Source organism: Brachycentrus maculatus, unplaced genomic scaffold (assembly GCF_059751285.1).
Source record: "Brachycentrus maculatus isolate JH-2025_06_01 unplaced genomic scaffold, ASM5975128v1 h1tg000004l, whole genome shotgun sequence".
Taxonomy (NCBI): Eukaryota; Metazoa; Arthropoda; class Insecta; order Trichoptera; family Brachycentridae; genus Brachycentrus; species Brachycentrus maculatus.
The window spans coordinates 8478-80566 of NW_028280759.1; the positions used below are offsets into that span (position 1 = coordinate 8478).

The 72089-nt window shown below is 32.4% G+C and overlaps 3 protein-coding genes across 3 annotated transcripts; 1 reads left to right on the plus strand and 2 right to left on the minus strand.

The window, feature by feature from the left end:
- Positions 1 to 24805: 24805 nt before the first annotated feature.
- On the minus strand, positions 24806 to 30093 carry LOC148313878 (uncharacterized). The gene is made up of 5 exons (XM_088271282.1): positions 29966 to 30093; positions 29682 to 29880; positions 28285 to 28396; positions 26568 to 26685; positions 24806 to 25150 (listed from the first exon to the last, which is right to left on the minus strand). Exons 1-5 carry the CDS (start codon positions 29999 to 30001, stop codon positions 24920 to 24922), a joined length of 696 nt encoding a protein of 231 aa, XP_088127408.1. The 5' UTR covers positions 30002 to 30093; the 3' UTR covers positions 24806 to 24919.
- Positions 30094 to 30222: 129 nt separating this feature from the next.
- On the plus strand, positions 30223 to 37821 carry LOC148313879 (kinetochore-associated protein 1-like). Its single transcript, XM_088271386.1, has 2 exons — positions 30223 to 30446; positions 30986 to 37821. Exon 2 carries the CDS (start codon positions 30992 to 30994, stop codon positions 36704 to 36706), a length of 5715 nt encoding a protein of 1904 aa, XP_088127512.1. The 5' UTR covers positions 30223 to 30446; positions 30986 to 30991; the 3' UTR covers positions 36707 to 37821.
- A 5162-nt stretch (positions 37822 to 42983) lies between these two features.
- Positions 42984 to 56738, minus strand: LOC148313880 (solute carrier family 52, riboflavin transporter, member 3-A-like). Its single transcript, XM_088271510.1, has 3 exons — positions 56459 to 56738; positions 50426 to 51649; positions 42984 to 45035 (listed from the first exon to the last, which is right to left on the minus strand). Exons 2-3 carry the CDS (start codon positions 51587 to 51589, stop codon positions 44838 to 44840), a joined length of 1362 nt encoding a protein of 453 aa, XP_088127636.1. The 5' UTR covers positions 51590 to 51649; positions 56459 to 56738; the 3' UTR covers positions 42984 to 44837.
- Positions 56739 to 72089: the final 15351 nt, after the last annotated feature.

The window sequence follows — 72089 nt, forward strand, 5'->3', positions numbered from 1 at the left end:
TCAGAATATTATAAAGTATGTTTCATCAAATTTACTTTAGTATAAATGTATCGATTTATCTATTTTTCTAAAAATCACGCATTTCCTTGAATGGGACGCGCGCAGTGATCATGAATGGGACGGTCCCACTCAAGGGAAAATTGCCCCATTCATGGCGAATACTTTTAATTTATATTAAAAATCGTTTGTACTCGTTTGTATTACACGCATTGTAAACATTATATTGTTTTTAGGTTATAATGCCAAAAACACGGCATCGTTCACCAACCATCAATCACCAACGTTCTAATTGAAGCTGCTGTAGAAGAGGTTTTAAATAAAAGCAAAATATTGGGTCGGTTGCAAAGACATATGCAATAGGAAAATCTTCTCTTTATAGACATGTCAAACAAGTAAAGGCTGATAGGAAATAAAAGAGCCTATCAGCGGAAGCTAAACTGGCAGTGCATAACGGAGTCCTGGTTCTAACTCTAATGTATGGAAGTGAAACATGGAGTTGGCAAAATAAGGATGAAAGTAGACTGAATGCAGTCGAAATGCGATCTCTCAGAAGAATGTGCGACAAAACGATGTTTGATAGATGTTCGAATAGTGAAATAAGGAAGGAATGCAAAGCTGGGATAAGCATAATCGATAAAATTAAGAAAAATGTGTTGAGATGGTTTGGACATGTAGAACGAATGAGTGAGGATAGAACGGTTAAACAAATTTACTAGGCGAATGTTATTGGAAAAAGGAGCAGAGGAAGACTGAGAAAAACATGGCACGATCAGGTAAGCCAAATAGTTGCAAGTGGTCAGGTTAGGAGTCGTAACAATCGGCGGGTATGAGTGAGGAGATGCATGAACGTGGAAGAGGCGAAAAGAATGTTTGCAAAGACAGAGTGGTGCGCCGTTCTATTCTTTCTACCTATCCCTGCGGGGAAGCGGCGTGATGGTAAGTTAGTTTTTTTAGTTAGTTAGTTTAGTCTGAAGCGAGAAGAAATACTTTCCGCGTATTTAAATTCAGCTGGAAGAATATGTTCTACAGTACAGAAATAAATCAGTAAGGGGAAATCAAGTATAATATCTGACACTTCAGAAAAGGACAAGTTTTTGAAAATACAATTATTGAAGAATGGAAAATGAAAACCTATAGATAGACCATAAAATAAGCCTAACGCTAAAAGAGTTTTAAAAAAACTCAGTTTTCAACAAAATATTTCAATGAGTGATGACAGAGATCAGTTCAGATTGTTGACAGTTGAAATAGAAGGTGTATCACTGACAAAAACAAAAGGAATGGTGGATTATAAGTGTCACATATGTGAAGGAGAATATCAATATAGTTTTATGATATGGCTTAAATGTAAATTTTGTGGCCCATGAAAAAAAAATATTTTTTTTTGCCAAAAATGTTGCAAAAATGTTTAATAAAATTTCTTTTACATGTGTCTACGTATTATACGAAAGTGTCTACAGATGATTTTTGTTTTAAAATATAATTATTCCATCAATCTAGCATTTTAATTAATGTCCCATTCATGGTATACTGGTGTCCCTCTCATGGGAGGGTGTTTATGAATGGGACATTTTAGGACATTATTTGAAATCGATTTTTCAGGCAGTTAGGTTAATTTTTTTAGAAAACAAAGTACGGCATATTTGTAGCTAAAAGATTGAATAAAGAGAAACCACGTTTACTTTTTGTGATTTATTTTACAGAGAAGAACTAGAGAGGCAAAATCAAAAACGTCCCATCTATGGGCACTCTCCCCTACTTGAAAATGTTTTATTTTTAAATATTATTATTTCATGATATGAGATCATGCAAACAATATTTAATTTTTTTAAAAATCACATCTCAGAAAAATTGTTTTGGGAAAAATCAAGAAATACATTTTTTTATATCAGCACATATTGATTTAGTTGAAAATCGTAATATTAAATTAAATTTTGTTTTAAAGCATCAGTACAAGTTTCGAAATAGAACCTGAAAATATACGCATACTTTGATTGGTAAATATTTTTACATATTTATGTGTAGAAAATTTGTTTCAATCTTATGATGAATATCGTTCGTATTTGATCACGTGAAGAGAAAAAAAATCATAACAACACCTGTGTAAGTAAAAAAAAGTTGTTTCTGTAACACTTCCTGCCATCTAACATAAATTTATACATCTCAATAAGGTTCAAACTTCGACTTGCATCTCTAGTTTGTTCATTTTATACAAAAAGATTAATAAACAAAATACAAAATCATTCTTATTTGTTTATCTATTTTACTTCTAATCCTTCCAACCCTCATAAGTAGTCGATGGTGCATAGGGCACTGTATAGTATTGACGCAGTCTTATCTTGATCAATAATTGCACGAAAACAAGGTGTTCAGTCCTGCGCTTCCTGTATCAGTCCAGAATGATATTAAATAAATATGACAATGAAAATCAACTATATTTATTAAAAAAAAGGATTTTTGGAATAACTATTGTAAAAGACAGGCATAAAACTTTGTCATTTTTTTATTAATGTTTGTAAAAGCATGAATAAAATAATAATTCGTTATTTTTTGAATTTCGGTTAAGTATAGTGAAATACCATTTTATTATTTTAAGCAAATTAAGAAACTTTCATAATTTATGACATTTAATGTATTAGTTTATCTTTATTTTATTATATAAAAAACAATTAAATGAATAAGTATTTGTAAAAATTATCTGATTGAATACGTTATCAAATTTCGTTGATGTTTATTAATATTATTTATAAACATACACGCTGTTGAAATGCGCTCTCTCAGACAAATGTGTGGAAAATCATTGTATGACAGAATTAACAAAAAAGATATAAGAAAAGAATGTAAGGCTGAACGAGGAATAATTGAATACATTAGGAAGAGTTCTTTATGGTGGTATGGACATGTAAAACGAATGGATAACGAGAGAATGACTAAGAAAATATATGTGGCGAATGTGAGAGGAAAAACAGAACGAGGACGACTGAAAAAGACTTGACACGATCGGATCAATCAGAAAGGCATGTATGACTAGATGTATAGATGTGAAGAAGGCGAGGAGAGTATGTCAGGACAGAAGACTGTGGCGTTCCATCCTCTCTGTCTACCCCTGCGGGGAAACGGCGTGATGGTAGTAGTAGTAGTAGTAGAAGTAACATACAGTTTGTTTATTTTAAGCAAGTAAAGTTCTGAAACGATTAGTACATATGAAATCATATCAGGTTATGTTTTTTAAGTGACCAATCAAGAAAATATTTCAAACGTGACCACTTCCCATACTCTAGGACTGCAGCTCTCAACTTTTTTGGTGACGGAACCTTTTTTGAGCAGCAAATATTTATGAAACCCTAAAATATGCAAAACCTGGTTTTATGTTCAATGCTTGATTGTAATCATTTCATGAAAATCATATGAAAATATGTAAATATGTACAACTGATTTATACAAAAGTACATATCAATCACTCCTTTCAACAACGTCATAAATCAAAAAAGTTGATTTTTCAGGAGATCGTTTTTTAAGTTTAAAAATATAATGAAATCCATTAAAAATAAATATCCAGCCACTTATTGAACTTTTTACTGTACAACAGATTTTTTTAGGTAAAACTTGAATGTTTTTTCTCTATTTGAAAAATATTTAGTATTTTAAAAAATAATTGAACAATACCTTTTCTTCAAAATGCAAAAACAACACTTTCTGCCCTGTAGGGGGTAAATAAGTTTAAAATATGCCGCTTTTGCTGGGATTATATTTTGCTAAAGCACATTTTCTGGGCATTCTGAAAACATGCACAACTGAAAATTGACGATTTTTGATATATGACGTTGTTGAAAGAAGTGAGCGATATTCAAAACAACACACAATAATACAATACACAAATCAATACCGTATTGATTCCGCTGTTAATTAATTAATTTATTAATATTTTTCATTATATACATAATTACAAATTACAATCATATGCCCTAACTCAGATTTTTTTATGTCGAAGGCACATTTTGCAGTATTATTTATAAATGATTATGAAAGAACATGCAATCATATATGTGACATGGCCGAATGATATAATGTATTTTTTTTTCTTTATTTAAAATTCTTTTGCATTACATAAATTAAAAAACAAAAAATATTTATAAAAAATAAAAATGAATACAAAAAAGATCCCACAAAGGCATGGCCTGTGTGTGGGTATACAAAATAAAATAGTCATAGTACAGGGTATAAGGGTATAGGTTTCTAAGTATAATTAGTTAATACAAAATACAAAAAACTTAATTTAAATACAAAAAAAAATACTTGACTCTCAGTGAGCAATTTTTAATTTTTTTTTTAATTAAAACTTAAACATAAAAAGATGACAAAGTAAAAAAGTAAAAAGCTAGCGATCATGTGCTAAATGAAAAGGGAACTTAAATCTGTCTCTTTTATAAATAATCTAAGCAAATTTTTAAATTTACTTAGGGAATTAACATCTAACAAATAGTCTTTGTGGAATAAGTTGAACAGTTTTGGAGCTATGAAAAATGAGTGTCTTTGCGCAAGTCTGGATTTACAAAAAGGGATTTCTAATAAATTATTAATTCGTTGGCTAGATCTATTATTATTTTTAGGAAATAAATGTCGGCGCAAATAAACATATTTTAGACACTGTTGGCAATAGATTTCTCGTAGCTCCAAAAGTTCGGCTTCCTGAAATAATTGGTTGGAAGGAAAAGTAGAATTTTTTTTAAGCATGATTTTAATAATAAGTTTTTGGACTGTTTCTTAAGGCTTTAAATGAATATTGAATGCTCCCCCCCATCCAATTATTCCATAACAAAGAGAAGACTGTACAAGTGCATGATAGACCATTTTGTTGGTGTTAGGATGGACATAACTAGACAAACGTTTAAAAATATTTGTCAGATACCTAAGTTTGTTCACAATTTTTCTATGTGCTGGTTCCATTTGAGTTGACAATCTATTGTTAGACCCAAATATTTTGTCGACTTTTCAGATTTCATTTTTACACAGTTATTTTACATATTTCAGACCTACTATTGTATTTATGATTGTTTTTTTTATATTTATGAAAAGCTCTTTTATGTTTTTAACGGCTTTACGGCATGCGTTAAGTGAAGGGCGTTTTTATGCTATGTGAGAGTAATTTTTAAATGGATATGTAAGGATTGTTTTAGCATCTATATGTCTTTTTATTTGAATATCATAAGTTATAATTTATTCATATTAATTGATAACATTGTTTTAATTTTATAAAAGGTTTTTAAGTTGTTTCAATTTTTACTTTTAACTGACTCTTGAAAAAATCAGGCGTGAAAGAAAAGGATTCATTTTTCAATTTTTTTCAAATTTTTCTGCATTTATTGATTGTAGATTTATTATGCAGCTTTTCATGCCGGAGCCCTTACGGAGCGCCAGGGCTCCATGGAGCACGCTTTGAGAACCACTGCTGTAGGGTATCTCGCATGAGGAAATAATTATTACTAACTCAAATGCTTTAACGATGACTCAACAAGTGCATTCTTATCACAAAATAAAAGCATTTAAAGTCATACACATTAAGAGAGATATTAACATATTTACAATTTTAAAAGTTTTTTTTTGTATTTTTTCTGCACTAAACTGAACTGAATTTAAAAAACTAAAATGAAATATCGGATTATTACAAAACCTTCGTTAAGTAGGTATAGTTACATAAAAGAGTGAACATCATAATAGTAGATTTGTTTTATAAAAGATTGAATTATGTATTAATATTGCATAATGTAACCTTAATTTTGCAAAACCTACGTAAGGCACACGTAAAAGAGATACCCCCGTATGATGAGATGTTAAAAAATAGTATGAAAATAACTGTAGTTGGAGATAATCCAGATTTGTGAACAAGTATTTGGACACACTCAAAGTGTTGTAATCTTGATTTATGTATTGGATTATTATTAAACTTAACTAAGCACGCATAATAGAGACATCACCGGAGACATAAATACCTCGGATCGGTTCTCATAGAATGAATTTCAACAAAATATGAAACACAATCAGTAACATAATACAATCGCAATAAAAAGGTCGTAAAGTCATTTTATTATTTCTTTTACAGTCTGGCCATTGAACGGGTAACCTTAAAACGTATTCCCACGGGGATTAAGGTAAAACAATATCCCACCAAGATGATGGAAACGTTCGTTTAGTTTGCAGTTTTCGTCTCATCTAGGTTTAAAATTCAGTAAGGTTAGAATTGTAATCAAGATAAGAAATTTACAACACACTTATACAGCACTAACTTTATAATTTCCTAAAGTAAAAGAGCTTTTATTCAGTAATTTTTATAACTTTTTTTATCCGTTTTAGGCTTGAATTTTTAAGTGTGTTATGAAAGATAAAAATCTTTTTCTCACTCTTTGATGTAGTGTTAGTTTATTCGTTTATATATATTAATATTAATATTTATATATATATATATATATATATATATATATATATATATATATATATATATATATATATATATATATATATATATATATATATATATATATATATATATATATATATATATATATATATATATATATATATATATATATATATATATATATATATATATATATATATATATATATATATATATATATATATATATATATATATATATATATATATATATATATATATATATATATATATATATATATATATATATATATATATATATATATATATATATATATATATATATATATATATATATATATATATATATATATATATATATATATATATATATATATATATATATATATATATATATATATATATATATATATATTTATATATAAATTAATAGTGTAAATGTTCATTTGTTCAAAATCTTTAATTTTGAAACGTATTTCGTATTTTACCGATATAATTGAAATTTTTTCACGATCTTACATTTGAATGCACGCGTGATTTTATATAACCACGTTTTATCACCAGTGACGAATGTTTGTACCTGTGACTGGTAAAAACATGTTTCTTTAAATTTAAAGTTTTTTTACATAAATGGCAGTGCCATCTGTTGGACGTTATTGCAAATACAACTGTATGACAAATTTTAATTGTTTTTTTATTGCATTATGGTATCTATGTTTTTATGATTTTAAATATTTTCATTGTTAATTATTTTCATTGCTTAGCGGGTGACATATTTTAAGTATAATATTTGTTTAAAAATACGTGTCATAATAAAAGTCACTTAAAGGAATAGAGTTGTTTTAAAAAATGTATGGATTTTCATAATATGACTGCCGAATGAATTTTTGAAAAAATAATATTTTACTGTACGATCAAATATTTGGAACACTCGAATAATCGACGGGTATGTATGAGGAGATCCGTTAATGTGACAGAGGCGAAGATTGTTTGTAAATATAGTTTGGTATGGCGTTCTGTTCTCTCTACCTACCCCTGCGGAGAAGCGGCGTGATGGTTAATTAGCTCAATATTATTGTCATATCGCTTACTCCTTTCAACAACGTCATATTTCAAAAATCGTTAATTTTCAGTTTTACATGTTTTCGGAATATCTAGAAAATGTACTATATCCCAGCAAAAACAACATATTTTCAACTTAATATTTACCCGCTACAGGGTAAAAAGTGTAGTTTTTGCATTATGAAGAAAAGGTATTGTTTAATTATTTTTTTAAATATACCAAATATTTTTCAAATGGAGACAAAACCTTTAGGTTTTACTTTAAAAGATCTGTTGCACAGTAAAAAGTTCAATAAGTGGCTTGATATTTATTTTTAATTCATTTTATTATATTCTTAAACTTTAAAAACGATCTCTGAAAAATCAAGTTTTTTTTATACATATGACGTTGTTGGAAGGAGTGAGCGATATGTGTCATTGCTTAGGGGTCAAAGCTTCTGACTCGATATTTTTTATTTATTTCCTGTGAATTCATATTGTCAAGCTGATTTTTTCCTCTCTTGGTTTGTGGAATATACTGTCAAATAAATAATAAATAAATGGTATTTTTTCGCAAATGATCATTCGCAGAATTTTACATATCCCGGAATGTCACCCAGTTGGCTTTTTGGCTTTATATTCCCAGTTGGTTTTTTGGCTTTATATTCCGATAGACATCTACCACTAAAAATCAATACCGTATAAAGATTAAACGTGCATAGTCCGGCGGCAGATCCAATCTTAAGAATGTATTACTAATTTTTCTTACTTAAAATGCGAATTTTTATTAATTTGATTGAGTTTATTGCATGTATTTCTTCTTAAAAACAGGCATAATATTAATAAAAAAGTAATTATTGATGACACAAAAATAAATTCTGCTTTATCGACCATACGACGTTATTCTTCCGAATGCATCGTGATCTCACCAGACTAAGCCACGCATTGCTGTGACTTCGTCTGATGAAATGGAAAAGCAAGAAAATATATAGTTTATTTTTCTAAAATGTTTGATTTCACATCTTCGATCTCGCATATCGCTCACTCCTTTCAACAAAGTCATATATCAAAAAACTTGATTTTTCAGGAGGTCGTTGATTGTATCAGCGAAAGCTAAACTGGCAGTACACAACGGAGTCCTGGTTCCGACCCTAATGTATGGAAATGAAACGTGGAGTTAGCAAAGGAAGGATGAAAGTAGACTGAGTGTAGTCGAAATGCGACCTTACTGAAGAATGCGCGACAAAACGATGTATGATAAATGTACGAATAGTGAAATAAGGAAGGAATGCAAAGCCGAGACAAGCATAATCAAATTAAGAAAGGTGTATTGAGATGGTTTGGACATGTAGAACGAATGAGTGAGGAAATAACGGTAAAACAAATTTATGAGGCGAATGTAATTGGAAAAAGGAGCAGAGGAAGACCGCGAAAAACTTGGCATGATCAATTTATCCAAATACTTGAAAGTGGTCAGGTTAGGAGTCGAAACAATCGGCGGGTATGTATGAGGAGATGCATTAACGTGAAAGAGGCGAAGAATGTTTGCAAGGACAGAGTAGTGTGGCGTTCTATTCTCTCTGCCTACCCCTGCGGAGAAGCGGCGTGATGGTTAGTCAGTTAGTTAGTTGGTAACAGTTTGTATGGACAATCACTCAAGTAAGCCGCCCGCAAAATGCATTACACATATTTTTACGTGGCCATTCTACCAAATTCGTGTAGATCACTTGCAGCTTTGAACACGTGTGATGACAACGTTCTCGCGCTTACGTTCCTCAGTACACGGCCGGATTAAGGCACCAAATCCCACGAGGCAAAGGCCACACTGCCGACAAAAAATTAAGAGTCTTATAGTATTAACAATTTTTACGTGGCCAATGACATTCCTGATAAAAAATGAGAAGAAATTATTGTATCAAAATACTTATTTTAAATAACTGATACGTGTGTATGTATGGAATTTTTTATGTAAAACATGGCACGATCAGGTATATCAATTACTTCAAAGTGGCTCGGTCAGGGGTCTAAATAATCAGCGGGTATATACATATGAGGAGATGCATGAATGTGGAAGAGGCGAATAATTCATAATAACAATAATAATAATGTAATAATTAATAATGTATATTAATGTATTTAAATAATTAAAAATAATAATAATAACGTTTTCTGGTGATCCATTAGTTGTTATTTGGGGTTGCTATGCAATGAATAATAAAAATAGCATTTAGGATTTTTACAAAGTATGTGGAAGTTTTTGGTGAGAGTATTTTAATGTTTTTAATGTTTTTAAATTAAAATAAACCTTAGATATGACAAGGTTCTTGTTGAAACCGGTAGGTTAAATTGATTTAATAAAAAAGTGGTGAAAACAAAGTTAATTAATTTTTTAAAGTTAATAAAATGTGCCACAAAGTATCTGCGGAAAACATTCAAGAAGTGAGGCGAATAATGTTTGCAAAGCAGAGTGATATGGCTTTCTATTCTCTCTACCTTCCCCTGCGTAAAAGCAGCATGATGGTTAGTTAGTTATTTTGTTTTGACACCCCTGAGAAAAGAACCCGAGACCTCCAGCATGGTAGCCAAATGCGCTAACAATTACGCTATAGTGGCTAACGTCTTATTTAAGGTCGTATTAAAAAAAACCTTATTCGCACCCGATGGTGCATAGGGCACTGCATCATTAAAACACAATTTTATCTTGATCGTTAACACATGAAAGAGAGGTGATCAGCCCTCCGTTCCAAGTACCATTCCAGGGTAATGTTCTATAAATATTGGCCCATATAAGACCAGGGATATATTAATTATAATATATTTATATTATTTAAAAAAATTAAAATAAAATATTACGAATACATAAAATTTCTGAAGAATTTTTTTTATGCCTATTACATATAAATCTTGAAAAAACTATTATACATTTAATTATATGAAACATTAAGCCTTGAGTGTAAGTCCCTCTCCAAGCACAAGAGCTCAGTTTCTATATATATATATAAATATATTTATGTATTTATATATATGTAAATATTTATATTTATATATATATATATATATATATATATATATATATATATATATATATATATATATATATATATATATACAATATATATATATATATATATATATATATATATATATATATATATATATATATATATATATATATATATATATATATATATATAAATATATGTATATATATATATATATTTATATATATATATATATATATATATATATATATATATATATATATATATATATATATATATATATATATATATATATAAACATATATATATATATATGTATATATATATATATATATATATATATATATATATATATATATATATATATATATATATATATATATATATATATATATATATATATATATATATATATATATATATATACTTATGTTATTAAAATAATAAATTAATAAATGAATCCGGGTCTGCCTCGAGGTATAAATTCAGAAAAAAAGCTCACATAAGTTACGATGCACCTCGTTATAATATTTTCACGGATGTAACGGAGCAGCCTCCAAACTTCGTACTGATAAATTATCGTTATGTCAAACTCGAGCGCTCTAGTCAGCTCTCTGGACGAAACAATCAGTCGGGTGTCGGGAAAGGAGTTGGGGAATTATATTTCGGACAGTGTAATCTTAATAATATTATTCGAGGCCGGATAAGCCGCACAATATGACTTAATGCGTCTTGTAAGATATGGTAAAGCTGAATGCATTTTAGGTCGGATGGAGTGCACATCGCGTGTATTGGGATGATACAATATGAGTGATGATCACTTTCTAAGTTTTTATCAAATTATTTAATTGAATTGTCCGTCTGCGCAGTGTACTGATCAGCCTTTTGGAGGTCCCGGGTTTGATTCCCAGGGGGGTTCAAATAAATATTAGTGACTTTTTCATTCTAATATTTATTCAATATAACCCTCGACCTAAAGCGGAGAGCTTATCACTTTTCCTTCATGTGTTAACGATCAAGAAAACACTTCGTTTATATGATGCAGTGCCCTATGCACCATTGGGTACGAATAAGGGGTTGATAAATCAATAGCCCACAACTTAATTTTCTTTTAACAACGTAAAATTTAACGTAATTAAATTTTTGGCTTGAAATATCGTTTTTGCATTGAGAAAATAAGTATTTCATCGAAATAAAGTGTCAAAAAAATTATAAAATATTATTTCAATATAAAATCTAGAAAAATCAAATACTCGTACATATTCTTTAAAAAAAATTGTTCGTGGAGACATGTCTGACCTCTCGCGCGGCTCATCGCTTACTTAATTGGATATTTGCGAGTACCTCCTTAAGAAGAAACAAATACAGTCCACTCCTGAACACCATTCAACCATATTATTTAATTTTAAACATAATAAAGTTGATTTGCCTGGAATACTTCGATTTCTAGGAGCTTGGAGCAATAAAATAAGAAGATATAACCAAAAATCTAACCTCATCACAAACCGCAGTCTTCCTGTGTCTAACTTACATATACAGTAAAAACCTTGATATAACGTACCTTTATTTTACTAACTTGGTATATAACGGGCAAAACATCCGGTCAAATGCAAAAAAATAAAAGTCCTGTAAATAACCTTCACCTCCATAGTGTAGTGGTTAGTGCGTTAGGCTACCGTGCTGGAGGTCCCGGGTTCGATTCCCAAAAGGGTCAAAATAAATATCGGTGATTTTTCAGTCTTATATTTATTTAATATGACCCTGAACTGGTACCTGAAGCGGAAGGCTGATCACCTTTCCTTCGTGTGTTTAATGATCCACATAACACTGCTTTTATACGATGCAGTGCCCTATGCACCATTGGGTGCGGATAACAATAATAATATTTTTTTTTATTTTATATGGGGCCGTTTTCGTAAAAAAACTACCTCAAGTGCGCTATTATACTTGCTTAAATTCATGTTAGCAGCCACGATAGTCAAAAATTTTGTCTTTAAACTTCAAAATTGCAAACAAAACTTGATTCCCTTTTCAAAACCGGATTACCTAAAGCAAGCGCATCGATATCAAACAGAAACGTCACTTCACGACGAGTGTCCGATGACAATAAATAGAATTATGTTTGTAGATTAAAATAACAACGTCGTATTTTTTTCCACATTAATTTTATTTGACCAGTAACCGAGTTTCGTCATAACCGACATCACCAGTTTGATGATTTCGGTTACGACAAAACCCGGTTGCTGGTCAAATGGTCCGCCTCCGTAGTGTAACGGTCAGCATGCTCGCCTACCGTTCTGGAGGTCCCGGGTTCGATTCCCAGGGTGGTTTAATAAATATAAGTGATTTTTTCACTCTAATATTTATTCAATATTACACTGGACTGGTACCTGAAGTGGAGGGCTGATCACCTTTCCTTCATGTGTAAACGATCGAGATAACACTGCGTTTATATGAAGCAGTGCCCTGTGCACCATTGGGGTTCGGTAAGGGTTTTATTATTATTATAAAATGCAGTTCCACCAATAAAGTTCAGTACAAAGTATAAATCTTATTATGTTTGTGTTTTGTATGGTTTATTTATTTCTAAATACAGTCTTCATATTTTCAAAAATAAAGCCGTTAGATTTATTTTAAACCTATTTTTATATAACGGACTTTCGGCTTTAACGGACACCCTCTCCACCCAATTGATCCGTTATATCGAGGCTCTACTGTACCCACTTAGAGGAATACATGTACAAATGAGTATTCTCAGTACAGATGGTATTTTAAAAACGGTTCTCACAAAACGTTTTATCCAAAGTGTTAAACGGGTCATTAATCTCAATAACAACGATTATATACATTATACCTTTTTTGTGTAATAGTTAGCGCATTTGACTACTGTGTTAAAGGTCCCGGGTTACAATAAATATCACTGATGATCCAAAGCAGAGCTCTGCAACCTTTTCTCATCTACGACACACTAAAATTCTTCCTAGTATTCCACGGCACACCAAAAGCTTGTGCTAAAAGTATTTGGAACATTGAAAATTTATATAATTATAGTAATTATTACTTCACTCGGGGATCCAAAATAAATTATCTCAAAAAATACTCTATGGAAAGATAAATATGTAGTGATTTGACATATTTCCTTATTTACAATAATTAAAGAAAACACTTCGTTTTTTACCACTTGAGTTTAATTATAGACTACATGTTTCAGAAGCTAAACTTCCATCATTCAGGTCTGTATAAACGAAGTGTTTTCTTTAATTATTGTAACATGTCTTACCACAAAGTTAATGCCGAAACAATAAATAAAATATTTCCTTATTTTGTTTTTACCTTATTTTTTCCTTTTTACCTTAAGTTTTTGTATATAGTTTTTGTCCGCCTCCGTAGTGTAATGGTCAGCACGCTTGGCTACCGTTCTGGAGGTCTCGGGTTCGATTCCCAGGGGGGGTCAAATAAATAAATATATAAGTGATTTTTTCCCTCTAATATTTATTCAATACTACCCTGGACTGGTAACTGAAATGGAGGGCTGAGCACCTTTCCTTTGTGTGTTGATGATCAAAATAACACTGTGTTTATATAATGCAGTGCCCTATGCACCATTGGGGTGCGGATAAGGGATTTATTATTTATTATTATTATATATATTTTCTCGTTTGTTTTATTTTCTCATTTGTTTATTTTAAATATGCTTCTTATGCCTATTTATTAAACCTGTTTATTGTTTTTATATTTTGCCGTGTTTTGGTTATATAAAAAATCTTTTTCGTAACTTTATTATTTGTGTTCCAGTCTTGTTAACCTTAATCCCATATCCCAAAATGAGGAATATTAAAAAGGCAGTGTGGTGTGGCGTTGTATTTTATCTCTGCCTACCCCTGCTGGAAAGTGGCGTGATGGACAGTTAGTAAAAAATAAATAAAACGTGTTTCTGTTTTAAAAAACATACCATAAAAATTATCAATTGGTATGTTATAAAATGTAAGGTATTTTTAGTGAACTAAATACATCTCTTTTTTTTAATGATTCTCTTCGGAACATGATTTATTTATAATTCGTAATTACCCTTGTAATATTTTACAAAAATGGCGCTATATAAATTATGCGCAATTATTATCATCATTATTTCATACGATAGTAATTTTTTTTATGTGATGTGATGTAGTTTTAATGTATGTATGAGAATGTAATATTTTATGCGTATTTTATGTATATATAACTATGGCCAATAATCAAAATGAATTTATGTCTAATTTATTACTGTTTACTAAATATAGATAGCCCGTTTCAGTATAGTTTGATTTTACATTGAGAATAGCCAATCTATTTCTTATCAAAATCGGCACATATTTTATACGTCCGAGGCATATTTTGATAAATTCCGTTATATATCGTGTAAGTTGTAACGAATGATGGTAAATGAGATATATCGGAATAGGGTGTGCAAAATTAACGCAAACCGGCATTACCGATAAATCGGTAAAAATATGAACTTAATTCCAGGTTTATTTGGTAATTACCACCAATATTTCATCAAATCTATTGTGACCTGTGTTTTGATGTATTCAGCACCATTTAAAATGATGCGGAATGCATCGAAACACGTGTTACAATGGATTTTAAGAATTCTTCGTATTTACCAACTAAAACGTAAATTTAAAACTGAATAGATTTTAACACAAAGTGAGTGTCGAATCAAGTAATAAAATTACTGAATAATTATCGGTACAAAAAGTTGTTAGATTTATTATAGTTTTTGTCATTTTTGAATCGATGATATAATCGACTACTACTGCCATCACGCCGTTTCTCTGCAGGAGTAGGCAGATAGGATGGAACGCCTCACTCTTCTGTCCTGACATACACTTCCAGCTTCCTTTACATATATACATCTAGTTATACACCCCCTCCGATTACGTTGATTTTTTAACACCTTTTAAAAAACTGTATGAAATCATCTTTGTAAATAAAAATTTAAATGTTCGTTTGTTTAAATCTTAAATATTCTTAAGTAAAATCCATAAATCACTTTCAAATTTTGACATAACCAAAATTTATTAAAAAATTCAAATACAGTTTTGTTTTTACTTATCTTTTTAAATAAAATAATAACGTAAGTTTGTTCAAAATCTCAAATCCCCTCGAGTTATTCACAGATTGCTTTGACATTTTGACACAACGTTTCATTTGAATACGCGTATTTTTTTATGTCTTTATAAATAAAAATATCAATCGTAGTTCGATTATTAAAGGTAATTACATAAAAATTTATTGGAACATACATCATTAATGGAATTCAGGTTAATTTACCGGTAAATCAGTTTGCTGAAAACCGGTCACTATCAAAGCAAAATAAAGTACCATATACGGCGTTTGAAAATGATGCGAAATGCATCGGAACCCGTGTCACAATAGATTTTTAGTAATTTAATCGTCGTTCGAGCCCTTATCCGCACCCCAATGGTGCATAGGGCACTGCATCATATAAACGCAGTATTATTTTGATCGTTAAAACACGAAGAGAAGGTGATCAGCCCTCCGCTTCAGGTACCAGTTCAGGATAATATTGAATACATATTATTTTGAAAAAATCATTTAAATTTATTTGACCCCCTCTGGGAATCGTACCCGGGACCTCCAGAACGGTAGCCGAGCGCGCTGACCAATACACTACGGAGGCGGACAAAATTTTTAGTAATAGTGGTATACCATTGGTAAACCAAGTAAAAATTAAAACAAAAATAGATTGATATTACCACAAAGTAACTGCTGAATTAATTGGTGAAAAATTAGTTTTTGTCACATTAAATGCCTTGCGTTCTCACCGGTAAGTGTAAATATATGCACCGGTTATTCATTGATGGAATTCAAAATTCATCCAAATTTACCGGTGAATCGGTTTACTGAAAACCGGTCACACATGCCCTATCTCGAAGCAAGACAAGGTACAATATAATAAGTTTCTGTGACACTAACTGCCTTGTGTTCTCAGATTAATATTTTATGACGGCCTCTTTTTCTATCAGTCCGCATACCCAATACCCATGGTTCATTTTTTCTTTCAGCCATATAAATTATGAGACCACTGGCCAACGGTATTCTGTAACCCAGTTACCGTCTCTCGTCAATGCATTTTGTTTAATAAAATGTTGTTATGAATAATGGCTGACGCATGTGTTTGAAAACTTTAATAAACCATTTAATTTATAAACCTTAATATAAATAATGTTTGGGGAATAGACTTTATGCTACCAAAATCAAGCACAATGTGAATAAATATATCGCAGCGACTTGTCGATGCAAATCTTATCTCTCTATGACTTATTTGTTTACCAGAAAAAAAAATATTTCATGTTTTCTCTCCTAAGAATATATGTGAACTTATTCGGAATGAATTTCACATTTGTATGTTCAATTGGAATTATATTTTTAAAGGAATAACTCGCAAAGTCTTTACATTTAGAGGGTTGTCTGAGGGTGAGATATTAAGAACGAGGAATACAAATGTGAAAAATACATTACAAACACCGAGAGGAATTAAAAATAAATGTTTCTTGAATTTATTTTGCTATTGACTGTCAGTAAGTTACTTCATATAAAAAATAAAAGTAAAAATTCATTTTCATTTCATTTCAAACCCCTTATTCGCACCTCAATGGTGCATAGGGCACTGCATTATATAAACGCAGTGTTATCTTGATCGTTAACACACGAAGGAAAGGTGATCAGCCCTCCGCTTCAGGTACCAGTCCAGGGTAATATTGAATAAATATGAGAGTGAAAAATCACTTATATTTATTTGACGCCCACTGGGAATCGAACCCGGGACCTCCAGTCCATGAAGGAAATGTGATCAGCCCTCCGCTTCAGGTACCAGTCCAGGGTAATGTTGAATAAATATTTATGTAAAAAATCACTTATATTTATTTGATCCCACCCTGGGAATCAAACCCACGACCTCCAGTAATACTGATCATTACACTACGGAGGCGGCTAAAATATCTTGCCTTCCAAATTCTTATTCGTATTTATTAAGATGCCAATAAAGAAGAAAAAGTAAAAAGTATCAATTCATCAAGGTACGTCTCGAAACCGGTAGACATAATCTCGGTGAGTGGTTATATACTAATATTACTAAAATTTTTGTGAATTTTTTTTTTAAACATTTTCATTTCATTTCAAACCCCTTATCCGCACCCCGATGGTGCATAGGGCACTGCATTATATAAACGCAGTGTTATCTTGATCGTTAACACACGAAGGAAAGGTGATCAGCCCTCCGCTTCAGGTACCAGTCCACGGATATATTGAATAAATATTAGAGTGAAAAAATCACTTCTATTTATTTGACCCCCCCCCCTGGGAATCGAACCCGGGACCTCTAAAATGGTAGCTGAGCGTGCTGGCCATTACAATACGGAGGCGGACGGTAAAAATGACTAACCACAAAGGAAATGCTTAAAATATTAATAATATTGATAATATCAATTCTTCAGTTAGCTCTACGGTATAAAATAAGTACCTGTAACAAATTATTTAGGAAACTATAGTTTTATCACAAACGAAATGATGGATAACAGTTAAAATAATTACCAGCGCGTAATAACGTATTATAATTGCACGAATCTATTAAAAACGAACGGATTTCATACGATTCGCAAACGGTACGTCTAAAGCTCACGTTTCGTAAAATCAATTTCATACCAGCATGCTCCAAAGGTCAGATTATTTATTATATTAATTAAGATAACGTCCCAGTTGTAATACGAATGCAAATATTACAGCTGTGTTCAAATTATTTAAGCATGTGTTTCGACGAAGGCTCGGACATGAAAGTATTGCAAAACATCTGCCGTGCTGAATAATATTATACCCCGACTGAATGGACCTGCTTCAAGTTAAATATAACTTTGAAGAAGTGTACCTATGTTTATATATATCGTCGTCGTACAGGAGAAAGTGACCAACTACCAAAACGTAAAATGTTCAGGAGGGCCATTTAAGTCACTATTGCTTGGCAAGAAAATAAACACCAATGCAGTTAGTTATTTATAACCAGTCACTATATTATACTTCCAAGTTTAAAATCCTTTGGGATTTTTTCAGGGCAATATTAAGCTAGTAAGATATCAAATAGTCAATCGTCACGTTTTTGTAAAACAATGCACTTGGTCACTTTCTCCTGTATGACTACGATATGTAAGATGTAACAGCAGTATTATGTTTGGATGTCTAAAAGTCACAAATGATGCGAGTCAATAAAAACAATAAACTGACATTGTTGATAATAGAAGCAGAGAAAGACCGAGAATAACTTCGAATGATCAAGTATTCAAGTGGTCAGACATATAATATTTATTTATTGTAACTGCAGACAGTTGGTAGAATTCCGTATTGAATTGTTGGGTAATATATCCAAAATAAAACAGGGTTTTTGTTGGATTGAATTCTACGTTTATGTATATCTTAATACTGACGCGTTTCGTCTTCTTAGGACATTATCAAACACTGACTAAAAATATTTACAAAATGTCCTTATATACTAATAGCAATTATTGTTAGTATATAGGGATAGTATATATATATATATATATACTATCCCTATATACTAACAATAATTGCTATTAGTATATATATGTCTATATATATTTATATTTATATATATTTATATATATATATATATATATATATATATATATATATATATATATATATATATATATATATATATATATATATATATATATATATATATATATATATATATATATATATATATATATATATATATATATATATATATATATATATATATATATATATATATATATATCTATATATATATGTATATATATATATATATATATATTTATACATATATATATATATATATATATATATATATATATATATATATATATATATATATATATATATATATATATATATATATAAATAGATATATAAATATATGGGCAGTACACAATAGTGTACTGGTTCTAGTGTACTACTTCTCTGGAAGTAGGCAAAAGAAGGATGAAAGTAGATTGAATGTAGTCGATATGTGATCCATCAGACAAATGTGTGGCAAAACGAAGTTTGCGAAAACTGCAGATCATCACAAAATCTGTCGATGAAAATATTTGTTATTAACTAGTCGTTAATAAAGAACAATTAGCGGTCTAATTTTAAATTTGTTGTACTAGCTGTGCCTCTCCAGAAAAAGACTAAGCTCTTGTGCTTGGAGAGGGACATCTGTTGAGATTTACAGAAAGCATTGCGTGCATGCGTGCATGTGATAAAAGTATACTACTATTTAACAAATATACTCAATACTTGGGTACACGAACATGCTAAGGTTCGCTTAATACTCTCTAGATGTACCCACTCTACCCGCATTTCCCAGTAAAAAAATCAGGGCGGTAAGGCACAAAAAACATAAATATGACCGGTTTCCGAAACTCGAGAATCATTCACGGTCCACATTGAGGAGGGTAAAATAAATATTATGACGAGAAACAAGTCATACTTGTACGTGTTGACGGAATCCACTATTCGAAAGCACCGGTCGCTGAAAGCTATTGAAATTGTGTGTCGCGATGTACAAGGTACATAATGCATTGTAGAAAGCGTGCCTCGAGTTTGCCTTCCACATTTCTGATGTGGCCAGCTCGACGAAAAACCAGTACTTAATTAGTACTTTCCTACAAATCTAGACCACATTAATTATAACAACTTAAGTGTCATAAATCGTAATTAGAAACTAATGTGTTACTTACTTTACACGGGACTAAAAATACTTTATTTTTCTTCTTCTAACCCTTATCTTCGCTCGATGGTGCATAGGGCACAGCATCATATAGAAGCAGTATAATTTTTGATCGTTCAATACACGAAGGAAAGGTGATCAGCCTTGCGCTTCAGGTACCAGTCCAGGGTGAAAAAAATCAATATTATAATTAAAATGTAACTTTGTTTTAAAATCACTATAAATATTTTATTATAACTTAATTATAATATCTACCGGTTTCGAAGCTAACCGCTTCTTTATCAAGACAATTAGTATTGATATTGAAGAAATATTTAATATTAAATATGCCTCTTTTGCTGGAATATAGTACATTTTCTGGGCATTCCGAAAACATGCACCACTGAAAATTGACGATTTTTGATTTATGACGTTCTTGAAAGGAGTGAGCGACATGTTTCGATAAACATGTGTCACAATAGATTTAAAGAAATAGTGATATTTACCAGGTAAAACTTAAATTAAAAGTGGATACATAATCTGACTTAAAATAAGCGTTGTAATGTACATATTCGGCTCTTTGTTTAATTAGTTTGCGACCGCTGATCTAGAATTTGGATTGGACAAGTTGTTTTCGGTGACAAGTTGGAGTCCACGTGTCTGAGAAAGGAGTTAGAGGGCCTTCGCTAAGTGGTGGGCACACACAGGACCGCCCAGGGCAGCGGCGAGATAACAGAGGACGTCCAGAGTCAATGAGATTGACCGAGTTCCTAGGAAAGCCTTGTTTGTAATGATAAGTTCCGTCCCATAACGGTTCTCGTTCAATTATAAACATGCCCTTTAGAGGACCACAATCAAAACATTATTATTATTTACAACACACTCAAAATTTTGTAAATAAATTATCTGGTCAAATTATAAGCTTAAATAATACAAATGAAAATGATATTTTCTGGCGTTTCTCATGTGTGTGATTATAATCCAAGATTCGGACCTCACAAACTAATATAACAGTTTCTGCTTAGTAAAAAGCTTCTTTACATCTCACCAACAGTGTAAATTCAAAGTAAAATCGGGATACAATTTTATATTGTTTCACATTTTTAATAAATTTCGCAACTTAGTTAAAAAAAATTAAAAAAAAATCCTTAGCAAGAGCAGATCTGTCAGGAAGCCTAGATGTTTCTGTATCAGATCTGGGCATGCGGTGGGACAGCTTTCAATGTAATCTCACCAATAGATCGGCTGTCCAAACTTAAAACACAGCAAGGGACATTTTTTTGTAGTACGTTTTTTTGCATTTTTGGACTAAGTAGAATCTACTTATTTCAAAAATGCAAAAAAAACGTACCACAAAAAAATATCCCTTACCGTGTTTTGAGTTTGGACAGCCGAGATGTCTTTAGTGAAGTTCTAGTGATTCAAGATCAAGGTTTCTAAATTGGTTCATACATAAAGAACTTCCCAGAATTTGAGCAGTGTGGTTGTCAATAATGGGTAGAATTGGTTAATTTTACACGTGTGTAAAGTGATCACTTAAACCAGCCTATGACGGTCGTCAGCCCCGTAAATGCCCAGACTTCCATATTCTTCTTCATCTTTGATGAGATGTCAAAAAATAATAATATTATTATTGTTATTATTTTTCCGCCTTCGTAGTATAATGGTCAGCACGATAGGCTACCATGCTGGATGTCCCGAGTTCGATTTCCAAGAGTGTCAAAATAAATATTAGTGATTTTAATATTTATTTAATATCATCCTGGACTGGTACTTGAAGGGCAAGGATGATCACATTTCCTTAGTGTATGTAACGACTAAGATAACACTGCTTCTATACGATGCAGTGCCCTATGCACGCCATATCGTTACATTTTAAAGGCATCTCTGCATGTAGGATAGTAAGGATAGGGAAGGAAATGTGAAAAATATTTACATCGCAAGCACCCAGACCAATTGAAAATAAATATTTCTTGAATTTACTTTGCATTGGCGGGAATCGAACTCGCGACGTCAGTTCACCAATCCTACCTTATGATTTTCGGAATTGAAAATTAATGACAATACTTTTTCGACATTTCAACACAGATGTAAAATAATTCACCAATTTTGAGATGTCAAAAAACGCAGATTTGTGAGCAAGTATTTGGACACACTCAAAGTGTTGTGAATAAAAAAACTGGCAAAATTATAAGATGCATACAATTTTAAATCATGTTTTTAGGCGTTTCCCAGTATGAAAAAAGTAATCTGGCTTTCGGATATGCATACATCCAAATAAAGGGTCTCTGCTAAATAAAAGCTTTTCCAATCCAACCATAGATGAACTCACATGTACAGGTGTTGCCTATGAAGTTTTTCTCAAATTTAACCAGTATAGTCTAGGAACTACCATTTCTTTTATCAAATTTTTGTGAACCATAAATAAATAAATAAATAAAATAAAATTAAAATAAAATCACTTATATATTTTTTTACAAAAATGTTAATTAAATTAGTATATAACCACTCACCGAATAAAATTAGTATATAACCACTCACTGTGAGTGGTTATATACTAATTTTATTAACATTTTTGTAAAAAAATAAATAAGTAAAAATGACGAACCACCAAGTAAATGCTTTAAATATTAATAATATTGAGAATATAAAAATTAAATGTTTAGTATGACAATTTTAGTATTTTATCTTTTGGATATTAGGTATGTATTCTGAAAAAAAAAGTTAATTTATGTTACCCGATATAATGTTTATCTAACCTTCATAAATACTAACGGATACTTACCATCCATAAATAATTCCAACTTCTTTCCCGACCCTTTTTCGTATCTTCTTCTTCTAACCCTTATCCGCACCCAATGGTGCATAGGGCACTGCATAGTATTGACAAAGTGTTATCTTGATATTTACTTATATGAAGGCAAGGTGATCACTCGCCTCACTGCAGAGACCAGTCCAGGGTAATGTTAAATAAATATTCTAGTGTGAAATCACAAATATTTATTTTTCAACTGTCCCCCCCGGGAATCGAAACCGCGACCTCCTGCGCGGTAGCTAAACACGTGAACACTTTCCATATACCTTCCCTCCACTTTTTTGTATACCTTCCCGATTCTCATTATCAAATTGGATATAATTATATACTTACCTAAACTAACCTTACCTTATAATACTAACCGTCCATAAATGATTCCTTGTGTTGACATCTCAATATAAATGAAGAATATGGTAAGTCTGGGTACAGGCCTTACGACCTACAACCATGAATGGTGAGTGATACACAAGTTTAATTCTATTACAGGACGCAAGCCCCGTAAATACCCAGACAATAATACAGTTGGAATGGTGATATAAGGTAAGAACGCAAGGCCAAGATAAGCAATATTGATAAAATTAAGAAAGGTGTGTTGAGATGAATTGGGCACGTGAATCAAATGAGTGAACAAAGAATAGCAAAACAAATTTATGAGGCAAATGTGGTTGGTAATAGAAACAGAGGAAGACTTGGTATGATCAAGTATTTCAAAAATGTGAAAGTGGTCAGGAATCGGAATAATCGGCGGGTATGTATGAGAAGATGGATGGATGGTGATTGTTTGTAGAGACAGATTGGTGTGAAGTTCTCTTCTCTCTGCCTGCCCCTGCGTGAAGCGGCGTCTTGGTAAGTTATTTAGTTTTTTATGGATGTTTATTGTACAGTTCATATTTTGGCAGTAGATTTTTTTAAATTAAGAAATGCATTAAGTATCCCATGATGCATATTACATAAACATGTTCATTTTCAAACAAAGATTGTTAATAAACATGATCATGAATTAATATGATTTTTTGACATCTCATCAAAGATGAAGAAGAATATGGAAGTCTGGGCATTTACGGTGCTGACGACCGTCATAGGCTGGTTTACGTGACCACTTTACACACGTGCAACATTCACCAATTGTACCCATTATTGATAACCACACTACTCAAATTCTTGGAAGTTCTGTATATATGAACCAATTTTTAAACATTGTTCTTGAATCACTAGAACATCACTACAGACATCAATTGTTGAGGTGAAAATAAGCTTTTTATTGAGCAGAAATTCTTTTATTAGTATGTGAGGTCCGAATCCTGGATTATAATCACCAGAGAATATCACTTTCATTTTTATTATTTAAGCTTATAATTTGACCAGATAATTTATTTACAACATTTTGAGTGAGTCCAAATACTTGTTCACAAAATCTGGATTATCTCTATTATTTTCATATCATTTTTTGACATCTAGATGTCAAAAAATAATATGAAAGTAACTCCTGTAATTACACTTGTTCCAAACACTTGTTCACAAAATCTGGATTATCATTAATTACAGGAGTTATTTTCATATTATTTTTTGACATCTAGATGTCAAAAAATGATATGAAAATAACTCCTGTAATTGGAGATAATCCAGATTTTGTGAACAAGTATTTGGACACACTCAAAATGTAGTAAATAAATTAACATTATTTTCAGGCGAAGATTGTTTGAGAAGACAGTTGGTGTGGCATTCTATTCTCTGTGCATACCCCTGAAGGAAAGTGGCATGACGAAAAAATAAAGCCCAAATTTTTTGAATATTTGAGAAATTTATTTACTAAAACAGGGTATATTATAACAAAATTGGTGAGTGTATTTCACACTAGAATCCATAAGTATAAACTATGTTTTAAACAAACATTTACTATGTACTCTTTTCAGGTTCCCCTTTATCTCCGATTTCCGGAGGATGTTCCAATATTTTATCTATGAGCCCGAATTCAAGGGCTTCCTTGGGATTCATAAACTTGTCTCGTTCCATAGAAGACTGAATTCTATCCAAAGATAGTCCCGTGTGCTTGACATACAAATGGTTGATCTGGTTCTTAAGCTTCAAGATCTCTTCTGCTTGAATTTGGATGTCAGTCGCTTGACCCTAGAAAATACAAGATAACTCGTAAGCAGGTATGTTAATCACCCATTTAAAAAAATAGGTTTATGGCATTTTGAGTGTGTTTAAATCCTTGTCCAGAAATCTGGGTTTCTCCATTTACGGGTTATTTTTATAAAACATTTAGTTTACATATCAATATAAAAATAACTGCTCCATCGAGATTTGTGAACAATGATTTTGATGTTATATATTTTTATGTTTTATATTTTAATGTGTTTAATGTTTTAGAACTTAATAAACTCTGATGATGACAAGGTTCTTGTCGAAACCGGTAGGTTAAAGTGTACTAATAATAAAAAAAGTGGTTAAAACAGAGTTGTTTAATTTATAAAGTTTATAAAATGTGCCACAAAGTATCTGCGAAAAACATTCAAGAAATGATTTTGCTTTCAAACGTTCAAAACATTCAAAATGTTGTGAATAAAATAACTGTTAATACAAATTATAAGCTTAGTTAACACATTGTTTGTTTGCTCAGATAGTCCTCCGCCCATCCCTCAGTATACTAATCACAAGTAACCGCAAACCCAATTCCCATATGTATGTAGAAGTTTCTGAGGTATCTCTACATGAGAGAGTACGGCTATTATCCTTGGCTCTACCCGACCGAGTTTCTCCAGGGTATGCTTGGCTACAATAGTTTAGAGACTAGAAGGAATGTGTATGTATTTGATTTCACATTTTTATAGATTGTTGTGCGGTATGATCGATAATCCTGAAATTATCTGGAACATTGGTCTGTATGTTCCCGATAGTTACCTAAGACAGCGTCGGCATAGATTGCTTCACATTCCTATACACAGGACCAACCTGCCAATGGTTATGCCTGTAGAAAAAGCTACTGCTATGTTGATCAATATCTCATTGGATATTGATCTGTTCTGTCTCTGGTGCTCTACCAAAAGTAAGCAAATAGAACGCTTATAAGCATCTCCGCTCTCCAACAACAGTATGTGAAAGATATATTTATATGTTAAAAATTAAAATTCATGGTTTCGGCGTGTCATAATTTGGGACAATCATACATACATATAAATTAATGAAATAAAATTGAGTATGCTGCTAAAGATACTCAACCATAGATGATGCCAAGAACTCACATATGAAAGAAAGTGTCATAAGCTTTGTAAATGTAAGCTTCTATGTTGAGTTGTCAAATATAAAATTGGTTTATTTAAATAAAAAAAAATAAAAAAACAATCCATGCATCTCACAGTTCTACATACATTCTTGCGGCCTACACGTGTATTGTCGAGATTGCATTTTATGTGAATTAATAGCAACCTGACACAAAAAGCAATTGAACAAAAATAATATAATGAGGCTAAAAGAACTTAGATTATATTTACTGATTTTTTTCATACAATTTGTGTACAAATAAATTTAAAAATCATATTACCTGAACACCGCCAGATGGCTGATGTATCATAATTCTGGCATTTGGTAGAGAGTGGCGCATCCCGGGAGCTCCAGAGGCTAATAGAAGCGATGCCATACTACAAGCTTGACCGACACACCTAAAATAAGGCAAATTAGTTCATTTGAATTTCATTAATTGATTCGGCAGTCACTTTGTGGTAAAATCTATGTATTTTTAATTTATGTTTTACTTGGCAAATACCACTATTTTTTAAAATGTATTGTGACACGTGTTTCAATTATGCATCATTTTCAAACATCGTATGTGAAGCCAAGTCTAAATTTAAGAGTTGTGTCCTTAGGTTGTTGAAGGTTGAAGAGAGGATAGGACCTGTTTCTTATTTGATTGAGCATTAAGAGATGAAATGAAGAGCTAGCTTTTGTTAACCGGATCCACGCGGCTAGCATAACCGTATGTGTTTTAACAAAACATGCCCCATACGCGGCTGACATAAGCGTTTGTGTTTTTACATTGCTCCAAGTTTCGAACCTCAGTTCAACTTAGAGGGATTTTTTCATGGTTTGGAACTTTGGATAAAATAATACGTCAATCCTTGGCCTTATGACATCTGTCGAAATATCTGACTAATAATTTGTAACATCACAAGGATAAATAAAAGAACAGATCCCTGATTTTTCTTGCGGTTGGTAATTAGTCCGCGCCATAATCAAGCCCTATATCTGTCTCACTCTCGACGCTACGCATCGCCATTGGGTAAGAATGACACACGATGCGTGCTTTGATTTATTTATGTTACGATCTAATTTGTTTATATTACGATATATTTCAAAAATAATGTGACACACGTGTATGTACCAAAAAGGCACAATGAATCCCATTGAACGTTTTTGTTTAGGAAAATAAATCGTTTCTTAACTAAATACATGATAAAAGTTATCATTTAAAAAACGGCGAAATACCACCGCGCACGGGCGTCTCTTAGGAACAAAGTTAACGCGGTTAAAAGGTTAAATGAACTTACACTGACATAAATAAATGACACAAATCCAATAAATATCTAATTAGATTTTTAAAAAATTTGAAATCTGACTTATGTTGATGTACATTTGGCATCGCTAGGGCATGGATGAAAAACTGTTTTTGACAAATCCCTGACAAGGCAAAATGTATATGCATCACTAACTAACTAACCATCACGCTACTTCCGCAGGGGTAGGCAGAGAGAAAAGAACACAACGCCAATCTGTATTTGCACGCAATTTGCCTTATCCACATTCATATATCTTCTCATACATACACGCCGATTATTCCGCCTCCCGACCTAACCACTTTCAAGTATTTGAAATACTTGATCATGACAAATTTTTGCCGGTCTTCCTCTGCAGAAGCAGATATAGAATAATAGGAGCAAAATAGAATAATATAAGCAAAAATAGAAAAATAGAAATTACCAACTACATTCGCCTTATAAATTTTTTAACTGTATTTTCTTCACTCATTCTATTCACATGCCCAAACCATCTCAACACACCTTTCTTAATATGATAATGCTTATGTCAGTCTTGCATTCTCTCCTATACATATAATGATATACACCACCTGAACATCTTTCATACATACATCACTAAAATTTAAAAATATATTTAAAATATTATTCCTGATCTGAAAAAGGATCCTATTGTCAAAAAAATGTTCTTAAAAAAAATTAGGTAAAAAAAATGTTAATTGAACAAACCATGTCGCTATTGGAGGAAGGATGTATTGCATTGTATCATATATTCCCAGACCAGCGGTAACACTACCTCCCGGTGAGTTGATATACATGTGAATTGGTTTCTTACTAGATTCTGCAAAGACATTAGAAACAGTTAAATTAAGGTAAAAAATAATTGTATGAAAAATTTTATAATAATTTTATTCTTATTTGAGGAGTCAGTGCCTGTCAATAAGGCTTCCAACTGTGACCAGTATAGATCTATTGTGACAAAAAGGGTATAATAACAATAATAATAATAACATGATGGCATTTTCGGCACGAGAGTTAAATTCTTTATATCTTCTTTAATTTTTTACAAATTTCAACAAGAATAATACCGACTGCATTTTTTTAAATGAAAATATTTTGTATGATTATTCATTAGAATCCGAAACATACTAACCATCGATAACCTAAAAAGAGTTTACTATGCTATCGTACACTCACTACTACAGTATGGCATTATTGCATGGGGAGGCTCATACAACAACATACTGAACTCAGTGAAAATAGTACAGAAAACCATAATTAAAGTCATATTGAGAAAAAAAAATATTTCCAACAAAATTATTATTTAAAAAATTTCAAGTCCCAAATATAGAATCCATTTATAAAAAAACCGCAGTTTTTCAAATACTAAAGGGTGACAACTATTTAAATCTAACAAAAAAATTATCATCGAGATTCTCAAACGATTTTTCTACTCCAAAATGCAACACCAAGCAATTTCAGCAAAACTTCAAATATTTGGCAATCAAACATTTCAATAAACTCCCTAAAGAAATTAAAAAAAATAGATGATATAAAAATCCTTAAGAAAAAAATTAAAGCTCTATACATTTAAATCTTAAAAAAAATATATATAAAAAAAAACTATTATATCTTTTATTATATAACATTAAACCACGAGTGTAAGTCCCTTTCCAAGCACAAGAGCACAGACTCTTTTATGGAGAGGCACAGCGAATCGAAATATAAAAGTTCTCCATATGCATAAATGATTCAAATGTTATTATGTTATAAATAAAAATGTAAATATATTAAATGAATAAAAAAAAAAATAATAAAAGATTTACTGATGAGAAAAATAACAGGACATTATCGTGGGTTACCCACGATGTATCCTATTCTTAATTATATAGCACACCACTAGCAAAGATTAGGTAGGTGGATATCTAAATAGTATAGTGCAGAGAGTAAGGAATTTAAAAACAAATTTTCGCAGATGAAAGAATGGGAAAAGTTTTTTATTTGCTGAGTTGAGACAACTTATGGAATATACAAAAATCTCCCGATTGGAGACCACATCCCAGTTTACACAAAATATAACAGTCATCAATACAAACCTCAGTGTAAAGTTCTAATGAATATATTACCTGATTGCAAAAATAATAGCTGCGCAACGACAAGAGAGCTCAGATCATCGTGAATAGGTCCCATCAAACATATTATCCGTTCTTTCAGTAAGCGGGAAAATATGTCATACGCTCTTTCCCCTCGTCCTGTTTGCTCAACCACTATAGGCACCAAGTTAAGATGGTTGATGGATGAAGAATGTAAATATTTTCTGCTATTCTGTAAAATAAATTAAAGGAAAAATATCAACACATTTCTGCGACAGATTCGTAGAAAAAGTACATTCATCCATAAACTAACGTACCAATAAATTACTCAACACTCTGCTTTTAAATAACATTTTAGAGATATCCTTTATCCATTTACAAATATAAAAATTGTTGCAAACTTTCTCCTTTTCACGGTTATGTATTTTCGGGTGAACCAAATGTCAAAGTTATACTTTTTAGTGTTACCATTATTGAAATAATTTATTCAGCATTGAAACCTGTAAAACTGCACATAAATAAGTACCTAAATCAAATGAAATATTTTTGATAGTGGCAATAGTTATACGGGTTTGAATTTGAAATTTGTTTACCGGTCGGCCACCCGTCGCCCGTCAAATCAACAATTTTTGCATTTCTGTCAATTTTTGGTCAAATCGTGGTCAGGCGGAAATCGCTCGTGTGTTCATGTTTGCATTTAATGTTGTATTTTTACGTTTATAAAATCGGTGGGTTATTCGCATTTTTCTTGTTCACACTTGTGACAGTTGTGTTTTAGCGATACTACTTTGGTCTAATGTAAGTAAATTCAATATTTTTTAAGATTAAAATGTCGAGATTTACTTGTTACAAGAGATACTTCAAAATTCCATCAATACAGAGTCATAGTAATACCCTTGCGTAATGTTTTTTTTAATGATTTGAAACTACCTACTATGAATGATTAAACTGCGCACTCTGGCTATATTTTTGTTTTTATTACTCGATGTACAGTATTTTTTGTTTGTTCTTCAACTATTCTGCCATGTTATCTGGAGTTATGGACAGTCAATATTACCTAACTTCTCAAAGATTCTTTCAAAATATAATTTCAAAAAAATTGTGTGTTTTACCGATAAAACTAACGATTTGCGATTTCATTTCTACTCTTAATAGTTTTTGCATGTGGAGTAAAAAAAAGAAAAAATCATGAAATAAATTGATGGTGCTGATGTTGATTTTAGAAACCTTGGAAGCCAAAATGTCATAAAATAAAACATTTGCTATGGATATATGTGGGAAAAAAGAGATGTGCAAAATTTGGGTGGTTTTTTATAAGAATGTTTGTTTGATTACAGGTAAATATGGGGACGTGGACATTTATAGATAAGTCATCTTCTCCTGAAGAATTTTCAAGCATCGTGCATCATAATGAAGGAACCAGTAATTTCGCCGTGAAAATCTCCAACATTCTCCAGACAGACAATTTCAAGTCTATACCGAAATTTCACTCCACCATCAGAAATCCGTATGTGTGCATTTACTTTGAAAACACACTGTTGCTGTTTTCCAATACCAAGTGCGATGTGGTGCATCTTTACAAGGTGTTTGATGCGAATATTTCCGGGTTGATTATTCAGAAAAACGCAGACTGTATAGTTCTGATACTGGAAAATGGTTTTCTCTACAAAATCGACCTGGCATCCAAAAGAGTTTCACAAACCGCAGATAGCATCATCGATGACAAGTTTTCAAAGGTCTCGATCTACGAAGAAGCAAATGGCGGCTTTATCGTAGCTATTAACAGTTTAATCTACCATCACTTGTCTCTAGGTCCTGAAAAGGAAAATGAGGGCGATTTCATCAATTTCACAGTCAAGAGAATCAAGTACAGCGAGGTAAACGAAGAAACCATTATAAAAATTGAAATAGCCGAGAAAAAAGTTGAACATATTAATCTCTCAACTGTTTGCGTAAAACTGACAGATGATAATTATATTCTGGCCGTCTGTCCTGTTACTAACCAGAGCATATTGTTGACTGAAACAATCACCGCAAAATGTGTTGTACCGTTTACCAACTCAGATAAATTCTTATTTTTAAAAGAATCGTCTAGCAATGAACGCGAACTGTGTATCGGCAATTTCTACGAGTATAACGTCGAATATAACATTCCCGTCACAGAAAACTGTTTTATAATCGGCGGAGTAGAAGATTCGGCAATTTATCTGGATATCAAAGATGATAAAATATACATGTATCACATCCAAGAAAACTCTCCTCTATCGCAGCTGGAGATACTTATTTCTTCCAGAAATTACGAAGGGGCTGAAACATTTGCCAAATTAAACAACCTCTCGCCGGCTGCTGTCCTGGAATTAAAAGCCAAATGTCTTCTCGCAAATCTAAAAAAACATTTCTCATCCGAGCATCTCCAAGAGTTGAAGGAAATTCTGTCCACTTGCGAAAATAATGATTTTATATTGAATTGTTGCTTAGAATGTGCTGAATCGGATGCAAAATTGTGTGTTTTGCTCGAATTTGGTAAGCAATATATAAAAAATATTGATAATACCATTTCTAGAGAGAAATTTAACGAATTGATGTGGAAAACTGAAGTGTTTAAACTTATGGAATTGGAAGATTACGATAACAAAATAGAATGGGATGAAATGACAAAACTAACACCGTATGCCCTTCTTTTAAAATTAATTTCTAACGACCAATTGGATCTAGCCTGTATTGTTTGGATTAAATGTTACCCGTATATTATTCATAATTTAACCCAGCAAAATGTATCCACGCTTTTGTACTCGGTTGCGAGCGATATCAAACTGAATACTCTGTTGAGGTGGCTAGAATATTACGTACCAAACGTTATAAGTGTAAAACCTTATAGTGCGGATATAATTATAATTTGGGCTAAAGAGAGAATTGTATCCCTGGAAAATTCCAAACACTGGCCGGAAATTGGAGTTCAACTGGCAGAAAAACTAACTCCGTTGATATTTCACGGAAAAACTATGGTGAATTTCATGTCTGTCGAATCTGAAAAATTCTACTTCTTGATTCACTGCCTCAAGAATATTCAAACTCTCAAGAGCTCGTATAACATAATAGTCTCCTTAAAAGATTTTACGACGCTCAGCAGAGAGGAGCTTGCGAAACTCATTTTGCGCAAATGCTTCGCGGAAGACCTTGTTTCATTACTGGAAAATTATCTGCAAGATTTTGAGATGCGGCACAGCATTACTCGCGATACTTTGATACGAGAGCACGTAGAAGAGGTCATAAGTATGTCACCCATCGTGGATGAAAACAAAATGGAGATTTTGTTGAATTACATCAATAATGAGGCGGATAAATTTAAATGCATACTTCTCTTCCTAAAGTCCGCTCCCATCCCGTGGTCGCCGAAAGTCAGACAAATCGCCCACAGCTCGGCTCGTCTCGAACACGAATTGTCCAAAAACATCTCCCAGGAAATCGTCAATGCCGAGATCAAAAGTATATTAATGAAGTACAAATGCCACGAATTGTCTCCGGAAGATTACGAATTTCTAATAAGGCTCATTATAAGAAAAGGGGACTCGCAAATGTTGGCAGATATTGAGACCATTACCGACGTCTACTACCATCTCCGAGATGACTCCTACATGATGTGCATCGAACAGTATTTACAAACCTCGCAAATAAATCAGGCTTTGAACCTTTACCACAAAATGAAGGACGGTTTTAAAGAAATGTGCGTAAATTCATTGTTGTTGAAATTGGAAGATTTGCTTTATTCCAATTTGATCAATGATGAAATAGAGTGTAACCACATAGATTTCTTAAAGTCTATAAACATTCGAGATAATGTCATTCTTGACAATTTGTATAACATTTACATTCTGAAAAACAAACTGAAATTTAATATTTCTTTAAGCGAATATAGCATCGAAGAGACTCGTCACCACTTATTTAGAAGTTGGTGTAAAAAGATCTCGCTCGGTTTAGACAAAAAAGAAAATAATATAAAAGAAATCGTCACTCTGTCCGTTCGCATCGGATCTTGTTTAAAATTTTCTAAAGCCGATAGTATCCTTACTCTTTTACGTGAAATTAATTCAGATAAACAGTATGTTTTGGCAAATCTTATATTTGGAAATAAGTATTGTATTCTCGATAATGATATAAAATCTGTCGATATCATCATTGAGCTTATCCATCACATCGATTGCAATAATTACACCATTTTATTCAATGTTTTAAATCATATTTTAAAGGCTCTTCTGAATTGTGACTATATGGAATTGTCATCGTACGTAATAAATGTTTGCAGCTGGATAATGGCAATTTATTACTCTCATAATAACACTAAGGAAATATTAAGTTCGTGGAAAGTTTCTCCGTTTTATAATCCTCATATCATAAGTTCAATCATCCCTCTTTGGAGCCAGTTAATGTCTAAAAGTATTTCTAATAAAACTAACAATATGTCCGGATATTGTCTCTGCAAATCGGACTTCTGCAATGACGGGTCTGTCTGCTTGAAGAATGTCTTGCTGAAACTTCAATCTCAACAAAACGACATACATTTCCCAAGAATCTTGTCTTATAATACGATCAAGGACTTTGAAGGCAATATAGCTAGTCCGAATTGGTTAACCGACCTCGGTAACAGCATGGTGAAAGTTCTCATTAGTAAAATGCTAGCGTTCGAGCAGCCAGATCATCTGAATATATCGATGTTAATGTTCTGCCACTCCTCCGTAGAAGTTTGGCTGAATGATATGTTGACCGAGTTCGGGGATACACATAGAAAGATGAAAGTCGCTCAGTATATTCTGCAGTGCAAGGAAATGTTTCAACATGTCAATATTCCATACAAGCAAGCGTTCACAGTGTACTCGGAAAATAACATCGCTTCCAAATTGGAAAAATATGGAATATCGTTCAAAGAATACACGCAAGAAAATACTATTTGTAATATGAACTCTTTTCTAGAAGCATTGGTAAATATTGACACTTTTAACTTCCTCACGTTGGAAGAATTTTGTATAGTCACCGGAATAAGTCTAGATCAGGCTTTGATGTTTTATCTTTTCTCTCTTCTGAAGTCTTGGAATACGGATCTGGAGGATTATACGGATAATTATGGAACTAAGCATTCCGTAGTCAAACCTTTGAAACCAGATTTTATTCAAAAATGTATCAGTATTATCGATAAAATAAAATACAAAAAAGACTTGATCGAGAATCTCACTACGCTTTTCAATAATGGCGAAATCAATTTTCAGAATTTAACAAACATCACCGTTAGCCAATATTCTTACGAAGTTTTCTTGTTGATCATAGACCTTTTGAAGCATGCTGGTTGTGAACAAGTTTTCACAAAAGAGTTTTTGTTGTTAAAATTTTTGCAAACTTATACTAGAGTAAGCAAACCCAGACAGTCAGAACTGGATATTTACAACGTGAAGAACTCCTTCCCCGCTGTTGGATATTATCGTCTCCCATTTCAATCCCTCATATCCGGAGATTGCTGGAGTAACTTGAAATCTGAGCTGACTCTTTCAACGTACGAACGTTGGCTCCCAATAGCTGGTCTATTGCCTTTAGACGTGGAGCTGCAGGTGAGATGTGACATGATTTGTAGCAGCGCCGTCCGAGAGAGCATGACTCAGAAGAAGGTTCCCAATGAATCCGGAGCCTTCAAGTGGTCATTAAACTTGCAAAACGGTATTCTTTTAAAACAAGCACACAAATGCATTCAACAAATAACTAATTTAGAATGGGCCGGCGCTTGTTTCTACTACGTCTATCAAGGAAGCGCCATAGGGGCCGATCAAGTAGCCGCAGCGAATATGTGCTATCAGTTTGCCGAACATTGGTCAAAAATACAACCTAATAACGTCTTAAAGAAAATGCAGTCCAAGCATTTGCTGACACAAACTGCTCACATCCTTCACAAAGCCGGTTTATCCGACGAAAAATTGTTGTCTCTCTGCGACAACCCTAACCGACTTATCGAAGCATTGTATAATCACGATTCTATTCTCACAGTCACCGAATGTCCCAATATAAACGCTACCGTCGATGATATTGCCGAGGCGAATGGCTTGAATTCGTCGACATTACGGATGAATATTTTAGAAAGAATCCTTAACCAAACGAAAACTCAACACAACCACAATGCCGGCATCCATAGCAAGCCTAAATCCGTAGAAGATGGTACACTGGGTAAAGAAACATTAGCGAAGGCTTGCTATATTCTCAAAGGAAGCAATCCGATGATGGCCGCTCTGTACTTATCTCACATTGCCCTCGGTGAAAGTGATTCCTTGGAGAATTATAACAATAGGATAAGAGCTTTGCAATGCCTCATAAGCTTGGCAGACGGCGACGTCATAGAGAAAGTGACCAATTACACAGCCATCGCTCTGTGGTCTAAACTATGGGAGTTGTATTTCATGAATTGTCTGTGTTCAATGGGATTAGAATTTCTAACACCGACATTCTTAGAAAATAAAATCGACGTTTTAGTCCAGATTTGGAATGCGCGGGAACATAACCATTCCACGATATTGCTCGTACTCAAGATAATTTTGGTGTATAATTTACAACTCGATGACAATATTTTGGACCAAATTATGAAAGCGATGCTAAAATTCGGAATGTTAGTCGAAGTGAAAGAATTTTTGTATTCTTCGAAACCGTTTTATAATCAATCTTACGTAGATGCGTGGAGCAATGTCCTGTTAAATCCGTTTAAACAACTTGATATACCTTTAAGTGGAAACCAAAAAGAAGATTGTTACAATACCCTAAAATTATTACCAATTTGTCCGGTAATTTCCCAACTAGATTTAACCCCGATATGGTACAACTGCGTTAAAGTCAGTGCCCTCGAGATGGCAGCGGCGGTTTTACCGCACATTTCTGATGCTGAAAGAAAGAAAGTAGTCGCTAAGTTTGGTAAAATTCAACCTTCCTTACAGAACGATATAAAGTCCCTAAAGTCCAAGGGAATTCTTACATCGAATATTGCACTGACAATTTTGAAGCACCAGTATCGAAACCGATCAAATGTATAAAAATATAATAAAACTTATCTTGCTTTGATGCGTAAACTTAATATGTAATATTGATATCATAATTAAAAACTAATATAATAAGATGAAAATATGGGGGAGTAAAATTAAAAGATATTGTAAAATGTAGTAGTTTATTATATTTATACATTACAGATAATTTCTTTAATTAGTATGGTGTGGTATTAATAAAACCCTCCTCATTTAACAACAATCTCGTAAGATCTTTATCATATGTTTAATGTTTTTACCTACTGCAAGAAAACCGTGAAACCTCTGTGATGATTTTTTTTCAATGGAGAAGAGATGCTCTACGATTTAAGATGTTTCACATCTTCATTTTACACAAATGATTAGCAAGTCTGACCATATTGATGATATTGAAAATTTGGAGATGACATATGTAAAGAGTAGGTTAATCAACCAATTTGCTTTACAATAAGATTGATAGAACTAAACTGTTTATACTGAACAACACTTTTTTATACTGTCCAACTTGTATTATATAGGTAAGCATAATAAAAACATATTTCATGGTGGGGACTGACCGGAGCATTTCGTCGTAACGTAACGTCACTCGCGGCAAACGCTCTGACTGTGGATGGAGCGCTCGGCTCGCTGTACTGACTAAAGAATGCTTGCATCGGAACGTATTACTTTACAACGAAATGGCTCCAGTCAGTCCCCACCATTACATGTTTATTATATAATATGTATTATAGTAAGGATGGAAACTTAATGTGATACTGAATTATGGCTACATCAATTGTTCCTAGGTAAATCGAAATATATTAACGCTTTTATAAATACATAACAGATTTTATATAGGGGCCGTTGATATGTGTTGTCAAAATTACAATTTGCAAAGGAATTATTTTATATAGTTTTTAAAAATATTTTTACATTTCTTTAAGCATTTTCATATTATTTTAATGCTCTTTAAACACTTTTTTTAAAATAAACAATTTAATATTTTAATCAACCTTGTTTCATTATTATATCAATATGTATATACATACACCGGTATCTTTTTCAGATAATGGAAGGAAGGGTGAAAATTATTACAATTTGAATTACATATGAGTGTAGAATACATTATACATAGTTGTAATTGAATAATTGTAATAAATGAGTCGTCCACTCGCAAACCACGTTATGTTTAAAAAAAGTGGTTTTTAGCAAATGGCTCCAATCGGTAAAAAATTAAACATATTAACATCCATATTTAACATAATCTGCCAAAATTTGTTTAGTTAGGAATATATTAAAAGAAGAACGAAGTAATACTTAATTCTACCATATTACTAATTTCTACAAATTCAATAGTTCTATATTATAACTAAGCAATCACCTTTAAAAATCACTTAAAATAAAAATGATCATGAAGTCACCAATGAAGTGCATATTACGATTTTATAATACCTACCTTAATTTAGATAAAAATATGTTAGTATAATAAAATCTCATCCAGCACACCGCATAATCAAATCAAATCCAATCAGTTTTTCCTGTGCCTTGAAAAAATACACAATATTTTTTTTTACTTATGCTTTATACATATGTATTGTATTAGTATCAATTTATTGCATATTTTTTACTAACTCTGACACGTAAAAATATATTTATTTGAAGAATATCATAGCATTGAAGGTATCACAACTTACTTTTCGCGGAAACAAAATTGGTTTACTGTACTGTGTTTTTCTCGTTTCTCTTTAAGTATTTTTGTAATATAAGTAATTGTAAGATATAAATGATGATGTAATTCTAAATATTGATATATAATAATAATAAAACCCTTACCGCACCTCAATGGTGCATAGGGCACTGCTTCATATAAACGCAGTGTTATCTCGATCGTTTACACATGAAGGAAAGATGATCAGCTCTCCGCTTCAGGTACCAGTTCAGGGTAATATTGAATAAATATTTGAGTGAAAAAATCACTTATATTTATTTTACCCCCCTGGGAATCGAACCCGGGACCTCCAGAACGGTAGCCGAGCATGCTGACCATTACACTACGGAGGCGGACGATGATATATAACTGATGGAAAAAAAAAACAATATGAATTGAAAAATATTGTACAACCCTAAAGGAATCCTATACATACTGTACAAAACCCATCTGATACTTTTATAAATCATGACTTCAGATCCGGTATTTTTCACCAGAGTACTTCAACTACAACTAATTTTACAACAGATTAAAAGACAATGTTTCATATTTTTGTAGACAAAGGGTTAAATATGATTTTTTTCAGTTTCTCATGTTTATCAAATGGTAAAATGCAACATTTTGGAAAAATTGTAATCAATGTAAAGACGCAATGATGTGATTATGCGGTAATTTACTGCAAGTGTCCAGCTTTGCCAAATAGCATTGAAGAGGCCAGTGTGACAAAAATTCACAAATTTAAAATAATTACTCCAATAGAACAATTTTATTTTCTGAATAGACAAATTTGATCACTTATAAGCCTAGTCTATTTTAATAATAAATAAAAAAAAAACAAAATATGGGTTAATACTTTTGTATATTCACTTTGTACTACATTATCCGAACCCTATGTTAAGTTGATTTCAAAAACAAACAACAATATTCATTTTGAAATTGAAACTTAGTAAACTTTTTTAGCATTAAAAAAATGCATCACTAAAAATATTGGAGTGTAATAAACTCTAAAAACCTATGATTATTCTAATAACACAAAAACTACACTGCTATACATAATTCAAATCAAAATACACTCTCAAGTATCAGCACGCCTTATGAATAATGTGTCTACAAAAACAATTTTTATTAAATAAAAAAAAAAGTTTTTGAGAACTGGATGTTTTATTTTAAATTGGGAACTATAATTCATTCATATACTTGGTCAATTTTTAATAATATAAGTAAGAAAGTTTTTAAATTATATGTTTTGATTCTGATCATCTTTGACTGATTTAAATTTTACTAAGCAATAGGTTATGTCTCTTTCTATTCATTTAAAATTTTTTTGCTGTTCTTATTTTTATTATGTAAATAATTGTGTCGGACTGTGGTCCCGTGCTTAGTGTCCCAAACTCTGATTTAGAGTTTTTTGGCTCGAGGCCACTCTAACTCGACTTGATTCCTACTTTTCAAACTGGGCCGCTTAGGCCTGCGAATAGGTCTACTCGAACTTTGACGTGTTACTTAAGCCCAGTACAGAAAAGAGATTTAAAATCTGTATTCGGTCTACAATAATGAACGTATCGTGACAATAAGTGTCACCTGTCAGGGAAACAATGAATCATGACGATACATTCATTATTTTCACATTTGTTTCACATTCCTATACACAGGACCAACCTGCCGATGGTTATGCCTGTAGGAATAGCTACCGCTATGTTGAACAATATTTCATTGGATATTGATCTGTTCCATGTGTCTGAAGGAGTTTTCCGAAGCGGGATTCTTCTACGCCTTTAGCTATAGTATTCTTGCTTATTTTATATTTTTGTTAATGTATACGATTTAAATTTAAGTTTGTAATGTGTATGTTAACTATAAATAAATAAATTGATTGAATTGAATTATTGTAGACCAAATACAGATCAATTTTTTTGTACTGGGCTCAAGTAACACATCAAAACTCAAGTAGCCCCGTTCTACAGTATGTTATTAAATTATTTGCTTATATAACAAGAACCCAAATATTCATCTTCAAAAAAAGTTAAATTAAATAAAAGTTAAATCAATACTATATTTCCAAGTTTTTTGTCCTTCCAACATTCTTAGGGTATATGTAAGGGTACTTTTACACATGGAGTTTAAATCAAGAAATTCTAATTAATTGAGCAGAAGTATTTAAAAATAAATTAAATTTTATCGTAAGTAATAGCAAAAAAATTAAAATCCATAATAATACTGTTCTTTAATGCTAAAATGTACCTACAGGGTAAGAAGTTTAAGTGCTCTGTGTGTTTTGCCTTTTACTCATTCAAAATTAAAAACTACTTGCAGACAGATGTGGTGCGAGTAAAAAAGGATTGATATCTGAAAAATACTTATGTTATATTTGAATAAATCCATGACTGATTATTTTTACAGAAAGTTTTTCAGAATGGAATGGAAACTGACGTAAAACAGTCTGGTATCTGTAAGTTATTTATAGGACACAACTCGTACACAAAATGTGTTCCAAAAACAGTCAACACATTAATAGAAAATAAAAAGTACAAAAAATTACATATTTCATTATAAAAAAATAGTACAAAACTAATCACTATAATTTCTCAGATTTAAAAAAAAATGATATATGTAATGTGTATTTCATAATAACTAAGGAACATAAATTATGGCGTTACTTAGTACGTGTAGTCAATATGAAATTTATATATACATATATAAAACATCCAAACATTTCAAACACTAAAATGCATGAACATACATTGGTAACTATCAAATAAAAATATAACAGAGATCAAAAAATAAAATAATGGTCATCGTTGGTCTCTTGACAAAATTTAAAACATAAAAAATTATTAAATTCAGTATTTTTGCGAAATGTGTATTTAAAATTTATAGTAAATATAATGCTTATGTAACTTATGCTGAGTTAAGTATATATTAATTCTCAACAGACTAACGTATTATTTAACGGATGGTTAAATTCTCAGTATGAGAGCAAATTTAAAAAAAAAGGGCATGATGCATGATACTATATTTATATATATTTTTTAAAGCTTTGTATCAAACAACAAAATTTCTTATGTTTAAAAAAAAATCAATGTCAAACGAGATTCATCTAATTTAATCAATTGATTCGGCAGTCACTTTGTGGAAAAATCTATCCATTTTTAATTTAAGTTTTACTTGGTAAATACCACTATTTCTTAAAATCTATCGTTACATGTGTTTTGATGCATTTCTCGTCATTTTTAAACACCGTATATGGTGTTTGAAAATGATGCATCAAAACACGTGTTGCAATAAATTTTAAGAAATAGTGGTATTCACGAAGTAAAACTTAAATTAAAAAGAGATTCATCTAATTCATTATCTGGTACTTTCACAGTTAAATCAAATCAAAAGTAAACACCAAAATATCTTGTACAGGGTGAGGCAGGGAATTATTCCAACTTTGAAAGTGGCATTGTTAGGGTGGAGATTTGCTCTAATGAAGCAGTAGCAATGGAAATTTTTAATTAATGCTGCCATCAGTTATAGACATGGCTTGGTCATAACAAGTCTACTGTTGCAGTGCAGCATGCGAAGCATACTGGTTAAATTCTTCCCTGAAATGCTGTTCCTGACTGAAAATCGACTTTTTATGGGTGGAGAGCTTCCATGCAATGTGGTATTGTTGAGTAAGAAAGTTGAGGGTCAGAGAACCATCGGGGGGCCATATTTCATCAAGTCGAACAACCTTGCTGTTACCATTAATTCTGACCGATATGTAAAGATGATCCAACTTTTTTTTTGAACCACAACTTTAACAAATGAATGTAGGAATAGTGTGTTTTCAGCAACATTGCTAGAAATTCAATCGCTGTTTTGATCTCCCAGCATAGTGATATTTAATGTCCCGGGCGAATGACAGATTTAACTTTGTGCGGCTACATGGGACTGCCTTAAGAGTAAGGTGCATAAATATCAAAGAATGCAATGGTTTTAAAGTAAGCCGCATTCCGCAACAGATTCTTCGCAGCGTTATGCAGAACTTCATGAACTGACTACAGCAGTGCCTAACAATGAAGGCTACAGCAGTACCCAACAATGAAGGACATTACTGTTGTTTAAAACCCAATAATATTAACTTCCAGTTATACCCTACCGAAATATATTGTACCATGTTGCCTGGAGCACGTATACTGGAAAACAACCGTTGGCAACCTGCACTTCTTCCTCAGATTGAGACCAATGTAGATCATGCATAAAATTGTATCGCACTTGGATTGGGAATAAACCTTGTGTTACAAACCATTAAGTATAAACAAAACAAACACGACGGCTGTAACAATATAATACAAATGTTTTCTACCATTATTTTTTATTATTAACTGGTTCTCTGCCTTAAACACATTTACGCGCTCCAATGCTGTGCTAGCCAGGCCGACCATACAAAATAAGCATGCAAATGTTTTCATCTTTGCGCTTGCTTCTTTCCATGTCAAGAACTGATTTTAATAATTTAAAATATGGAACATATTTGGTAAGTGCTCATCTTTAAGTAAATATATTTAAAAAAAATTGGTTAAGTTTTACTTTTCATAAAATGTTGCCGCTTTCCGGAAACAGCCTTATCAATACCTCCTGGCATTTAAAGGGATAAACCTTCAAAGTTAGGGATATTAACCCTACCCCATTCTGTATGAGACTTCTAGTATATTTCTAAAATTGAAAAGATCACATGTGACATCAGTAGTGAAAAGATAATAAACATTTTTTTTTTAATTTGTAAGCATGTGACCCAGACAACTCAATGTGATAAATTGATTAGATTGTTTAAAAAATCTTTTTATACAAATCATGTTTTCCTGAATATAGAATGATACAGATAAAAATTGCTACTATAATATTTTGTGATAATAATAGAAGTAGTTTAACAGCAGACAATGGAGTCTTTGAAAATGTAATCCATAATTATTAGGGATATGATTAGGCATTAGTCAGCTAAGTTGACTAATTAACCAACTAGATAGTTAGTTTTATAATTGAACCATTATTAAAAAAATATTTGATTGAAGATGCGACAGTATTTTTAATACTTCGGATACCCTGGATGGACATGGTCAGCAATGCAAGAGTTCTCCAAAGAGTTAGAGCGAATAGGGAACTAATATCGAATATTAAAGTGTCCTATTTGGGACTTGTGCTCGAAGGTTCTCCTTCTTTGGTTGTACTAAGTTGTGTCTAAGGTTGTACTTTTCTAAGTACAAGCTACAACAACTAATCATCAAGGTTAAGATCGAGGGTCGAAGAGATGACGGAAGAAGGCGGATCTCCTAGCTCCATAATATACACCAGTGGATAGAGTGTCAAGGAGCTGTTTTGGACTGCCCAAAATAGGGAAACACTCTCACAAGTGATAGTCAACATCGGGGGGACCCGACACGACGTGTAACGAAGAAGTTATCTATTTATTAAAGATATGTATTTAAGGTATATATCAAATTATTTTATAAGAATTATCAAAGCCATAAAATAACCTGTTTAATTTGTATTAGTATTTAGAATACAATGAAAAAGTAAGTGTTTCTGCTCATTTTGGTGAAAAATTATATCTTTTCTTTTCAAATTACTCCCCGCTTCAAATAGGCTAATTAGTAAACCTTTTTAAAGCTGACAAGAAAGTAGTAGGCTAGTATACTTCAATTAATTCAAAATATAAAAAAGGTACAATGAATTTTATATTTGAATCAAATGTTATTGTCATCAATAATTTATCACAATACAAGCAAGGCTTAGTTTAAAATTAAATTTAGTTCTACCGATTTCTACACTGTACACACAAAACAGCATTAAATATTGTTTATGATACTATAAAATAGTTCATTGTTCATTATTTTAAGATTAACCCTAGAACAACGGACTTGTTTTAATGTAACTTAATACGGGACTATCGTAAAAAGTATGACAAGAAGAAAAACTAACATTTTACCAAAAACGTTAACTAAACATTTGAAAAATGAGTGCAACATGTTTTTTGAGAACTTTATATAAAATACGAACATAAAATATTGGTAAAAAATAAAGATACATGGTAGTTGTCATTACATTCTTTACATGCGTTGCCTCGGTGCTCTCCACAGATTGGATATCCGTCGTAAATTTTACGAATGTAGCGTAATTTAGGGTTAGTAACAAATCTCTAAATAGTCATAAAAATTTGTTGAATGTTTAATTTTTATTATGAATTCTTAACTAGTTTTTGATGTAGTTTATAATTTATTGCTGTTACTCTGTATTCAACAAAATAATAAATTCAATATTTTTTCATATTATTTCTCCAAAAATGGTATAAGAATAGTAACAGCTCCCTTTATGGTAAAATCCGCTAAACAAATGACTACACATGTATAAATCTAACCTCGAAAATGAAATCACTTAGTGTGATGTCAGTCTTTCGGCGTTTATTGGATTCTATTTCCGTGATTGACCGTGTTAAGGACATGGATTGTTCATCACAAAAATGTTTGTGTAATTAACAAGAAAGAATGAAACTAATGATCCGATGGCTGAGCCCGCCTGGGATGCACCTCCGCAGTAGAACATCCAAGATCCTCCAGCAGATCTGAAGATGGTCGAGATGCAAAGCTTAATGTAGCTCACCAAGCCAACGGCGATAATCCACACTAACACCTGAAATATGAAAAAATATATATTAAAAAAATGATCTAGATAACGGGGCTACTTGAACTTTGATGTGTTACTTGAGCCCAGTACAAAAAAATATTTAGATCTGTATTTGGTGTACAATAATGAATGTATCGACATGATTCATTGTTTCCCTGACAGGTGACACTTATTGACACAATACGTTCATTATTGTAGACCAAATACGGATTTAAATCTCTTTTTTGTATTGGGCTCAAGTAACACATCAAAGTTCAAGTAGCTCGTTCTACGGTAACTGAAATTAATATCAAAATCTGTTTATAAATTTGTAAATACAATACTGTTATTAGAAACTGATTTGGCATTAACTTGTGGAATAACAGTATGATTTACATATAAAAATAAAACACCTTTATAAGCTTATAATAAGCGCATGTTGAGGAGAATAGAACCATCCGGACTCCCCCACATTGCACTACACAGCCAACCCCCGGGCAGACCGCCAAAGAGATGGATTGACAGCTGGGAATCGACATCGCAGGAACATAATCCCTCTTAAAAACAAGCTACAAGGCCTACACCAAGAAGAAGAGAAGAAGCTTATAATTTTCTCTCTAAATAAGAGAGTCTCTGCTAAATAAAAGCTTTTCCAACCCAACCAAAGATGGCTCTAGCGAAGTCACATGTACAGTGTCATGAGATAATTGATACATGTAGGAGTTCCAAAAATTGAGTAAAAGTTAAAGTAAGTGGAGAAACCCGGATGTGTATACAAGTATTTGGACAGATTCAAAATGTGAATTACAAAAACTTAAACTGAAAAGCGGAGCTAAAGTGGAACTGGGCAGGTCATGTGGCACATTTGTCTGAAGATAGATGGACGAAAAAGGTGCTTGACTGGAGGCGTGGGTAGGCTCCAGACAAGATGGTCCGATGACATTAGGAAAGTGGCGGGCCTACACTGGAAAAGATTCGCGTCCAATAGAGAACTGTGGAAGTCCAAAAGGGAGGCCTTTGTTCAATACTGGACACAAAAAGAAGGCTGGTCTAAGTAAGCTGAAAAGAATATAAACCAAGAAATAGTAACAAATACTATCCCAATTGGATAACCGAATCAGTAATAGTTATTCCTCAGTCACATCTCTACTTTACAACCTCACAGAGAGATTTGGAGTAAACAAATAAATGTTCCGCAGATAGAACTATGTAAATAGTCGAGCGTGTCAGAATTAGTACTAAGCGTAGGATTAGTGTGATATTGACATTATGCATTTGTCGAGAGCTTCATGTTGTTTGTTCCTTAATCTTAACCGTTTTATCGCCATACATTTTTGATAGAACTATCTAGAAGCGTAATCAGGCTCTTCGGCACTAAAATGGTTAAAGTGAATAATAGTTACATTTATTTAATATCTCAATATAGATATAGACAAATATGGAAGTCTGGGTATTTACAGGGCTTATGACCTCTCATAGGCTGGTTAAGTGATCACTTTACACATGCGCAATATTCACCTTCATATACTTGTGACAGGTAAAATCATGTTAATTTAAACATTTTTTTTACTGCAATGGTAGCGCCATCTGTTGAATGTAACAGCAACACATGCAATACCAAACATTAAACACTCATGGTGGACGGCATGCTTCTTAATAGCCGATGTCATTTAGACTTTTTTTTGTTTTCGATTGCATTATTGTTTTGTAGATTTTTTTATACTTTTATTGCTTCACAAGCATTGCGGAATGAAACATAAGAAATGTGTGCTTTCTATTTTCTTTATTTTCAATTTCAACACACTGAGCCACAGCAACACGTTGCCAGGTAGAGCTATTCAATAAATAAAAATCTAAATGTGAAAATAAGTTTAATCTATCATGTTATTGGAATTAAGAAAAAGATAAGAAATCTCGATTCCGACCAACAAACGAGTATGCGACCTAATTTTATCTAATCAGCTAAATAAACAATTTGAATATCCACCTCAAACTAGACCACAATAAACATAACAAAATGGATTACTTTTTAACCTTTTGGCTACCAGAACTTTTGGGGTTACTACGCTAGAAATACCGTAATTTCAACATAAACAATTAAAGGTGCTCTGCTTTTGTTGAAAAAAATCTGTTTTTAGTTTTGTCTTTGGTGTGACTAAAATATTTCCTGGAATATAGTTACTAAATGTATGCAATCTTATACAAATCGACTAACAAGTAAATGGTACTTGCTTAATGTCCATCCGCTTTTTATACCATGCGTATAATACTGCGAGTCCAACGATTTTCTGACTAAATTGACGACATCTGGTATTGAAAGGAATAGAGCAGGTGTGTGAGTAATCAACAATATTTTTTTTATTTATTGTTTCGGCATTAACTTTGTAATAGATTTATATTATCCACTGACACTTCGTGATGGAATTGCATTTTTAATATATTATTAGATTAAAACCAATATTTTTAGCTTTTCCACTTTATTTTTATTTGACCAGCGACCGGGTTTCGTCGTTACCGACATCATCAGATTGGTGGGAGGCTATACAAATTGTTATGTTATATTTAAAACAAGGCAGGAGATTAATTTCTCAATAAAATTATATCAAATCATGGTTATCAACTCCTGCCTTGTTTTATATATAACATAACAATTTGTATAGCCTCCCACCAGTCTGATGATGTCGGTAACGACGAAACCCGGTCGCTGGTCAAATAAAAATAAAGTGGAAAAGCTAAAAATATTGGTTTTAATCTAATAATATATTAACTTTGTGGTTAGACATGTTACAATGATTAAAGAAAACACTTGTTTTTTACCACTTGAGTCTTATTAAAGGCTACATGTTTCAGAAGTTAAACTTCCATCATTCAGGTCTGTATAGTAACTATAATATAAAATATACAATTGTTCTATAAATAAGGAGAGGGGAAAGTTAGGGGGAGGGGGTTAGTCAAGGGGCGGAGTTTGAAAACAAAGGAAAAATGGAAAGCAAAGGTGAAGAATTTTGAAACAATATATTATTTAATAAATTATTATTAGAATTTAGGTTTTTTTGGATTTCTAAATTTTCAAAATAATTCATAATTTGCCCTTTATGTGGAACAAATTATCTCTCCTACTATTATTTTACTATTATTATACTCTCCTTATATATAGAACAATTTTATATTTTAGTTATTATACAGACCTGAATGATGGAAGTTTAACTTCTGAAACATGTAGTCTTTAATAAAACTCAAGTGGTATAAAACAAGTGTTTTCTTTAATCATTGTAATATTTTTTTAGTTATGCAATATGTGTATTATATTTGTATCAATTTATTGCATATTGTTGATCACCCTGACACGTAAAATGTATCTATTTCAAGAATATCACAACTAACTTAAGAACTAACTTTTTGCAAAAAAAAATTGGTTTAATGTTCTTTGTTTTGCTCGTTCCTCAATTTTTGTAATATCAAAACTAATTGTCCGCCTCCGTAGTGTAATGGTCAGCACGCTCGGCTACCGTTCTGGAGGTCCCGGGTTCGATTCCCAAGGGGGGTAAAATAAATATAAGTGATTGTTTCACTGTCATATTTATTCAATATTACCATGGACTGGTACCTGAAGCGGAGGGCTGATCACCTTTCCTTCATGTGTAAACAATCAAGATAACACTGCGTTTATATGACGCAGTGCCCTATGCACCATTGGGGTGCGGATAAGGGTTTTATTATTATTAATTGTAAGATATAAATGAGCATTCAAATCTAAATAACATGATAAATGTGAATCGAAATTTTTGGCACAACCCTGAAGGAATCCCTAACATAATGTACAATATTTATCTGGTACTTTTATGAATCATGACATCAGATTCGACGGATCTGGTATTCCTCGTCAGACTACAGAAAACCGATATATATAGGATTTTGGTAGTGAAAGGGTTAAAGAACTGTGAACTATCAGTGATAGTATCAGTGTTTCTCAATTAGTGAGTCACATTGAAAAAAAAGGTGGAGGTTTCTCAATTAGTGAGTCACATTGAAAAAAAAGGTGGAGGTTGCGAAATATGTAAATATATTTTCTTGTACATATATCCGCATTATGTTGTGAAATACATGTTTACACATAATAACAAATAAACAATAGCACAAAACACTTTATAAGTATTGCCGGACATTCAGTAGGTGTGTGACTGTTTAGAAGTACATATATACATAAATGTGTGATCATGATAAATGATTTTAGCAAATGACAGCAGTGACACAAATACATATTTCTTTGCGAGGTCAATTTAACTAATTAACTAACCATCTCACCTGGTGCGTACTCCGTACCTAACGTCTTAAAAGAAGCCGTAACTCGGTTTTTTAATGAGATAATTTTTGGTACCTCATATATCACTCACTCTTTTCAACAACGTCATTTATCAAAAGACTTGATTTTTCAGGAGATCATTTTTAATTTAAAGTTTAAGAATATAATGAAATGTATTAGAAATAAATATCAAGTCACTTATTGAACATTTTACTGTGCAACAGATCTTTTTAGGTAAAACCTTAAGGTTTTTTTCTCTATTTGAAAAATATTAAGTATATTTAAAAAAATAATTAAACAATATCTTTTCTTCAAAATGCAAAAACAACACTTTCTGCCCTGTAGCGGGTAAATATTAAGTTAAAAACATGCCGCTTTTGCTGGGATATAGTACATTTTCTGGGCATTCCGAAAACATGCACAACTGAAAATTGACGATTGTTGATTTCTGACATTCTTGAAAGGAGTGAGCGATATGTACATGACATAAAAACTTAAGCTGGAAAGAATTGTTAACTGAGAAAAATTAATAAGTAACATCTTAACTTAACTTAACTTAATTATTTGCAGGGAAATGGTTAAAGCGTCTTTTACATACTGTTGGTAGAGAGCGGAGATGCTTATAAGCGTTCTATTTACTTACTTTTGGTAGAGTGCGAGAGATACCATAAAACATTGTACAGATCGGAATTGGGTTTGCGGTCACTTGTGACTGTAGTATACTGAGAGTCGAGCAGCAGACTGTCTGAGTATAATTAGGGTTGGTGTTGATAAACAAAACCGCCCGACAACAATGTGTAAATCAAATATCAGAAAAAGTAACAGCTACCCATTAGTCATATTTCTGAAGGAGTTCAGGGTGAAAGATGTTACTGCTATATGAGAAAATAAATGGAGAAGGATAGTAGATCAAAAAATGAGAATCATAGAAGTAGTTAGGGGAAGTAGTTGCGTACATATACGCGTATTAGCTTGTGCAAGTTAAACATAAAAGCCCTGGGAATTTGTTGATTATTGATTTGTACTGAATGAATATAGCAGGGTGTATATGGTCATGACCCACAACAATGAGTATAATGACGCAGAAGGAATGATATGAATTGATAATACTTACCACAACAACAACGCCAGCCACGGAGTCATGTAAAGGCGGCATTGGACTCATCACGCTAGTGGCGACAATGTACGCAACAAAAGCTGCACAGACAGTCGTCAGAATTGAGATCCAGCGATTCGATGTATGCGGTAAGAATACCGCTAGGAAACAGGCAATCGGGTTCGCCATACTGCTAAGAGTTACCGCTAGATGATACGCAGTGTTCCCGTATGGTAAACAAGAATATGACTGAATGCTGGGGAATACGCCATTGCTAAAGGCACAAATCAAAGACATCAGGACTAGTAATGATATATTTCTTTGCAGTAATATATTCGTTTTCGGTATTTCCGCGGGAGCGTCATTTACAGCGACAAAATATTTTATATCATCCGATTGCTCTGCGGAATTCATATTGGCAAAACTATACGTCTGATGTTCCGTTTTGCTTTGTTCAGCGCTGACATCCGTTTCGACTTTTTCTTGTACACAAACTTTTAATTTGTTCAGTAAAATAAAAGCGACGAAGCTTAGACACGTGGCAAAAGAAATAAAACCAAAGTAGTAGTGAGTACTGAATAAAGGTTCCTTGTAAATAGGCTGCGTAGTAGTGTTGCCATCGGGCGAAACGATCGTTTCACATTCGGGGTTGCCCCCTATACCCTGAATCAGGGCTACAATGCTGGGCAGGAACCCGCTCAAACCTTCTCCGATCAAATACGAGATCAGGTACATTTCTTTATAGTGCCTCATGAATGGGAAAAACAAGACAGAGCTTGTGCATCCGACAATCGCCGTGAGGAATACCAAAATCAAGAACACGATGCTTCGAGGATTTCCATCAATATACGTGATGTAATCGTATAGAAAAGAAAGCAAGATGGCCGATATGACGCCAATCAATAGTACTGCATAAATGCAGTATGTATCGTTGATTTTCTTCGGCCTTAATGCTTGAAAGAGAGCGTATGTCAACGGACTGATGTTAGCTAATTGCACGGCAACAGACATGTACGAAGGCAAATTCCATTTCTCGGGAGCACTTTCTACCAGCAATGGCAGCTGGACAAACATTCCGTTTATTCCGATCCATGTTCCCATTCCAAACAGGACAACTATTATGTCCACTACAATTTTTCTTTCCTGGAAGCATTCTTGACATTTTTTCAGCGCTTCCCTCATTTTCCTTTTGTGCCTGAAGGTTGTAATGATCGTTTTTTTTAAATCTTAATAAACCACCATCTGAAATGAAAAATAGAAAATAAATTATAAAATTTTGAGTATGCCCAAATGCACAAATCTGGGTTGCTCTACTTATTTCACGTTTTTAATAAAAGTGTCTCTGCTAAAAAAAAGCTTTCTAAATCCAATAATAGAGGGCTGTCGTGAACTCAATCACGGACTGCATATATGTATGACTTCCAAATTTTGAGTAGTGTGGTTGTGAGTCATGGGTAGAATGGTGAATGTTACATATGTGTAAAGTGATCACTTAACTAGTGTATGATAGGCCATAAGCCCTGTAAATACCTAAACATCCATATTCTTCTTCATCTATGCTGAGATGTCAAAATGGTAAAAATTATGATTCATTCAAACCCTTATCCGCACCCCAATGGTGCATAGGGCACTGCATCATATAAACGCAGTGTTATCTTGATCGTTTACACATGAAGGAAAGGTGATCAGCCCTCCGCTTCCGGTACCAGTCCAGGGTAATATTGAATAAATATAACAGTGAAAAATCACTTATATTTATTTGACCCCCCCCTGGGAATCGAAACTCGTATGGTAGCCGAGCGTGCTGACCATTGCACTACGGAGGCGGACAAAAAATTATGATATTATTATTATATATTTTTTTAAATAACGTTATTTTTTTTAAATGCTACTAATTTGTTTTTTTTTATTTTTTAACTGAGCAACTATTAAGTTAAGTAAACTCTTTAAATAAAAAATAAAATAACCTATTATTTTTATTTCTATTATATGGAAAAAAAAAAGTTTTAAGTGGTTAATATGGCATGCTTTGTGTGCCGTGATCAAATATCAATTATAATGTAAAGGAATTTTAATGAATTTATAAATATAATTTTTTTATTTTATTAAAATACAAGTATGTTTGTATTGCATACAAGAATTATTATTTATTTCCAATATAAAGATGCAGAGATAATTAAATAACAATTACTAGAAATTACCGAAATTATAATAAGAAACACAATACTACAGAATTAATTTGAAGTCTGTTGAAAGTAATGACCCCAGATTAAAATTGACATAATACCAACCTGTCGTCTGCTGATAACGTTACACAAAGCAATGACACGACTTTAACATAATTATCTAAATGCAGTAATTACACTACTATTTATTGATTTGGCGTTTAATTTGTAGAACTCCATTTTAATTTATGTATTAATTTTAAATCAAACACAGATTTTTTGAGTCTACTAAGTTGTATCTTATTAACAAAAACACATAAAAAATTATATTGTGACAATTGTTTCGCCTTGTTAGGGCATTGTGAAGATCAAATGGACTACGGTCCTTATGTAGCTATACAATTCTAAGTGACAGTTTTAACACGTGCAGCAATAATTTAAGAAAGACAACAGTAGCTAATGGGGGATGTAGCTACTGTTGTCTCCCATAAATTATTGCTGCACGTGTTAAAACTGTCACTTAGAATTGTATAGCTACATAAGGACCGTAGTCCATTTGATCTTCACATTCGTTTGATAATGCCCTAACAAGGCGAAAAAATTGTCACAATATAATTTTTTATGTGTTTTTGTTAATAAAATACAACTTAGTAGACTCAAAAAATCTGTGTTTGATTTAAAATTAATACATAAATCACACTACTACTCTATGATAGACAGAAGTCAAATAATAATTGATGTTTTTATTTATGGGAATTTGTTTTCATCCAATTAAATTCATAAATTAAAATTCAATGAAAATTCAATCCGCCTCCGTACTGGTCAGCATGCTCGGCTACCGTTCTGGAGGTCCCGGGTTCGATTCCCAAGGGGGGTAAAATAAATATAAGTGATTTTTTCACTGTAATATTTATTCAATATTACCCTGGACTGGTACCTGAAGCGGAGGGCTGATCACCTTTCCTTCATGTGTAAACGATCAAGATAACACTGCGTTTATATGACGCAGTGCCCTATGCACCATTGGCATGCGGATAAGGGTTTTATTATTATTATTATTTAATTTTAAAAAATATATGGAACAAGTAAAATAAGTTTTTTTATGATTAATAACTCAGTCTGCCTCTATAGTGAAATGGTCTACACATTTAACTACCATTCTGGGTTCGATTCCCAGGGGGGGGGGGGTCAGATAAATATAAGTGATTTTTTCAGTCTAATATTTATTCATTATTACCCTGAGCTTGTACCTGCGGAGGGTTGATCACCTTTCCTTTATGTGTTATCGATCAAGATAACACTGCGTTTATATGATGTAGTGCCCTATGCACCATCGGGTGCAGATAAGGGTTTGAATAAGAAGAACTTCACTGAATGTACGCATACACAAGTTTTAGAAGTTTTATTTATTTGAGATAGAAAAATTAGAACAAATGCAGGAGGTTTTTACCGCACTAGACTGTCTTTACAATTTATATATTTCCAGAATATAATAACTCTCTTTTTACATAATTTCTGAATAACACGGTCCAAAAAAATTACAAAATTAATTTTACAATGCGTAACAGTAATTTGGAATTTCTTACATCCCTCGCATATACTTACTACTCAGTACAATGTTAGGATCGCATAGCCATCAAACACACTTTTAACACATCGCTCACCCCTTTCAAGAACGTCATAAAACAAAAATCGTCAATTTTCAGTTGTGCTTGTTTTCGGAATGCCCAGAAAGTGTACTATATTCCAGCAAAAGTGGCATATTTTAAATTTAATATTTACCCGCTACAAGGCAGAAAATGTTATTTTTGCATTTTGAAGAAAAGGTATTATTTTATTATTTTTTTAAATATACTAAATATTTTTCAAATGGAAAAAAAACTAAAAAGATCTGTTGCACAGTAAAAAGTTCAATAAATGGCTTGATATTTATTTTTAATAAATTGTGTTATATGCTTAAACTTTAAAAACGTTCTCCTGAAAAATCAAGTTTTTTGATTTATGACGTTCTTGAAAGGAGTGAGTGACATGTAAAAAATATGGTAATGATAGTTAATATTTAAAATAAGTAATTATTTCAAAACACAGAAATTTACTAAGAAAAGTAAAGTTTTTTTTCCACTGAAACCAAGGTTAAAGTTATTTATTAATTAACTTGTACGCGTAGTGTAATGGTTAGCGCATTTAGCTACGTGTTGGAGACCCTAGGTTAGATTCCCAGGGGGGGTCAAAATAAAAATAAATCCTGAACTGTTATCTGAAGCGCAGGATTGATCATCTTGCCTTCATGTAAGAAGACATCAGATTGACACAATGTTATCAAGATAACATTGTGTCAATCTGATGCAGTGCACTATGAATCATTGGATGTGGATGAGGGTTAAATAAAGACTAAAGTTTTTTTATTTAATTGTAAGATTTGAGTGTCTTTTTTTGCGGAGGGGGTAAAAATATGGCTGGCAGCTAGGAGAGCGCCTAAAATTCTTCGTAGACGTTTTTCAACATTTATTTTGAGCCCTATGTGCATTGAATTCCTACAATATTAACCCTATTCACTATTCACATTTTGTTAATCAATATCAACATATCTATTTATTTATTTATTTATTGAACGGCTAATGCTTTTAACATAAAGTAACTAACTAACTAACCATCACGCCGCTTCCCCGCAGGGGTAGGCAGAGAGAATAGAGCGCCACACCACTCTGTCCTTGCAAACATTCTTCGCCTCTTCAACGTTCATGCATCTCCTCATACATACCCGCCGATTGTTACGACTCCAAACCTGACCACTTTCAAGTATTTGGCATACCTGATCGTGCCATGTTTTTCTCGGTCTTCCTCTGCTTCTTTTCCCGCTAACATTCGCCTCATAAATTTGTTTTACCGTTCTTTCCCCACTCATTCGTTCTACATGTCCAAACCATCTCAACACACCTTTCTGAATTTTATCGATAATGCTTATCTCAGCTTTGCATTCCTTCCTTATTTCACTATTCGTACATCTATCATACATCGTTTTGTCGCACATTCTTCTGAGAGATCGCATTTCGACTGCATTCAGTCTACTTTCATCCTTCTTTTGCCAACTCCATGTTTCACTTCCATACATTAGAGTTGGAACCAGGACTCCGTTGTGCACTGCCAGTTTAGCTTCCACTGATAGGTTTTTATTTGCTTTAACTGATTTCAGTGCACCATTTAACATATTACATATATCCAGTATCTAATATAAAAATACACTAATGAATACACTAATAGAGAAACAAAAAGTCTTACACATAAAATAATAATAAAATAACAAATAGTAAGCACTGGTAAATACACATCTCTTTCACACATTATCATGCGAGCAGCGAGAGAGAGTGAAACACGATGTTTAAATTTATCCATTATAACATGGAGAAGAAATGCTGAGAAAGTACAGACTTCAAGGTGGATGACAATATATGAAATAAATCTATACTTTCAAAAGCATTGGCTAATGTGAAGCCGCGGATCAGAGAGAACATGACATAGTTTGCATTATATAAAAATACTGCGAATATAAATTTTTGCCTAGTACCTCTTCGACGCACACTAAGCTTTATTTGATGTATTTTACATATACACTATATTACAGTGTCCTGTGTGACATAGGATAAGAAATAATCAATTATTATTAAGTATAAATTGGAGAATAATATGGAAGCGAAGATTAAAAAAAAACACTAAATTTACCTACTGTAAAATCTATTTAAGTATCGAGAAAATATCCAGTAGCTTTATTCTGGAAGGAAAAGAAACAACTTATTTGCAAGGCAACGCTGATTACCAATAATTACGTCATTCAAATAAACATAAATTAAGAAATACGAATATAAACATGTATATTAATAGTAAATACCTTTAAATATTATAGCAGCAATTTGAAGAACTTGCTCAATTTATTCCGCTAAAAATTAATTTAGAAAGTGCCAAATTAGCCGCCTGCTTATTTGAAGTAGGTACTTTAGAAACCTTACAATTTAAGAAGGATTTTGAGAAACAATTAGTTAAAAATCAATATGCAGCGTATCCAAGTTATTTTAAATGACACGACCTGCTCAAACGATCACTTATTGATAGATAACACATTCAATATTCACATAAAACACGTAATATCAGGCACACGAACCCGAGGACACTATCCCACGAGAAACGGACTGTCAAGTCAAAGTCGAAACGTCAAATTCGTCATAGATAAATTATATACTTTTCGGTCAGCTGTTGATAGTGATGTCTATGACAAGCAACGTGCGTTTATCGTTAGTCGTTTCGAAAATAAGCATAGCTCAATTATAGTCTCAATCGAGTTAACGATTAAATTTATTTTATTTTTAAAGGAATAACCTGCAAAGGCTCGATTTAAGAAGCTTATCTGTAGGTAGGATAGTTAGGAAACGGAAGGTTTGTATAAAAAATACATTACAAACACCCTGACTAATTAATATTAATATTTAGATTATTTTATTTTATTTATTATTTCTCATGATCAAGATTGGCATATTTTATGGCTACCATTATTGAACAATTCAGCTGGATAATCTTAGACACATCTCTTTAATTATGGAAGATTTACACATATTTACACATATTATAACTTTTTTTTTTTTTGTTTTACGACCACAAAAAAACTAAAACTAACTAACCATCAAGCCGCTTCCCCGCAGGGGTAGGCAGAGAGAATAGAGTGCCACACCACTCTGTCCTTGCAAACATTCTTCGCCTCTTCCACGTTCATGCATCTCCTCATACATAACCGCCGATTGTTACGACTCCTAACCTGACCACTTTCAAGTATTTGGCATATCTGATCGTGCCATGCTTTTCTTGGTCTTCCTCTACTTCTTTTCCCGCTAACATTCGCCTCATAAATTTATTTTACCGTTCTTTCCTCACTCATGCAATAAATATGCATATAAATAATTTTCTCATTTTTCGATATTACAAAAGCATCTCAATTGAGAATTTTATCAATTGGGAATTTTATCATTTTCCTTTCATAAATATAATTTCCTGTAAATTCAGCACAATATCGTTACGATTTTAGTATCTAAGAATACAACAGTTATTATCTAATATCGACGATAGTAATCATTTGTTTATTATCAAATACTCACATCCCTAACTAAAATTATGTTGATAGTTGATACCTTGCAAAATACTTTGCACGCAAATTTTTATTATGATAATTAAATTTGATGCGTTGGTTGACCTCGAAGACTTGACCATATAAATGTTTATTTGACTTGCTTTTGTAGAATTCAAAAAGTTCCGTAAAACACAGTACCTACGTATCAAAGTTCACCCGAGGTATCTATCTAGTCCGAGGAAAGTCTAGAGTTTTATGGATTTCGTTTTCACTCACAACAGGGCTAACTAATTAGAATAAAATATTTATTAAGAAGTGTCATAACACTATTTATGATCATTTATAGGGTCCGCCATCTAAAGTTTTTTTTTTCAACTAGTGCTTATTTCGTGAATGGTAACACTTAGCTCATGTCTGATTTGACAGATAATTAGTTTTATCCTTCCGCTGAGCGAATATGGTTGTGTATACGCTTGAACAACGCTGGGAAATATTGCGACATTACTTTGAAAATCATGGTAATGTTGCAGAATGTGTGCGAAAATTGCGTACGGTTTTTGGAAGAAGAGAAGCACCGTCAGCTCCGTATGTTCGTTATCTTGTGAAAAAAGTGAAAGAAACTGGCATCCTCATCGATAAACCAAAGCGTGAAAAGCCAAAAACAGTGCGTACACCCGAGAATATCGATGTTGTGGCAGAAAGTGTGCGTGAAGCGCCATCAACATCAATTCACCGTCGTTCTCAACAATTGAACATTTCGGAGACATCATTGAGACGAATTTTGCATAAAGACCTTGGTATGACGCCATACAAAGTCCAATTGGTTCAGGAGTTGAAGCCAACTGACCATCCAATGCGTTTTCGCTTCGCTGAGTGGGCCTGCGATCGACTTACAGAAGATGCCGATTTTGCCAAAAAAATCATCTTTTCGGATGAAGCTCATTTTGATCTTGGCGGGTATGTAAACAAGCAAAATTGTCGTATTTGGGGCACAGAAAACCCGCACGCATACATTGAAAAGCCGGTACACCCAAAACGAGTCACTGTTTGGTGCGGATTTTGGTCCAGAGGCATAATTGGGCCATTTTTCTTTGAAAATGAGCAAGGAGTGGCCGTTACAGTCAATGGCGATCGTTATCGGGCCATGTTGAACGGATTTTTGTTCACAAAAATTGAAGAGGAGGATATTGGCAACATTTGGTTTCAACAGGACGGCGCTACGTGCCACACAGCCGAAGCTACGAAGTTTTTTTTTTATAGCATTTTCAAAAAAAAAAAGTTATTTGGCGGACCCTTTATGTTATTCCAAAGGATATCATAAATTCTAAGCCGCTTCCCATACTCATTAGATGAATTATCCATTTCTCTCAATAAAGAATACATTTTCATAGGTATAAACTTAAAATTTATGATCGTTAGGTAGGTACTGACACGAGAAGCGGAAACAAGTTACATCACTTGACCCTTACCACTCTTATGTGGAGTGTCGCTCGGCATTGTATTTATTACTCCAATATCAATTGCTCGACTTTATATGGCGCAATTTCTAAAATAATATTGATGAATTAATGAATGCACTCCACAGTACATCCCCTTTTTTTAAAATTCATTATGTAATTGATCAAAAGAATAGTAAAATAAATAATAATTAAGAAATTGATAAGTTGTTGGGGTTAAGTATGTGCATATCACTACATGTGCTATATAATCACAAAATTACTATTATTTATATTTGACCTTTCAGTAAGTATATATTACTAATCATAAAATAAATATAATGTTTGGAATATCGAGCTTCATTGTATTGTGAAAAAAAGATGTACCTAAGTTTGTAAAACACTGATAAGAAGACAATGCCTACAATTTTAAACAACTGCAAGTACATATTATATTGTAGAAATACAGATATTTCAGCTAGAACAATAGAGCTTGTTCAGTGAAATACCTCATTCCCTCTTCCTTTTTACCGCAGTTATCCAGTAGACCGACAAAGACTTGGCGGAAGGCTTTTTTCAGGCGTTCTTTTGATAACGCTGAAGAAGACGCTTACCCCAACAAAACAGTAGTACCCACTGAGGCAGATGACGATTCGTCGCCAGTTTTGATGTTCGAGATATCGTAGTTGTAATAACCATCTTTGAATTTTTACGCAGGTGTAAAGAGAATAGAAAATATGCCATGAAGACCCGCTTAACGCCTTGGTTAACAAAATCCTATATAATCCTGTATATATCGGCTTTCGGTACTCTAGCGAAAAAAACAGATCCATCGGATGTAACATCATGATTTATAAAAATACAGATACAAGAAACATTTTTTTTTGTTAATTACCTGCACCCCTATACTATTTTTTTCAACACCGGATGTCGTCAATTACGTAAGGAGTAAGTTGATTCGCAATGCAGCGATTTGTGCACGGCGTAAAAAGGAGGTGGACGTTAAGCGATCAGCATACCTATCGCAACCCTATCGCGTAATACTGAAACAGCGTTAAGAGGGTCTTACTGTATTTTTGTCAAAACGATTCAAATTTTTTTTTATGATAAAGAGTTTATGTATTTCAAGAACCATTTTATTAATTTACTTTGTAATATGAATAAGTGAGTAAATAATAACTAAAGTAAAATAAAACAACATTTTTTTACACACTTTATTTCAATTTACACATAGGATACACCGAATTTCATAGAAAAAGCATACAGTAAGGTTGACAAATCGTATATTAAACCGTGTATCAATGTAATTGATTGTAAATACAATATACTTTAAAATTTGTGTGTCGAATGGCACATTTATCAAAAATAAAATGAAAGGTAGCATAATATTATTTCTCTGCGGCAAAAGTTTTCTATAAAATTCGGGAGAGTATAATATTTATAAGCGATAGAATAATTTTGTCAGTCGGAACACAGATATCGAAGGCACACATAGACGTGTATGACATTCTCTCAACAAAAGGTGGTTCAAAAATCTCATAAAAAATAGATTCAAATATCTGTCTCTACAATAATCAATGCGATAGCTATCAGTGTTACCGGTTTCTAGGGAAAATTTACATTGGCCTTTTGAGATTTTGTAATAATTGACTTGCAGGATGAAGAAAGTTCTTTGCAGACAATATTTAGTAGTACAAGAGCAAGTACTAACAATCTACCCCATAACATCAATCTATTTATTGCAGCGTTCTCACATTGTAAGGTACTTGATCACTAACTTTGTGAACACTAACTAGTACTGTATTTACTTTTCAGTTAGATTATAAGTAAATTTTGTGTGTGTGTGTGATTAAAAAACTTAGTGAAAAAATGGATGAAAATATTCATTCTATGTGAATGTGCTTGCCTTTTCTTCTTTGTTTATTTATATGCGGTCTTGATGTTCTCATGAACATGCTTTGGGTGAGAATAATGAATTTACATTCCCATTTTCTGACTTGTTTTTTTTTATATAACGAAAAACAATGTTGATATACCATATTCCATTTTGTTAATTTTCTCTATTTTTAGTACACCGTAATATCACATCATAATAATGTCCGCATCCGTGGTGTAATGGTAAGCGTGTTTAGCTACCGCGCTGCAGGTCCCGGGTTCGATTCCCAGGGGGTTGGGTTGTAAAAATAAATATTAGTGATTTTACACTCTAAAATTTATTTAATATTACCCTGGACTGGTACCCGAGACGCAGGAGTGATCAACTTGCCTTCATGTTAGTAACGACCGAGATAACACTGCATCAATACGATGCAATACGCTATGCATAATTGAGTGCGTATAAGGGGTAGAAGAAGAATATCGCATGTGTGTAACATTTTGAGTAAAACGCTTTTTTTTCAACTTTATTCAAAAATACAATAATAGCAATTCAACAAATGCCAATTGTCAAGCGTTCGCATTTTTTTAACGAGCGAAAGCATAGAGACTGTGATGACATGCGAGTTTTCCCATACTTCCGTTTATTGTTGCTTTTTTTTGACGAATCGGGTCGCGTTAATATCGATTTTAAATACATTACGTACAGATCGACGGAGATCTATCAGAATAAGACATGATGTCAAATGGATGAACATACAATGAGAGAAGATCTCGTTAATCCCTTTTGTTACAATTTTAACGGAAATATTGCATATCACTATCCCGAATAGTATTAGTACATATTTAAAAATATTGTCTGCAACGACCTTTGGTTCAGTATTAATGTTTAGTTTAGTGAAAATACCAAGATAATGTCGGTTAAGCAGAGCTCTTTGACATTAAAACACTTGTATAAGACCACTTTTGAGTCGATTAATGTAAACACGACTAGTTTCGAGAACTAGTTTGTGTTTTCACTCACTGATGAGAACATCGAAAAGTCGTATTTAACTTGTCGAAACTCAAAAGTGCCCTTTGAAATGAAATATGAAATGAACAGATAAGCCATATTTTAATTCAAAATACAATAGATTATCATATTGTATATAATGCATATTACGATATATCTAGTTTAATCAAGATGTGGATATGTGTGATATATTGTGTCCAACTATAAAAAAGTATTTACTCTAATGAAGATTTATATAAAATGCAAAGAGTAAACTACGAATGGAGTTTTCACAATAACTTTACAGATAAGTATGTAACATTAGTGCTTTATGCTTTAAGTGAGGAATTTATGATATAAAATATCAATGAATGAAACTGCACAACACCAATTTTATATAATTTTATATATTGTAGAATATCACAAATGTAAGCATTGTTAGCAAATAAATTCTCCACACTTCTTCAATTCGACTTAGATTATATTTATCCATTTTTACCAACTTAAAAACTTATTAATTACAATAAATATATTTCAAATAACATATCATCTCAATTAGCGATAAAGGTATGCAATCACTTATTTAAATATGTATTTTATACACTATTTTATGATATCTGCTTATATTTATAAATATGGGATTATACTAACGAAATGTTTATATTTTTAATAGTGTTTGCTATATCATATAATCTACCTCTATTTATAGAAAAATATCTACATCTACAAACATTAAATTATATTAGTTAAATTCTTTACAAACCAAATTTCATGGTATACTAAATACTTTAACAGCATTTAAATTTAGTATATCGATCAAAAATAGTTCATTTCCCTGATGCAGAGTCTTCATAACGCTTGTCAAGCCACTGTTTGGCTTCAACAGTATTTTTCCCCAGCAAGAAAGCTTAATCAACACACATTTTACTTTTATCTGTTGTTTTGAAAGTTACGGCCACTAAAACAAATATTATCTGTTAACTAATTGTTAGAATGCCATGAAATTTTGACACTTGTAATTTGAAGGTTGGTGCAATCCAGAAATTATATGAGCTGTCAACAGTGTTGTCATGTATGTGTCAGATTAGAGACTTATTGAGTGATGTGTAATGTATTATTAATACATAATAATAAATAATTTGTTATTTATTTTAAAACAGGCAGTAAAATCTCTTCAAAACCCAATTAAATTCTCATGGATAAATGATTAAAATTACAATATTTTTGGAGGATAACTAATGTAGGTATGTGTTTATTTGACGTATTTTTTAAAGATATTGAAAAATGATTTGTTTTAACCGAAATAGCAATATTGGTACACTTTATCCAACCGGTTTCGACAAGAACCTTGTCATCATCAAGGTCTATGTACTAAATTCTAAAACATTGAAATACTTACAGTTAGGTTATAGTTAATTACCCTTCCCTTACGATACCAAAAACTTCCACGCACTTCGTAGAACATATGAAAATATGATTTAAAAATATGATTAAAAAAAGGGAAAAAACTCCAAAATAATGTTTTTTACTGAGCATTGCGCAGCGAATACTTCAACTCCGGATGGCAACTTGTGAGCTACGAATGGAATTAATTATAACCTAACTATGAGGATAAAGTGTACCAATAAAATGTGGTTAAAACAAAGTTGTTTTATTTGAAAAAGAAATAGCAATAATTTACAATCTAATATAATACTTTTACTATATGTACCTAATACGTAAGCAAGCTTCTAACATTGATCGTTATATTTTGAATTATAGAAAAAACATGATTGATAAAGATTTCTGAAAACACCTGAAAATCGATGTTACGATATAATTTTCCTACAACGATTTTCAATATATCTAATAACCTACTTACCTAACGTGTGCGACTTTGTAATTTTTTTCAATTTTTGTTAGAAGTTACAACTTATTTTAGAAAATATAATATCGGGTTGTGGTCCCGTGGTAAGTGTCGCGGACTCTTGAGTCAGAGTTTCTCGGTTCGAACCCACTCTACCATAATTTGATACCAATTTCTAATAATGAGCCTTTCAGGCCCCCAGAAATAATATGAAATTGAAGTATTTTTGTAAATAATAAAAAATAAATATTTATCTTTGAAAAATTAAATATTAATGTAGAAATAAGTTAAAGAAATAAAAGAAACAATTGTGCATCGCTACTAGTATTATGTTGGAAAAAACCGTCATATTTTCTGTACAAGTGTTGCTAATTTTGTAAATCTATTATGCATAGCTAACTTTATTTTAATTCTACACATTTTTCATATTTATTTTAAAACCGAAAACTGTTTTTCTCTCGCACGCTATGATTTAGCGCAATCAGGTATACCAACATATTAGTTTTTCTTTATCAGGAATATCTGATTATTTTTGATTTATTAAATGAAAAAAGTTTTTTTTTCTTTCTATACATATTTATAATTTTTCTCTTTCAGTTTGTTTAAGACGAATATATTATGTTAAAAGAACTTATTATTTTTTGGAAATTTAAAGAAACCTGTAAAATAGTATATTGAAATAACAAGGCTAAAGATATTATTACCCAAGCAACTAAATATTATTTTTTGACATCTCATCAAAGACGAAGAAGACAATGGAAGTCTGGGCATTTACGGGGCTGACGACCGTCATAGGCTGGTTTAAGCTTCTTTACATCTCACCAATAGATGTAGTGATTCAAGAACGAAGCTTCTAAATTGGTTCATATTTATAGAACTTCTAAGAATTTGAGTACAGTGTGGTTGTCAATAATGGGTAGAATTGGTGAATGTTACACGTGTGTAAAGTGATAACTTAAACCAGCCTATGATGGTCGTCAGCCCCGTAAATGCCCAGACTTCCATATTCTTCTTCATCTTTGATGAGACGTCAAAAAATAATATGATAAAAAACTCCTGTAATTGGAGATAATCCAGATTTTGTGAACAAGTATTTGGACACACTCAAAATGTTGTAAACAACTAAATAGTAAATGGTATATACTTATATGAATACAATAAATAAATTTATATTGATGTACATAACAGATTAAACATATATTTCAATTTATAAAAATTTCGCATAGATTCGTCTTGATTTTCTTATGTTTAATTATATGACATCAAATAATAATTACAAGATCATGGATATTTTAGGACGGCAATGTCATTTTGTACAGAAATAGAAAAATATGTTTAATTTCTTTTACCGCCCATACAAGCTGTGGATGGTCGGCATCTCTTCAATTTTTTATGTACCTAATTCTGTTATTCGCTCTACGAAGTTCACTCAATATTTTTGGAGTTTTGTTCATCCGAATGGATCATGATTATTTAGTCCCAAGGAGACTATACCACCAGACTCTTACTATAAACGTCCTCACATAATATGTGAGGACGTTTATAGTAAGAGTCACGTTTATGTAATGCACAATTTTGAAATAGAGAAATTCCCAAAGACAAAAAATCTCTAGTCTGTGATCAGCAAAGTAAAACAATTATTGGTCGTACATAGTACAAAGGGATAAAAAAATAAACAAACATTATCACATTAGCAGCCTGTCCCTTTTGATGAATGTGACTTACATACCTAAAAGTTGCTTAGCGATTCACTTTTAGCTGCCTTATCACTCGGGTGGATGCTGCCGTTAGATTTAAATACGAGCTTTATGTAAAAGCGACTTTTCCTGGTCAAACGCTTTAATTCTTAAAGTGATATATGTAAGTATAATAAGCTTAGAGATGCAGTTTTTGGAAACGCATCCACACCGTAAAAACTACTTTTATACATTGTTCTCAATAGTAATTAAATTCTGTTTTAAAAAGGTCTCACTATTATAAAATAGAGAAATTGATAAGTAAACATTAATTAAAACATATCTTACATTTAAATTAATGCTAAAGTATATAGGAATTAATTGTGGAGTCTTAATAGTTTAATATTTAATGTGATGTGTGTATAATATTCATTGATTGATCATTTACAATATAAATTAAAGATAAATTATATTTGTTTTCCATAATGCTTTTAAAAATTTAACTGGAAGGAATTTATTTATTAAGATATTTTAATACTCAGAGATGATCATATTTAAAAAAAAATACTTGAAATTATTAAACTGTTAGTAAGTTTTACAATTTTAAAGAAAAGTGGTCAAGATTAACTACACTGAAATAATTATATAATGATTATAAAGTTACGTTTAATATATGTATCTCAAGTTATTTACAATCATTATATTAAAAAAAAACATGCTGATTAAAATTTATCTAGCCATTTTCAATGCCATTTTACTTAGAAGCTACATGTCTTATTATGAAGTAAATACGAATATTACACTATCACTAGAATGAATGAAGTGTATACAATATATAAGCAATCCAGCACTGTGAAATGTGAAATACAGTAAAATGCCGTTGAGATAGGTACCGCATTTTCAAAAGGAATGTTATAAGTGGTTAGTGTTTAAAATTGTAACATTTTAACCAGCGGAAAAGACTGAAATGAGTCATTTAAAATTGAAATAAAATTTAAAAACATTGACTCTCTACAACGTTCCCATTGATAAACGCGGTACCTATCTCAACGTTAAAGGTGGGTTTCCTGTATTATGAAGCAGCATAGTTACAGACACATTGTAATAAAAATTGTATTTATAGAACTTAATAAGTGATTAGATATCCCAGTTTAAAAAAAACTAAAGTCTGAAACAAAGTGCAGAACAAAAGTAAGATTAGTTGGTCCCAGTAAGAAAATAGAGATTTGCTACAATCACGGCTAGTATTTTTAACTTTATACAAGCGTTACTTTAGAAATTTACAGGATAAACAGTCATTTCGATAATACTAGAAAGTCATTTGTTTAAAATGACTTTAAATATAGTAGTTTGAGTTTTATATCTAAAATATATCTTAGGTATATTTGATATCATGACAGTACATAGGGTCATGGACCAATGAGATTACATGGGTACATAATTATAAATATAGAGTCCAGTAATATGTAAGTCTAAAAGAGAAAAAGGGACGAACCACACCAAGTAATCTAGGGGAATACAATGCATTATTTACTCTGGTTTTTATATACAACAGATGTAGAAATATTTTATTGAAACTCAGTTTTATAGTCCTTAAAAGAGGATATTTTTTATTAAATTTGTATTGTTTGTTTAATAAATTATCACTTAACATTTTTGTTTTTAAATTAAAATTTAAAAGGGGAAAATCAACGTGGTCAGTTGAATTACAAAGATAAATAAAATTACCGTATGTTAATGTAAGTACAATATCATATTTTTTATTAAATTTGTATTATTTGTAATAGTTCATCATTCTCATAGTTTGAGTAAAATCGTGTAGGAAGAATGCCATAATTCAGCTGTGACAATTTGAGTATCAGAAAAATATTTTAATTTCGCAGTGACATTTCTGTAAAAACGATGTAAAAATAGCCACAATACAACTGTGATACCTCGATGAAAATTCGTTTTAGAAAAGAGTTCTTGATTTATTTGATACCGGTGTCAGCAGAGAGTCATAATACCACTATGAAACACAGGTTATGTAATAACAGTGTCAAAACATAATGAGAATGGTATTGTGTAAAAGAGGTGTCAGTAAAGAGTCATAATACCACCTTTGTAAAAACAGTGTCAGAACATATTAAAAATTCCATTGTGATAGTTTGTGTAAAAAACTAGCATAGAGTCATAATACCACTGTTATCATTTGTGAAAAAAAAGGTGTTAGATGATAGTCATAATACCCACAGTGATACAAGAGTTTGTGTAAAAACGGTGTCAGAAGAGAGTCACAATACAGTGATACAAGAGTTTGTGTAAAAATGTCAAAAGAGAGTCATAAAAATATTGTGATAGTTTATGATAAAACGTTGTCAGAAGAGAATCGTAATACTGCTCTGGGTGTTTATGTAAACACGGTGTCAGAAGAGAGTCATAATTCCATTGCGATAGTTTGTGTAAGAACGGTATCAGAAGGGAGTCGTAATACTGCTCAGATAGTTTGTGTTCAAACGGTGTCAGGAGAGAGTTATTATACCCACAGTGAAGCAAAAGTTTTATAAAAACAACAGTCATAATACACCACTGTGATCATTTGTGAAAAACGGTGTTGGGAGATAGTCATAATACTAACAGTGATAAAAGAGTTTGTGTAAAAATGGTGTCAGAAGTGAGTCATAATTCCACGGTGATAGTTTGTGTAAGAACGGTGTCAGAAGATAGTCATAATTCCACTGTGATAGTTTGTGTAAGAACGGTGTCGGAACAACGTCATTTTGCAAGTGAGGTTTGATGGATTGTCAGGGCGGCTTCCTCTCCCTCGACAGCAGGCCCCCGAGAGCGCAGACGAGCACCGCGATGAACTCCCAGATGGAGGCGCGCGGCGGCGGGCGGGGCTCCGCCTCGGGGCTCGCGAGCGGCTCCAGCGGCGCGGGTAGGCGCGGGGACAGCGGCGGGGGCGCGGGCCGGGCGGCGGGGTGCGCGCCCGCCGGGGGCGCCGCGGCTCAGGCGTAGTCCGTCTCCGTGGAGAGACTCCGCTCGCCCAGGGAGCAGCGCTCCTCGCCGCAGCAGTGCTCCTCGTCGGGGTGTCCTGCGGGCAGGGCGCAGGTTTATATGGACATTTAGACAAATCATTCTGGATTACCATCATGACGTATAAAATCGAAAGTAGAGCACAAAAGAGTCACCGCTGCCACAAAAAAACGCGCTAAGAGTGTCAGAAATGAAGACTCTAAGAAGCATAACAGGCAAGAGTCTTCGAGATAGAATCAGAAATGCCAGGATCAGGGAAATATGCGAGATCGAAGATGTCGTTAGGTGTGGAAGGCAACGAAGGAGACAATAGTATGCGCATGTGAGGAGAATGGAACCATCCAGACTCCCCCACATCGCACTGTACGGCCAACCCCATAGTAGACGACTCCCGGGTAGACCACAGAAGAGATGGGTCGATAGCTGGGAATCGACGTCGCAGGAGGCTAATCTCTCTTAAAAACAGGCCGCAAGGCCTATAATAATAATAATTAGAAGAAGAAGAAAAAGAAGAAGATTCTGGATTACTTCCATGGGATTTTTTTGCTGACATATCGCATCATTCAACCATGTCGTATTTGATTCCAAAATCAATTATCTTTAATTATATGTATAAATATGTAAATTAATAAATTTTGTTAATGTGCCATCGGCATGGGAAAATTCAGTGTGGGTACATTACTGTAAACTAAAGTTATGTATAAAATGATAACAAATTAATAGTTAATATCTGGAAATTAACAGGGCTATGACCTGGAAATACTGGTTAAGTGATCGTTTCGCACACGTGGAACATCGACTCTTCTGCTTATGATTGACAACCACACAACTCGAATTTTTAGAACTTCTACATATATCATTAATGTCATGACGAGTTCAGAAGAGCAATCTATGGTGGACTGAGAATGCTTTTATTCAGCAAAGATACTTTAATTTGGATGTAAAAGAATCTCTGCTTACATTTTGTATAATATAGTCAGAGAAATGTTTTTTCGGAACTTAACAGAGCGGATATGAATAAATGTTATTATTGTCTTCTGGTACAATAATAATAATAATAACAATGATTTTGGATAATTTATATAGCGCCATTTTCGTAAAATACCACCCCAAGGGCGTTACTCTTCAGTACCTACCTTGAATCAGTTTCCTTTCAATATTCAATAATAAAGTTCGGGAAAATCAACCCCTTAGACGAAAGTGAGACATCCACAGATGATAAGATATGACTGGAAGGTACTTACTCTTTTCGTTGCTGACGAAGTGTCTGGTAAACATATTTGTCGTACATTTCCAAGTCACGTTGTTTGATCTTGGAGAGTGTTGGAGGCAATATCGCTTAAGGGGTTTATTGTGCGCTGGGAAATAGTTGAGCTAGCTCTACAAGGGCACAAATATGCTCCAATTTCATTTTCTGATATATAAAACATCTCTCGGAAGCTTTTTTGGATATTGAATCAATAGAAAATTGCAAAACTGTGTGGATCTAGCACAATTTTACAAATTTGTCAAAAAACATTTTTTTGCTTCACTTGGCAGTTTTTTCACTTATATAATATCATGGATGTGATGAAAGTTGTGTATGGATTTAGCATCAGTTTTGTGGAAAAACACGATGAATTAAGTTTAAAAAATAATTTAATTATAAGATACCTGTTTTTAGTTTATAGCGGTGTACTATTAAATATACAAATACGAGTGCAGTACGCTACCGCCAGAAAACATGATATCAATACAAAATGATCAAAAACCCTTATCCGCACCCCAATGGTGCATAGGGCACTGCTTCATATAAACGCAGTGTTATCTTGATCGTTTACACATGAAAGGAAAGGTGATCAACCCTCCGTTTCAGGTACCAGTCCAGGGTAATATTGAATAAATATGACAGTGAAAAAATTACTTATAATTATTTGACCCCCCCTGGGAATCGAATCCGGGGTCTCCAGAACGGTAGCTGAGCGTGCTAACACTACGGAGGCGGACATGATATAATTTATATTATATACTCGTACCTTATAATCTGACCAGTTGTTTACAACATTTTGAGTGTGTCCAAATATGTACTTGTTCACAAATCTGAATCAAGTACAAATAACGTCCGCACAAATAACTCCTAAGCGGAGATGAACCAGATTCAAACACACACTTAAAATGCTGTCAAGAATTACAAATTATTATAACTTGATCGTAAAGAGTAAACACATTCACAATAAATGGGAATAGGCTATAAAACTTACAAAGTTGGAGCCTTAGTAGGAAAATGATTAGCGATGTTTCATAAGCTGTATCTAGATTTCACTTAGAGGTTAAAAAAATATTGAATTAATTCAAATTTATGCATCGCTTTTTATTCGCACTTTAAAAGCTCTCTAGACTTAATTAACTCTCTGTATTCACGGACGCCACTAAAGGTGAAACAATAAAATCCCCGTATAACCTTTTGCTCGTGGCAAAGCCTTGTATTGGCTTTAGGGAGGAATTTATTTGAAATCTTGCTGAACTAAGGGTTAATTTAATAAGGGAAAATACCCCGAGTAACTCTGAGTCGTTTGAGGTCGAAAATATTAAGTAGATTATCGTTAGATTTATTGCAAGGCATCAATTCCATACGGTGACGTTTTAACAGAGATGAATATTATCATACTTCTGATATTTTACTTGTAACTGGCTGTATCCGGTTGCAGATGAAAAAGAATAAAGAATATATGTTAAGATGCTAATATAAATAACTCTTTTAAGTGGATAAACCCATCTTTGGACACACATAAATATTGTTAGTAAAATAACTGAAAAAAAAAATAAATTTCATAAAAATTGAATACCATGTTTTCAGGAATCTCTTAGTACGATGGAATAATTCGAGGAAAATGTTACATGCGTTTTATGAAGATCTCTACTAAATAAAATAAAAATAACTCAACCATAGATGGAAGTGAGAACTCACATGTAAAAAAAGGTCAAAGAATATACGAGTAAACAGATTTCGAAATTTGAATAGTGTGGTTGACAACTATGCCAACAATGGTTAGAATGGTGAATGTTACGCTTGTGTAAAGTGATCACCAGCCTATGACGGGTCGTAAGACCTATTAATACCCCGATTTCTATATTATTCTTCATCGATATTGAGATGTTCATAAAAGCAGAAGAATTTTAGCATTATTAAAAATTTAACACTTGTATTAGACAACTAAATGAGTTTATTTCATTTCACACAACTATTTTCGAAAACTACAGATGTTTTCATCGACAGGTGATCACAAAAACTAACGAATGAAAAATCATTCAGGTATTGGTAAAGGTGGGTGGGGTAATAACTTGAAGGGAGGGGGACAAGGGGCGGGACTTGGTTTAATGGGAACACAGACAATAATGCTGATGAATTTTGGAAAAGTGTGTTTTCAAATGATGTTTTACAAGTATTTTTTTTTATGTATTTCTAAATTTTCTAAATTATTCATGACTTTCCATTAGCATGTGACTGAGTGTACGTATAATAAACATGTCTTTACACAAATTAAATTCTAAATCAATAAATAATTAGCTCTGAAATCAAGATGAT

Bases quoted from the DNA above. Each gene is read 5' to 3' on its own strand.
- LOC148313878 (XM_088271282.1), bottom strand. From the start codon at position 30,001: ATGTTATTTAAAAGCAGAGTGTTGAGTAATTTATTG. The intron at 28,397-29,681 runs GTAATATATTCA...ATGTCTTTGCAG, and splicing joins GCTATTATTTTTGCAATCAG to AATCTAGTAAGAAACCAATT. The intron at 25,151-26,567 runs GTAATATGATTT...TGTATTTTCTAG, and splicing joins AGCCATCTGGCGGTGTTCAG to GGTCAAGCGACTGACATCCA.
- LOC148313879 (XM_088271386.1), top strand. From the start codon at position 30,992: ATGGGGACGTGGACATTTATAGATAAGTCATCTTCTCCTGAAGAATTT.
- LOC148313880 (XM_088271510.1), bottom strand. From the start codon at position 51,589: ATGAGGGAAGCGCTGAAAAAATGTCAAGAATGCTTCCAGGAAAGAAAA. The intron at 45,036-50,425 runs GTAAGTATTATC...TTCATATTTCAG, and splicing joins TGGCTGGCGTTGTTGTTGTG to GTGTTAGTGTGGATTATCGC.